General features: G+C 38.2%; 1 protein-coding gene across 1 annotated transcript; it reads right to left on the reverse strand.

Moving 5' to 3' along the window:
- Positions 1-39,039: 39,039 nt before the first annotated feature.
- On the reverse strand, positions 39,040-55,620 carry LOC101435210 (zinc finger protein 705F-like). The gene is made up of 5 exons (XM_023585450.2): positions 55,533-55,620; positions 53,340-53,466; positions 52,492-52,584; positions 51,879-51,970; positions 39,040-39,345 (listed from the first exon to the last, which is right to left on the reverse strand). Exons 1-5 carry the CDS (start codon positions 55,563-55,565, stop codon positions 39,160-39,162), a joined length of 531 nt encoding a protein of 176 aa, XP_023441218.2. The 5' UTR covers positions 55,566-55,620; the 3' UTR covers positions 39,040-39,159.
- Between the last annotated feature and the right edge of the window lie 16,469 nt (positions 55,621-72,089).

The raw sequence follows: 72,089 nt of genomic DNA on the forward strand, positions 1-72,089 counted from the left end.
AATTAACATATGTACAAAATCTTTAGAGTGATAAAATTATAAGTTCGTGTTAATGAAATTAAGCTAAAGAAGAATGATTGTAGATATGCTCTCTTAAATAAAGTAAATTTCCTTGGTTAGTAATTATAATTTAATAAGTTTATTTAAATGTAAGGTAACTAGTCAATGTTGTTGTAGTCAATTATAAAAAGTTTGTAAAACATCTTCCAAACTGAAAATGTTTAAATAGTTCTAGTTCTAGGAGTCATTGTTAACTAAAAACTTAGACTGGTATTGGTGGCAAAGAATAACTTCGTGATAATAAAACCTGTCTGAAGGCCACCGCAAGGTGCATATTTAAGTCAATGGTAATAAAAAGTTATCTTGCTTCCATTGGGAATCTTCTGTTTACATTTTAACAATGAAAAATAGTTTTCTTCCCTCTCTTACTAAAGTAAAATACATACTATTATCTTAATAGTAAAATTGTATAAGTAAACAATCTTTTGATACATGATATGTTGCATTAAATTGTTTAAAATATATATAAAATCAAGGAATAAACTTTAACATTGTTAAACTCTTTTGTGCATTCAGACCACGCCTTGAATACATTACAAGTTGCCTCTCCATTTAAGTTATTGACTAGGCTGATCACTGACCCCTCAATTAGAAATATTTGGATATAAGCCTCTGGTTCTGCTCCTGAAGTTGATGGAAACTATGTTGCAGTTTCAAGCTCCTGAATCAGCCAATGATGACTCTTTACAGCCAAGTATACAATGGATATCGCCTCCAAACTGGCACTGTTCCCTAGTGCCAGAGAGCATGATGCACCAGGCTGGTAGAATACTGGAAACTCTAAGATCAATGATGCTGCGACTTGCTCACTGTGTGAAAAACATGCTAAGTGGAGCCATGATACCAGGACACTGTAAGTAAAACTTAAACACAATTGGCATTATGGCCTTCTCCCATGGAGAGATAACATGTAAAGAATTACAATCCTAAAATTTAAAACTATTAATTGCAACTCAGAATTCTTATGCATTAAATAACACATTAATTGATATTAAAGTCCTGTACTTTTATCCTGTACTAAATATAAGCCTAATAATTTTAATGTTATCTTTTCTATTTTGGATGAAGTACAAAGTATATTAGAAATGTTAAATTCCTGGTAAATTCATTTTCTAAACAATAAATAAACATGTCTATAGAATAAGGTGGCAGTCTCAGCCAGGCTGTCAACTTACTATTCTACTGTACTCTACTGTGGAGCAAAAATGAGGCTTGCTTGCTAATAACAAACAGTCAAAATTACCAGAAATTGTACAATTAAAACCAAAATGTAAGGAATCTGTGTTCTGTAATTCTGATCACTCCAACAGCTAAAGACTAGGAAAAATTTCCAACTTGGTGCACTAATCCTGAATGAAACCAACTGCCCAAAGGGTGCCAGTTCAGTAGAAGCATCTAGCAGAGCACATGAGTGCCAATCATTAAACAGCCTGAAATGTGTCTTCAAAACAAAGCTAAGTATCTATCACAATTTCTCTCTGAAAATAAATAACTTCATATATATATATACTCTTTCCACCAGCTTTTAAAAAGGGGTGCGATCTTTATAAGCACCTAACCTTGTCTACCTTTGTAATCCAATGTCCTCTTTTAAAAATGGGTATTCCAAAATTTTAATTTAGTTTGTTTCTTTCAGAATGAACATTTTATTAACCATATGAAAACTTCATCCAGCTTTGTACAGAATGCCAGATCCATTTTCCTCCAGTTAAAATAAGAGTTTTACATCTTGTTAGGCAATGACTACAGTCCATGGTCAGCAAGAAGCAGTTACAGAAAAGAGATCATGTCCCTTCAGTACCCCTTTAAGATTAAAGGTGTAAACTCTTTAAGGGTAAAACAAAATTAATAGATGGATTTGGAGCCTAACTGGAAATCCATGTGAGTGCCAGTTGCCCCAGGATAACTGCAGGGGGGTCCTCGTCCCAGGATTCTGCTGTCCAGAATGAAAACTTCTAAACTTCTAAAAACAAGGTCCTGGATTCTACACTAAAATTTGATAAGTAAAGTAATCAATCAATACAATGAATAGTCATCCACCTCATACCTCCAACAATAATTATGACAAAGCTTAGAAAAATGATGTGAGCTATGGTTGGGAAGCTCTTTGTCTCTTTGGAGATAACATAAGCTGTCTGTCCTGACTTGTGGGTGTGGGATGGTGAGAGGCTGCAGCCCTGCCCTTGGTAACCATGGCAATGACTCCAGTCCCAGGAAACAGTTTATCAATGCAAGACAAATGTGCTAAAAGCTTATCTAGAATCTATGAAGTCCATGCTAAAAGCTTACCTAGCATGTGGAAGATATATATGCTAATTCAAACCTATTGAGCACTGAAATAAAGAATGATTTAGCCCTTCCTCTGTATAAAAGGAACTCAAAATTCTTGTTCAGGGCTTGGGTTTGAAACCAAAAGCTCCTGATTCTGGCCATCTATCAATAAACCATTTTTCCTTCTCATAATCATTCCTGAGTCCTGGCCTTTCTGTATGCAAAAAATTGAACCTCTCTCAACTGCTACAACAGAGGTAGGTGAAGGCTTCACAAGGGAGGTAATAATTGGGCTGATCCTTGAAGGAAGAATTGGACTAATTCCAGAGGAGAAGGGGATTTATCAGTCCAAGAAGTGTTCAAGGGACACAAATATGGGATCAATATAATGTAAGCTGTGGTTAGGTTTTAAATATTGTTCCTAATATCTGATATACAATGAGAGACAGTCTGAAAAATGGACCATAAGCATGGAAAATTTGGCAGGAGCCACATAAAAGAGAGCCTTGCTTTTTGTCCACAGGATGGATATATATGTTTATATTTATTGAATGTGATATTCATGAAAATGCTTGGCATGAGGAAAGTTCACTTTCCCTCAATGTGAATATTGCTGTTGTCTAAACCCTGGAGAATTGATGATGGCTGTAATTTGCACAGTGGACATGGGGAAGAAGATGTGAGGATTGTCTGTCTGGGATTGAATCATAATGTACAAAATAGTCACCATTAATACTAGAAGTAATGTGAGAAATTTTATATTCATTCAATTTCTCTATGAAATTGGTTTCATTATTCTGATTTAATGGAGGAAGAATATGAGACTTATAGCAGTGTGGTATTCCTGTACAATACATGACAATGTATCTGGATTAAATCTTGGTGTTTAATTTCCCTAGGCTTTTGAATTTCACTAATAAGTTAGTTCTTAATGATATGGGCTATGAGTGGGAGGTTGTTCATCCCTTCATAGATAACCTAAGAGGTCTGTGTCCTGACTTGTGGGTGTGGGACAGTAAGAGGCTGCAGTCCTGCCCTTGGTGACCATGGCAACAACTTCAGTCCTGGGAGGCAATTCAGCAATATAAACCCCACATATATACCAGTCAGTCCAGGGAAACTCTGATGGTGGTGACGCTGAAACTTAAGGGAACTTGAACTTGGCCTTGAATGGGAAATATAGCCTGTGCATAAATTCAAAACCACCTAATTCTGTATCCAAGTGTGTGTAGTCTCTAGAAATCCAGTTAAGTGATATGGACTTTGAAAGTTCCAAAAAGATGCAAGACTAAATGTGTATTCAAGATGCATCCAGATGGAATGTGGGCAAGATGCTAATTCAAGCTCACCTGAAATGTGGGTGATATGTTAATTCAAAACCTATCTGGGACTCAGGCAAAAACTTAACTAACAAAGAAAGTCGTTTTCTTTGATAAAAGCACCATATGACTCCCCACCCTGTATAAAAGGCATTTGAAAATCTTGTTCAAGGCTGGGGTTTGAAACAGAAAGCTCCCAAGTCTGGCCAGCCATCAATAAACCATTTTTTCTTCTCAAAATCATTCCTGAGTCCTGGCCTTTCTATATGCAAATAATTGAATCTCTCTCAACTTCTAGAACATAACCACTCCTCACCTTGGACCCACGTAATGTAATCTACTATCCACCTGTACATATTTTATACAAACAAGAACATACCATATGTGTTTTACTATTCTTGATTCTTTCCTCTCATAATGTATTCAATGTTCATCCATGTTGCAGCATGCATCAGAAATTGCATCATTTTTTTGCTGAAAATATTTTATTTAATGTATAATTCACCTTTGGCAAAGAGAAGATCCTTGAGACTAACATGTTCTGTTTTGGTTTGGGCTCTGATTCCCTAAACATATCATTTTTGAATATTCATTGAGCTTATGATATGACAATTTTTTTTGAGAGGGTAAGTTTTCATGTGTGATAGAAAGAGTGCATTGTATAGTGAAGCCTCTCGGGGGCTTCGTGGGGTCGCAGGAGGCGAGGACAACGCGGCCGGGCCGAGGACCACGAACCGCGGAGGCAGGGCTGGTGGCACAAGTCTGGTTTATTGTGGAAGGGGATACAGCTTTATAGGGTTAGGGACTGCGTGGAGAGATTTGATAGGTACAGGCGGGTACTGCTTCTTGATAGGTGATTGTAAGCAGTTGCTAGGCAGAGGGCTGGCTTAGAGGTTTGGAATAGGGGAGGGGAAAGGGGGAGTGAGAGCTGGCTGGATGTTGGGCTAGGCGGGAGATAGAAAGGGGGAGGGCAGCGCCGGCCAGCCATTAGCAGCAAAGGCTTAGTCAGGCGTAGTCACCTTATCTAGGCCCAGTGGGCAGAGGCAGTATCACTTCTTGCCGCACTGTTTGCTACTGTGGCAAGCCGGGCACCCTTCCTCCCACATCAGTATAGTATAAGGAATATCTAATATTTTGCAAGCAAAGTCCAATTCCACTTGTAGCTACATCTCACACCATTTTATAATTGGCCACAGTAACTGCTGAGTGTAGGCAGAAGGAAGAAGAGATACACTGTGGTGGCATTTTCAAGACTTGGCATTGTCCTGGGTGGTACCACAAGGACAGATGCTGGACATTGTATGTCCTGCCATGGCCCACTGGGTGGAATGGGGGAGAGTGTAAAGTACAATGCAAACCATTATCCATGTGGTGCATCAGTGCTTAAAAATGTATTCACTAAATGAATGTCCCAGGATGATGAAAGAGGTTGTCGATGTGGGAGGAGTGGGGTGAGGGGGGAGGGGATATATGGGGACCACTTGTATTTTTTTAATGTAACATTTTTTAAAAAGAGAGAAAAAAGCTATTAAAATAAAATAAAAAATAAATATTGTAACTACAAAAAAAAAAAAAAACAAAAAAAACCCCACAAAACTGTAGGCCATTTGGGTCCAAAGGGTATCAGGAATGAAAGAGAGAAAGAGAGAATGAAGCAAAGAGAGAAGGGATCAGGGGATCTGTGAGTTGAGACTCATCAGACAACTTTATTATCTACAACTGGCTGTATATATACTTAAGCTATTGTGATAATAAGCAATGTGGCTACACATTAATAATACTCATAAATTAAAGAACTTATCTCAGAGTACAAAGATTTAGTGTTCTTTTTAAACTGCAAAGTGTGTTTGCTCATATTTTTCCAGGCCCAAGAAAGCTTAGTCCTGTTTACCCAAAAGCCTTAATTGCTGAATTCCTTATATTAAAAGTGTAGCAATGGAACAGCACTTCTCTTCCTACAAGACCATTAGGTCTTTTTTTCCCAACAAAAACCCACTGAGCTTGAAAAGATAAAGAATGAACCTTAAATATGCAAATAAAAATCATTTAGAAAGTGAAGGGAATCCCAAAATAGACTTGAAAGTTTTGCAAATTTATCGATCTGTATTGCAAATGTATAATTTGCCTTCATAGGAGGTAATGGGTGAAAAAGTGCTGAAAGAAGTAATATTGGATATGACAGGTGTTTGTAAAATGAATTCAAAAGAAACTGCATTAATAATGTACTCTAGTTGCCAAAGTAGCTTTCCACCATATATGGATTAACAATTCTAATACTTTCCCAAATTTACACTGGAATCAAAGAATAAATAGGTGACAAATGGGAGAATATTTTCTCCGTGTGAAGTGAGAGGTTACAGATAAGCATGGGGAGGAGGCTAGAATGTTTATGTGATGATTGTTTAGAGTTAGCCATAACAGTATGAACTCATGTTTAGGTGAATATAGAGGGTTTTATCTAGATTTATTAGACATGTGTACATAAACAGCTCAGTATACATACATACACTTCCTTATAGTTTCTGAAAACAGGACCTAGAGATCACAGTAGCAAGGAGCATAGAATGTGCCCAGATCTTGGAATGTAGTATCATTCTCCAATAAGTGTCTTCTTGAATAATTAACTGACTCAAGGAAAGAAATACACAAGAAACACCTGGATTATCTTGTAATACAAAAAAAGAAAATAGGTGCTAAAGTAAACCTCTCAATGATGAGGGTATATTTAATATACAGAAGGCCCAGCTGAAAGAGCACCGATAGCCAAAATTGGAACAAATTGAACAACAGAAAAAATAAAGTAGTATTGTTTCATAACCCAAAGTATGATATAAATGCCATGAGTCCATCCTGCTCTAAATAAATTATTGACTAAGGAAATAAGAAGAGAAAATTTTCTCATACAGAATAAATCAATAATTTGTGTAGATATTGCTTTCTCATTTCAGTGGAGCAAAACTCCCTCTCCTGAAGTATGGACTTCACCTAATTATCTTCTTTCCAAAGGTGATATATGGAAAGACAGATAAATGAGGAAGTTTATACGGAGGAACCTCAAAATATTGTTAATCTAGCATAACATCAACAGTGATAAGTCATATTGATATTATGTACTCTACAAATGGCATGACGAAAAGGCATGTGTCTTCCACCTGTGTCTTCCTGTGTCTTCCACCAAAATCCCATATCCCCAGTACAATCATGAGAATAACACCAGGCAAATTCCAACTGATGGACATTTTCCAATATACCTGATCTGTACTAGTCATCATAAATGAGGAGCATCTGAGAAGCTGTCACAGTCACAAAGGGACAAAGAATTTATGACAAATTCTAAAATTTTAAGTTTTTTAAATGTTGTAGAAGTTGAAAGAGATTCAATTATTTGCATATAGAAAGGCCAGGACTCAGGAATGATTTTGAGAAGAAAAAATGGTGTATTGATGGCTGGCCAGACTTGGGAGCTTTCTGTTTCAAACCCCAGCCTTGAACAAGATTTTCAAATGCCTTTTATACAGGGTGGGGAGTCATATGGTGCTTTTATCAAAGAAAACGACTTTCTTTGTTAGTTAAGTTTTTGCCTGAGTCCCAGATAGGTTTTGAATTAACATATCACCCACATTTCAGGTGAGCTTGAATTAGCATCTTGCCCACATTCCATCTGGATGCAACCTTGAATACACATTTAGTCTTACATCTTTTCGAAACATTCAAAGTCCATATCACTTAACTGGATTTCTAGAGACTACACACACTTGGATACAGAATTAGGTGGTCTTGAATTTATGCACAGGCTATATTATATTTCCCATTCAAGGCCAAGTTCAAGTTCCCTTAAGTTTCAGCGTCACCACCATCAGAGTTTCCCTGGACTGACTGGTATTGATGTGGGCTATGGGTGGGAGGCTCTTTGTCTCTTCAGAGATAACCTAAACTCTCTGACTTGTGGGTGTGACAGTAAGAGGCTGCAGTCCTGCCCTTGGTAACAATGGCAAGGACTCCAGTCCCAGGAAACAGTTTAACAATGTGAGGTCTATAAACTTTAAGTATTTAGGGGAAATGCAAACAAAATATGCTAAAAGCTTATCTAGAGTGTATGAAGTCCATGCTGAAAGCTTACCTAAGATGTGAAAGATATATATGCTAATTGAAGCCTATTGAGAACTGAAACAAAGGGACCATTTGGCCTTTCCTCTCTGTATAAAAGGGATTAAAAAATCTTGTTCGGGGCTCGGGATTCAAACAGAAAGCTCCCAAGTCTGGCCGGCCATCAATAAACCATTTTTCCTTCTCAAAATCATTCCTGAGTACTGGTCTCTCTATATGCAAATAATTGAACCTCTCTCAAATTCTACAACAGTATGTATATGGGGTTTATATTGCTGAATTGCCTCCCAGGACTGGAGTTGTTGTTATGGTCACCAGGGGAAGGATTGCAGCCTCCTACCATCCCATACCCACAAGTCAGGACACAGACTGCTTAAGTTATCTCTGAAGAGACAAAGAGCCTCCCACTCATACCCCACATCATTTTCCCCCCTTATGCTGAACCTTAACTTGCTAAGCTTTGGCATAATTATTGTTGGATCTATGGATGAATAGCTATTTGCTGTTTTGATTGATTATCTTACTTATCAATTTTCAGTGTAGCATCCAGTATCCTGTTTTTAGAAGTTTAGAAGTTTTCATTCTGGACAGCAGAATCCTGGGGCAGGGGCCCAACTACAGTTATCCTGGGGCAACTGGCACTCACATGGACTTCCAGTTAGGCTCCAGATCCATCTATTAATTTTGTTTTACCCTTAAAGAGTTTACACCTTTAATCTTAAAGGGGTACTGAAGGGACATGATCTCTTTTCTGTAACTGCTTCCTGCTGGCTATGGGCTGTAGTCATTGCCTAACAAAGTGTAAAATGCTATTTTATTTTAACTGGAGGAAGATGGATCTGGCATTCTGTACAAAGCTGGATGAAGTTTTCATGTGGTTAATAAAATGTTCATTCTGAAAGAAACAAACTAAATTAAAAATTTGGAATACCCATTTTTAAAAGAGGACATTGGATTACAGAGGTAGACAAGGTTAGGTGCCTATGAAGATGGCACCACTCCCTCAAAGCTGGTGGGAACAGTATATATATATATATTTTTTTCTAAGTTTTTTATTTTCAGAGAGAAATTGTGATAGATACTTAGCTTTGTTTTGAAGACACATTTCAGGCTGTTTAATGATATGCACTCATGTGCTCTGTTAGATGCTTCTACTGAACTGGCACCCTTTGGGCAGTTGGTTTCATTCAGGATTAGTGCACCAAGTTGGAACTTTTTCCTAGTCTTTAGCTGTGGGAGTGATCAGAACTATAGAATACAGGTTCCTTACATTTTGGCTTTAATTGTACTATTTCTGGTAATGTTGACTGTTCATTATTAGCAAGTCTCATTTTTGCTCCAAAGTAGAGTACAGTAGAATAGTAAGTTGACTGAGTCTGGCTGCGACTGCCACCTTATTCTATAGACATGTTTATTAAATGTTTAGAAAATGAATTTACCAGGAATTTGACTTGTCTAATATGCATTTGCACTTGATCCAAAATAGAAAAGTTAACATTATAATTATTAGGCATATATTTAGTACAGGATAAAAGGACAGCACTTTAATATCAATTAATGTATTACTTAATGCATTAGGATTCTGTGTTGCAATTAATAGTTTTAAATTTCAGGATTGTAATTCTTTACATGTTACCTCTCCATGGGAGCAGGCCATAATGCCAATTGTGTTTAAGTGTTACACTTACAGTATCCTGGTATAATGGCTCCACTTAGCATGTTCTTCACACAGTGAATAAGATACAGCATTGTTGGTCCTAGACAGAGTTTCCAGTATTCTACCAGCCTGGCAAAGGCAAGGGAAGGGGTGAGGCTAGGCTTGAAGTAACCATAAATGAAGGTAAGGTTAGTTTATAATTTACACTTATAATAATAGGTTCAGGCTAAATTCACCCAGTTATTTCAGTTATCTTTCTGTTGTTTTATAATATAAATGCATCTATAAATGATCTTTTTTTTTGTTGTTATTTTTTTAAATATTTATTTATTATTATTATTTTTAATTACATTAAAAAATATATATGAGGTCCCATTCAACCCCACCGCCCCCGCCCCCCACTCCCCCCACAGCAACACTCTCTCCCATCATCGTGATACATCCATTGCACCTGGTAAGTTCATCTCTGAGCATCACTGCACCCCATAGTCAATGGTCCACATCATAGCCCAGACTCTCTCACGTTCCATCCAGTGGGCCCTGGGGGGATCTACAGTGTCCCGTAATTGTCCGTGAAGCACTATCCAGGACAACTCCACGTCCCGAAAATGCCTCCACATCTCATCTCTTCCTCCCATTCCCCACACCCAGCAGCCCCCATGGCTACCGTTCCCACACCCATTCCACATTTTCTCTGTGGACATTGGATTGGTTGTGTCCATTGCACACCTATGTCAAGTGAGGGCTTAGATTCCACATGGGTACTGGATGCACTCTTCCTGCTTCTAGTTGTAGACACTCTAGGCTCCATGTTGTGGTGGTTGACCTTCTTCAACTCCATGTTAGCTGAGTGGAGTAAGTCCAATAAGTCAAAGTGTAGGAGCTGAAGTCTGTTGAGGCTCTGGGCCTGGGTGTCATATTATCAGTCCAGAGATTCAAATCCCCTACATATATCTTAAACCCAGCACCAACTACAATTCCAATAAAGTAGCATGCAAGTCTTGTGAAAAGAGATCCCCTCTGAGTCCATTTCCATCACGCAGAGACACCAGCTCCAAAGAAGGGCCATCTGTCATGGCAGTGAACCCCTTCTGCCATGACCATAGAACCCGTGGGTCTCTTTATCCCTCAAAAGAACCAATACCTGGGGTTGTATCTACCTTATCTGTCTCTTAGACTCTGTTCAGTTGTACATAGGGCTATTCCTTCTGACAACCTCCAGACTCTTTTTTAGAGACTATAAATGATCTTAACTCTTACAGTTTTTATTAATTTTTTTAACCTTAAGCTGAATTGGATACCTTTATTAATTAAGCTACAAGAATTTTATTAGTAACAATTCTGTGAAGTCCTGCACTTTCTTAGTAATGGAACAAATTCTCATCTGCAAGTTATGCATTTAATTTATCAGCAAGAGAGTATTGGTATTTAAAGATTCATTTTAAACTATGTTTTTACCTTTTTACTATGAATTCTTAGGCACCAGCAACTGACAAAAGCCAAACATAGATTTTAAAGTGGCATTTCATTCCTTTTTTTTTCTTTTTCCTCTGTAGTCTCACAACCCTGAAGTTCCCAGCCAGACCACTGAAAAGGCTATCAAGTGATTAGAGGTCTATTGTTTCAAGCAATAGCCTCCTTTCTTCAGATGAGTTTATAGTTTTAAAACATTTCCAAGTATTTCTAGCCTTACAGAGAGAGAGATTCAGAAAAGTAAAGAACCTGGGCATAATGAAAATGTATTTTGACCTTTGACACCCTAGGGAGGGAACTTTACTGCATTTATTTTGATTCTGCTTTTCATCACCTTCACCTTCCCCCTTCCAGGCAGTAGGGTGCACAGCGACCAAATAGGAGTGTGGCTTATGAATAGAAGGTGCAGACTCACTGGAAAGGGGCAAGCCACTCCTCCCTTTCCAGCTTTCTGCCAAAATGGGCAAGCAGAACTTACTCAAATTTGGCACCCCTCCCAGGGACCCAGCCACCCTGACTGGGGCAGCCCCAACAAACCTGGGTGTGTGGTGTGGACAGAGATGGCTGCTAAGCCCCAGCAAAGGGGCAGACCAGAGATGAGGCAGCAGAGCATGCACAAACATCCAGACTCAGCAGTTTTGCCCCATAATCAATTCACCCCCTTGCCAATGGCAAGGGAGAGTTCCAGCTCAACTAAATTCCATCACTTTACATAACCACATAACTCCAACACCAGCATTGAGTTGACACAGACAAGCACAAAGGTCACTAATCTGACCCACAAGTTCTTTATATATATATTTTTCAGCATGGCTGCCCCTGCAGCCATCACAAACTTTAGAGAGAACACTTAACATTAACATCTGGTATAAAATGAATTCATTCACAATTCAGCACCATAACAAAAGATTCCAGCTAGACCTTTTTCAATGTTTAACTTTACACCCAGACCAAGCTTCACTAGAAAAGCTGATCTATTTTCCTGTAACTAAATTTTTTAAAAATCCAGACCAATTTCCAGGATGTTAGGACTTGAACCTATAAATATAAATATAAATATAAATATAAATATAAATATAAATAATCCAATTATAATGAAACCTCTACTCTTTCAGTGGATATAAGACCAGTACCAGATTCTAACATGCAGTTAGACAAACTCAAAACACCAGGCTTTTTCTGTTTTTCTCCAGGATGTTAGGACTTGAACCTCTAAACAGCTCATCCTATTAAAATCAAGCCTCCATTCCTTTGGTGGATATAAGACCAGTACCAGATTCTAACATGCAGTTAGAGAAACCCAAAGCACCAGGCTTTTCCCGTTTTTCTCCTTTTTCCAGACCTAGAGAGAACAGCTTCCCCCCAATTTTCTGGGGCTACTAGGGTTCTTTCAGGAGGTGATCAACCTCCCTCCCTAGCAATTAAACCTAGGGTTCTCCAGACTGTTCTCACCTGGGGAGTCTTACCTTCTTCCATGTTTGGAGTTCTTTTTCATTCCCAGAATCTTTCTCTTCAAACCTTCCATTGCCCTCAATTTTCATTGGAACAATTCTGGTGGAGCCCATATCTTTTCTGGATTAAACTTAATCCAGGGGTGCCCAGATTTGGGGTTCACCTGAATCTTCCCAGGTTCCTTGGGGATTTGGAAAGGGCAGCAAAATGCTACCTTCTCTGGCCTTCATTTGCAATCTTGGGAGAGCCCCCAAAAATGTTGTACAAAATGAGCGAGGTTCAATTATTTGCATATAGAAAGGCCAGGGCTCAGGAATGATTTTGAGAAGAAAAATGGTTTGTTGATGGCCGGTCATACTCAGGAGCTTTCTGTTTCAAACCCAAGCCTTGAACAAGATTTTCAAGTACCTTTTATACAGGGTGGGGAGTCAAATGGTGCTTTTATCAAAGAAAACTACTTTCTTTGTTAGTTAAGTTTTTGCCTGAGTCCCAGATAGGTTTTGAATTAACATATCGCCCACATTTCAGGTGAGCTTGAATTAGCATCTTGCCCACATTCCATCTGGATGCAATCTTGAATGCATATTTAGTCTTACACCCTTTCTGAACATTCAAACCTTATATCACTTAACTGGATTTCTAGAGACTAGGCACACTTGGATACAGAATTAGGTGTTTTTGAATTTATGCACAGGCTGTATTATATTTCCCATTCGAGGCCAAGTCCAAGACCCTTAAGTTTTTGCATCACCACCATGAGTTTCTGTGAACTGACTGGTAGTTTGCATTGCTAAATAGCCTCCCAGGACTGGAGTTATTGCCATGGTCTCCAAGGGCAGGACTGCAGCCTCTTACAGTCCCACACCCACAAGTCAGGACACAGACTGCTTAAGTTATCTCTGAAGAGACAAAGAGCTTCCCACCCATAACTCACTTCAGTTATTGCTTACCATGTGCAGAGTTTCTGTCTGAGGTGATAAATGAGTTTAGGTAAATGATGTTAACTGTAACCTTCTGTTTTGCATATAAACATCACCAATGAATTGTATAGTTGAATATGATTAAAATGCAAATTTTGAAATGTACTTATGTTACTACATGTAAACATTCAAAATATGTAAAGTTTTCTTTCTTGTTTGGTCTTAAGTTTATAGAAATATTAGTAGTGCTATTAATAAAATAAATTGAGCACCACTCAAGGATGTGTAGGAATAATAAATAAGACTATCCATTCATGTTGCTGTGCTCAAACCCTGGTGATTAGGAAGGTCTAAATATATTTCTTATAATGGACATTTTATAAACATAGGAAAAATTCACAGGTTTTAATTTTGTTGCACATATGATATTCCTAATTGCTTTGGCAATGCATCATCAAGGGAAGGTGTGTAGCATTGATGTTTTCCATAATTTTATATATAATGAATACAGTTCTCTCTTTTGAACAAGAGAATTACAAATTTATAGGCACCTCAGTCTTAAACATTGGAATAAACTTTAAGTCAATCAATGGGGTACATTATGGTTTACATTTTACACTATACACTTTTTATGAGCATTTATTTTTTATTGTTTTTTTGAAGATACATAGGTCACAAAAAATGTTGCATTAAAAATATAAGGAGATTTGGACTTGCCTCAATGGTTAGAGCATCCACCTACCACATGGGAAATCCACTGTTCAAACCCAGGGCCTCCTTGACCTGTGTGGAGCTGGCCCATTCACAGTGCTGATGCACACAAGGAGTGCCATGTCACACAAGGGTGTCCCCCATGTAGAGGAGCCCCATGCACAAATATGAGGGGAAGCAGACTTGGCTCAATGGTAGGAGTGTCTGCCTACCACATGGGAGGTCCACTGTTCAAACCCAAGTCCTCCTTGACCAGTGTGGAGCTGGCCCATGCACAGTACTGATGCATGCAAGGAGTGCCATGCCACACAGGGCTGTCCTCATAGAGGAGCCCCATGCACAAAGAGTGCAAAAGAAAGTACAGCCTGCCCAGGAGCAGTGCTGCACATATGGAGAGCTGATGCAGCAGGATGATGCAACAAAAGGAGACACAGATTTATGGTGCTGCTGAAAAGAAATAGATGTGGACACAGAAGAATGTACAGCGAATGGACACAGAGAACAGACAACTGGGGTGGGGTGGGGGAAGGGGAGAGAAATAAACAAAAATAAATCTTTAAATATATATATATAAGAGGTTCCACATTCCCCACCCCTCCACTCCTCGCACAACAACCTCTTTCATCATTGTGGCACATTAATTGCATTTGGTGAATACATTTTGGAGCGCTGCTGCACCACGTGGATTAGGTGGCATTTAACATGGCCTGTATCCATCATTGAATGATCATGCAGAACACATTCATTGCCCCACAGTTACCCCCTCTTCCATCTATTCTATTTCTCTCTCTCCCACCCTTCAGGGCCCACAGTGACAACTAAGCTTCCCTGCTTGAAGGACTAGATTCATAGATACTTGCAACAATGCTGAGGGCTTGGCATACTAGTCTGTCCTCCCCAAGAGGGAGCCATCCATGCTCTCAAGAGACACCTAACCCTCGGTTTGAGAAGATCAAGCTTCCCCTGGGTAGGGTTACAACACATTCCCACTCATTGTATGTGTCTCAATCTCCAAATTATATGACTTACCCAATCCATAAATTCGGGTCTACAAAAGACCCCAATAATGAAGTGCATACAATCAGCAATCTAATGGTCTGGACTAAGAAAGATTTTTAGAGTTTTCCAGCAGAGCTAGAGAACAAATGGACTACATTACTTTTATCGTAATGTATCAACAGCAATTTAACAATAAAGTGGAAGAAATCAGATGACAGTGAAAGGGAAAATTCTATTAATTATTGAAAGATTAACATGTGAAGTGCAAAACTGTCTTTCTTCAGATCAATTTCTATAAATATTATTTCTTGATTTTGATAAGTATTGGTCAGAAGAACATTTAGAGTTTTGCTTTGACAACTAGGCAAAGTGCAAATACCATGTTGCAAACTATGGGCAGCTCATATCCCTTGATTATGAATTGAGTTCAGGTAGGATTTGTAGGATGAACTAAAATATGCATGAACAGAAGGTCATTGCCTACATTTATGGATGACCAGGAGAGCAGCAGGAGACAGTAACATCTCTTGGGGACAATTCTAGGCCCATTTCAACCACAGACAAATGGACACTTAGAGTCCAAGTGGAGGACATAAAGGATAAAGATCCCTATGCTAGTTCTCACCAGGCAGGTGCTTTAAATGTATTTTATCAATAGCTGTGTGTGCCATTAAAGTAAAATAATAATAGTGATGACAATTTTTTTAAAATTCGGGAAGGTCAAATGTCTTTAAACCATTTAACTCTTAAGAGATTTAATCCATTGAAGTGCCTATGCAGAGTGGTTAACAAGGGGCCTTTAAAACAGCATATCAGCTTTTGAAGAGTCTTTACATTTCATTTTCAACAGCTAAATACACATGCCATCACACCTGAGAAAAATGCTAGGTCTAAAATATGAGAAAATGTCTAAAAGAATAAAGAGCTATTAAGTGTTTTCCTTTTAAGTTGACCATGTGCTTGACACTTTCATAAACAGCAGGGACGTAGAAAGGAAAATTCTCCTATTCCTACCCTGGGGAAATTTGAAATCCTAGGGGAGAAAACAGACATAGAAATCTATCATTACATTATAAACCAATAATTTCTACACAGAAAAAGGAGCAGAGAACAGCACAGAGAGAGAGACCAATTTTTCCTGGACAGTCAGGAAGAGGTACCATTTCATCCAAAGTAAAACCAAAAGAGGATTCTCTGAATGAGAAAGAGGTGAAAGGACTAAATGAAATATTTTTGAAGCATGAATTGAGAATCATAACTTACACAAATCTGATTACTTTCTTGTGGAAAGAAACTCCTTGTCAAAAGTAGAGGAAATAAACATGCAGCATCATGACTGGCAGACACACACAGTATTTCTCAACATTAAAATGTCTGAAAACTGGGTATGGCATGATGGTAACAAGTAAGTCAGAGGAAAGGATTTGGAAATAGAACATTAAACAAAAGCTCTCATTGAAGAAAGAGGAGAACTGATCATTGAAAATTCAAATTTGGTAATTTGTTTGCCATAGTAACTCACTTCAGAGAAAATTAGAACCTTCCAATTTGGAGCCTTTTTCCAACAGTGTCTGGGTAAATACCCTACCCAAATTTATCACATTATGAAAAAGAGAGAATTTTTATGTCTTTATTTTTTTTTTTTTAAATACATTAAAAAAATATGAGATCCCCATATACCCCCACCTGACTCACCCCACTCCTCCCCCATAACAACAATCTCCTCCATCATCATGAGACATTCATTGCATTTGGTGAATACATCTCTGAGCACCTCTGCAACATATGTTCAATGGACCACATCATAGCCCTCACTCTCCCAAATTCCACCAGTGAGCCATGGGAGGAAATACAATGTATGGTAACTGTCCCTGCAACACCACCCACGACAACTCCAAGTCCCAAAAAAGCCCCTACATTTCAACTCTTCCTCCCATTCCCTACCCCCAGCAGCCACCATGGCTACTTTCTTCACATCAATGCCACATTTTCTTCAATTACTAATCACAATCGTTCATGAATAGAATATAGGTAAGTCCATTCTAATCCATACTCTATTACTCCATCCTGTGGACCTTGGAATAGTTGTGTCCACTCCACATCTCTATTAAGAGGGGGCTTAGATTCCACATGGATGCTGGAGGCAATTCTCCTGCTTTCAGTTGTAGGTTCTCTTGGCTCCCTGGTGTGGAGGTTAACCATAGTCACCTTCATGTTAGCTGAGTGGGGTGAGTCCAATAAACCAGAGTGCAGGAGCTGAAGACTATTGGGGCTCAGGGCCTGGCTATCACATGGACAGTCCAGAGATTCAGGTTCCCTGGGTCTATATTAAACCCGGCACCAACTACAGTTCTGGTAAAAGTAAAAGGAGAGACTCGTGGACAAAGATCACATCTGAGTCCAGGTCCCTCATACAGAAACACAAACTCCAAAGTAGGGCCAACTGACATGGCACTGAATTCTATCTGCCATGACAATAGAACCTGTTGGTCTCTGTAGCCCTCAGAAGAACCAATATCCAGGGTTGTATCTACTTTGTCTGTCTCTGGGACTCTGCTGAGTTGTGCATAAGGGCAACCCCTCTGATAACCTCCCAGCTTTTTTTGGAGACCTATAGCCATATCAACACATTTGTCCTTTCCATTTACCCCTTTGATTCAGGTCAAAAAGCATTTTTAACTCCTGGTATTATATGTAGATTGAGATATTCTGCTGCTCCGAGTTGATCCTTAGGGGAGCAGCGGCAGTCCCCCAGGTGCAACGCTAAGGACCAGGAAGGAATGAGGGTCCAACAGTGAGAGCATGATACTAATGACTATGCTTGTGAGCCTATATGCCTGAAATAAGAACAAGGCCTAGAGCAGCACTGTGCCTGGGAATTTCCTCCTGACAGCCTTCATGCTACTCAAATGTGGCCAGCCACGAAGCCAAACTCAGCATGTAAATGCAATGCCTTCCCCCCAGCATGGGATATGACACCCGGGGATGAGCCTCCCTGGCACCGAGGGATCACTATCAACTACCAACTGATGATGCAACTGGAAAATGACCTTGAAGTGATGGTTCAATGCGGATCAGCAGAATATCCCTGTCTACATATAATAACATGACTTTAAAATGCTGTTTGACCTAATGTAATGGGGAAATGGAAAGGAGAAATGAGTTTATATGGCTACGAGTCTTTAAAGAAGAGTCTGGAGGCTGTCAGAAGGAATGTCCTTGTGCACAACTGAGCAGAGTCTAAGAGATAGATAAAGTAGATACAATCCCCAGGTATTGGTTCCTTTGAGGGCTAAAGAGACCCACGGGTTCTATGGTCATGGCAGATGGGGTTCACTGCCATGTCAGATGGCCCTTCTTTGGAGCTGGTGTTTCTGCATGATGGAACTGGACTCAGATGGGATCTCTTTTCATAAGACTTTCATGCTACTTTACTGGAATTGTAGTTGGTGTTGGGGTTTAAGATATATTTAGGGGATTTGAATCTCTGGACTAACAATATGATAGCCAGGCCCTGAGCCTCAACAGATTCCAGCTCCTACAATCTGATTTATTGGACTCACCTCACTCAGCTAAGATGGAGTTGAAGGACAACCACCACACCATGGAGCCTAGAGTGCCTACAACTGAAAGCAGGAGGATTGTATCCAGTATCCATGTGGAATCTGAGCCTCCTCTTGACATAGAGGTGCAACGGACACAACCAATCCAAGGTCCACAGAGAAAAGGTGGCATTGGAGTGGGAAAAGTGGACATGGTGGCTGATGGGTATGGGGAATGGCAGGAAGAGATGAGATGTGGAGGCGCCTTTGGGACTTGGAGTTGCCCTGGATGGTGCTTCAGGGGCAATCACTGGACATTGTAAATCCTCCCAGGGCCCACTGGATGGAATGGGGGAGAGTATGGGCCATGATGTGGACCATTGACCATGAGGTGCAGAGATGCCCAGAGATGTACTTACCAAATGCAATGGATGTGTCATGACGATGGGAGTGAGTGTTGCTGGGGGGGGGGGAATGGGGGGTGGTGGGGGGGTTGAATGGACCTCATATTTTTTTTAATGTAATGTTTTTACAAAATCAATTAAAAAATAAAATAAAATAAAATAAAAAAAGAGAGATAATTTTCTAGTTCCATCATCAGCTGCTACTTGGTAGTAATCCCTTGGCACCAGGGAGGTTCATCCCTGTGAGTCATGTCCCATGCTGGGGGGAAGGCAATGCATTTACATGTTGAGTTTGGCTTCGATACTGGCCACATTTGAGCAACATGGAGGCTCTCAGGAGCTAACTCTTAGGCACCCTGCAGCTCTAGGCCTTATTCTTATTTCAGGTGCACAGGCTCACAAGCATAGTTATTAGTATCAAGGGCTCATTGTGGGACCTTCCTTCTTTTGTGGTTTTGCTGTTGCACTTGGGGGATTGTTGCTGTTCCTTTAGGGACTGTGATAAAGCTCCCTTAGCTAGGAACTCAGCATTCCCTCAATTGTTTTTAATTGTATCCACTATGAAAATATCCAAACATTTTTATGTACCCTGGATATATGCCCTGGAGAACTCTCTGCCAAAAATGTGTCCCCTGTCAATAACATCCCACACCAGTATTCCTCCCCTGCCATTGTTGAACCTCTCTGTGATCCAAAACTTCTTCAAAAGTGAAGCCCAATATATTGCCAGGTACCATTAATAGTAAAATGGAATATAGTGATGAGTTTAAAGGTTAGATAGACAATATATATTAATTTAGAAAAATTAAGGTAAAAATAAATGGGGGTATCAAAAAATTTAAAAAAGCAAAAGCTTTGTTTTTGATGTATTGCCTTCCATCACAGCAATAAGTGTTTCCCTGTATGCAAATTGGCAAGGCAACTACTTCCGTCTTTTCCTCAGTGTCTACGTCCTATCTGTTTTTTTCTTTTTTCTAATTAAGCTTATCTTCACAAAAGTTTTAGATCACAGTAATTCATATATACAATATACAGTACTCCCACATATCCAACATAAATGTTTTCCCTTCCACAGCAATAATCTTTTTACATATTCATAATATATTTACTGAAACTGAAATACAGATATTAAGACAATAGCTTTGAAATAAGGTAACATTTGTGTTTACATTGTGGCTTATATTTTAGACTATACAGTTTTCTAAATTTTTAGTTATCTTATGTTTTACATTATGATTTACATTTTAGCCTATCAGCCCCTATATATTTTTTATTTTTGGTGTAATTTTACATGTCTTATATCCCTCCTTGCGTACTCTTGTGGAACACTTCTATTGCCGACACAGTTACATTGGTTTCCCCCTCCTCTTAGCACACATAGTAACAGTCAATCTTCATTGCTTGAAGGGCCATGTTCAGAGACACTTGCAACAGTGTTGAGGGCTTGACATGCTCAGCTGCCCTAAAGCACAGGGAGCCACCATTTCTCTTGAGAGATACAATTCCCTCTATTTGAGGGCATCAGTCCTCCCCAGGATGTAGGTATACCTTCCCTCTCATTATATGGGTCTCCATCCAATGATATAACCTAGTCCCTAGGAGCCTGTCCTGTGTCAGATTATCCCCTTTAAGCATCTTAAACAGGTAACCTTTCTTATTATATTTTATTATATTTCTGAAAGTTTTCTCAGCATTATACTCTCAACCAAATACCTGACAATCTCCTATGTTCATATGTTGCTCCAACCTCCCCCCAATTTCTTGGGCAATATTACCCATCCTCCCATGCCTGGACCCCTCAAGCCTGTGAAGCCTCCCCAAAGGTAACCCTATGGCCCATTTTAACCCTTCCTTGTACACATACTTACCTCCAGCTTATCATAGATTACACCTATGTAGGTGTCAGCTTACATCCTTCCTCTACCCCCCAATTTCCTTTAAGCCTATAATTCAGTCTCTAACTCTCTGAGGCAGCTTGGTTTACTTATTTCATATCATTGAGGTCATGTAGTATTTGTCCTTCAATGCCTGGGTTGCTTCACTCAACATAAGGTTCTCAAGATTCATCCATGTTATTACGTGTGTTTGTAGTGTATTCATTTTTAAAGCTGAGTCGTATTCCATTGTATGTATATGCCACATTTTATTTATCCATTCATCTGTTGATAGGCATTTGGGTTGATTCCAACTTTTGGCAACAGTGAGCAATGCTGCTATGAACATTGATGTGCATATATTGGTTTGTGTCCTTGTTTTCAGTTCTACTAGGTATATACCCAGCAGTGGAATTGCTGGGTCATATGGCAAATCTATGGCTAGTTTTTTGAGAAACTTCCAAACAGTCCTCCAGAATGGCTAGATTCTTCTGCATTCCCACCAGCAGTGGATGAGTGTTCCCATTCCTCCACATCCTCTCCAGCATTTGTAGTCTTCTGTTTTTTTTTTCATAACTGCCAATCTTATGTGTGTAAGATGGTATCTCATTGTAGTTTTGATTTGCATTTCCCTGATAACTAGAGATTTGGAGCACTTTTTCATGTGCTGTTTAGCAATTTATATTCCTTCTTTGGAGAAGTGTCTGTTTAAATCTTTTTCCAATTTTTTAAATTGGTTGTTTGTCTTTTTATTTTCAAGATATAGGAGTTCTTTATATATGCAGGGTATAAGTCTCCTATTAGATATATGGTTACCAAATATTTTCTCCCATTGTGTAGGTTCTTTTTTCACTTTCTTGACAAACTCCTTTGAAGAGTAGAAGGCTTTAATTTTGAGGAAGTCCAATTTATCTATTTGTTCTTTTGCTATTTGTGCTTTCAGTGTGAAGTTCATGAAGCCTTTTGCTATTACAAGGTCTTGTACATGATTCCCTACACTGCCTTCCAAAGTCTTTATGGTCTTGGCTCTTATATTTAGGTCATTGATTCATCTTGAGTATTTTTGCATAGGTTGTGAGATGGTAATCCTCTTTCATTCTTTTACATATGGATATCCAGTTCTCCAGGCACCATTTGTTGAATAGGCCATTCTCCCAGTTGAGAAGGTTTGGTGACTTTTTCAAATGTTGTATGACTATATATATGAGGATCTATATCAGAACTCTCAATTCGGTTCCATTGTCTGTGTGTCTCTCCTTGTGCCGATACCATGCTGTTTTCACTACTGTAGCTTTGTAGTATGATTTGAAGTCAGGTAGTGTGATTCCTCTAATTTTGTTTTTCTTTTTCAATATGTCTATGGATATTTGGGGCCTCTTTCCTTTCCAAATAAATTTCATAGCTAGTTTTTCTAGTTCCTTCAAGAATGCTGTGTTGATTTTTATTGGGATTGCATTGAAAGTGTAGGTCAGTTTTGGTAGGATAGACATCTTAATAATATTTAGTCTTCCTATCCATGAACATGGAATATTCCATTTATTTAGGTCTTCTTTGATTTCCTCGAACAGTCTTGTGTAGTTCTTTGTATATAAGTTTTTTACATCTTTAGTTAAATTTATTCCTAGGTATTTGATTTTTTTATTTACTATTGTAAATGGTATTGTTTCTTAATTTCCTCCTGAACTTGCTCATTATTGGTGTACAGAAATGCTACTTATTTTTGCACATTGATCTTATAACCTGTGACTTTACTAAACTCATTTGTGAGTTCTAGAAGCTTTGTTGTAGACCTCTTAGGGTTTTCTATGTATAGGATCACGTCATCTGCAAATAATGAAATTTTGACTTCTTCCTTTCCAATTTGAATGCCTTTTATATCTGGTTCTTGCATCAGTGCTTGAGCAAGTTCTTCTAAGACAATGTTAAATAGAAGAGGTGAGAGTGGGCATCCTCGTCTTTTTCCTGATCTTAGAGGGAAGGATTTTAGGATTTCACCATTGTAAATGATGTTGGCTGTGTGTTTTTCATATATACTCTTTATCATGTTCAGAAAATTTCTTTGTATTCCAATAATTTGCAGTGTTTTTATCAAGAAAGGGTGCTGTATTTTGTCAAAAGCTTTTTTTTTTGCATCTATAGATAGGATTATGTGATTTTTTCCCTTCAAACTGTTTATATGGTGTATTACATTGATTGATTTTCTTATGTTGAACAATCCTTGCATACCCGGAATGAATTCCACTTGGTCATGGTGTATAATTCATTTAATGTGTTGTTGAATATGGTTAGCAAGTATTTAGTTGAGGATTTTTGCGTCTAGGTTCATTAAAGAAATTGGTCTGTATTTTTCCTTTTTGTGGTGTCTTTGTTTGGCTTTGGTACTAGTGTAAAGTTGGCATCATAGAATGAGATAGGAAATGTTCTTTCTGTTTCGATTTTTTGGAAGAATTTCAGCAGGATTGGTGTTTGTTCTTTCCAGAATGTTTTGTAGAATTCACCTGTGAAACCATCTGGCGCTGGGCTCTTCTTAGTTGGGAGGTGTTTAATGACTGATTCTATCTCTTTAATGTGATGTTTTTGTTGAAATCATCAGTTTCTTCTTTTGTTTATATAGGCTGCTTATGTGTTTCTAGGAATTTGTCCATTTCCTCTGAATTGTCACTTTTGTTGGAATATTGTTTTTCAAAATTTCCTCTTATTTTCTGTGGGGTCAGTGGTGATATCTCCTTTCCCAATTCTTATTTTGTGTATTTGCATCTTCTGTTTTTTTCTTTGTTAGTCTAGCTAAGGGTTTGTCAATTTTATTGATCTTCTCAAAGAACCAACTCTTGGTTTTGTTTATCTTTTCAAGTGCTTTCTTATTTTCTATTTCATTTACTTCTGCTCTTATCTTTGTTATTTCTTTCTTTCTTCTTCCTGTGGTTGTTTTTTTACTAATTCCTCTAAATGTGCAGTTCTTCAATTTTTTTCTTTTTTTTTTTTGATGTATGAATTTATGGCTATAAATTTCCCTCTCAGTACTGCTTTTGCTGCATCCCATAAGTTTTGTTATGTTGTGTTATCATTTTCACTAGTTACAAGGTATTTCTTAATTTCTTTTGATTTCCTCTTTGACCCACTGGTTTTCTAAGAGTGTGCTGTTTTATTTCCATATCTTGGTGTGAAATCTGGGCTTCTGGCCCTTGCAGATTTTCAGTTTCACTCCACTCTGGTCAGAGATATTATTTTGTATGATTTCAATCTTTCTGAATTCATTGAGCCTTTCTTTGTGTCCTAGCATGTGGTCTATCTTGGAGAATGATCCATGTGCACTTGAGAAAAATGTATATCCTGCTTTATTTGGCTGTAATGATCTGTATATGTCTATTAGATCCAGTTCCTCTAATATACTGTTCAAAGTTTTTGTTTCTTTATTGATCCTCCTTTGAGATGTTCTGTCCAATGTTGATAGTGGTGTATATAAAGTCTCCCACTATAACTGTAGAGGCATCTATTCTTTCATTTAGTTTTTCCAGTGTTTGCCTCATGTATTTGGAGGCAACCTTTTTGGAGCATAAATATTTATGATTTTTTATTCTTCTTGAAAGATTATCCATTTCACTAATATGTAGTATCCTTCTTTGTCTCTCACAATTTTTTCGAATTTAAAGTCTATTTTGTCTGATATTAATATAGCTACTTCTGACTTTTTTTAGTTATTGTTTGCTTGTAAGATTGTTTTCCAGTCATTCACTTTCAACCTCCATGATTCCCTGGGTCTTAGATGTGTTTCTTGTAGACAGCATATAGATGGATCATATTTCCTTATCCAATCTTCCAGTCTGAATCTTTTGACAGGTTAGTTTAATCCATTGACATTCAGTGTTATTATTTTCAATGAATTATTTATGTTAGCCAAATTTTGTTTGGACTTGTGTTTGTCATATTTTGTTGTCATTTTTCCTTGTCTTTTTGTCTTTTTTGTTGCTCTTACACTCCTCTCCCACTCTGCCTCTCCTGTTTTTTTTCTTTCTTTCTGAGAACTCCCTTTAGTATTTCTGGATGGGCTGGGTTCTTCTTGGCAAACTCTTAATTTCTGTTTATCTGTGAATATTTTGAACTCTCTATCATTTTTGAATGCTAGTATATTTGGGTAGAGTATTGTTGGTTGGAAATTTTTTTCTTTTAGTACCTCGACTATATCATACCACTGCCTTCTTGCCTCCATGGTTTCAGATGAGAAATCAGCACTTAATCTTATGGAGCCTCCCTTGTATGTTATGGTTCTCTTTTCTCTTTCTGCTTTTAGAATTTTCTCTTTGTCTTGAGCATTGGATAATTTGACAAGTATATGTCTTGGGGTGGGCCTGTTGGGAATTATTGGGTTTGGGGTGTGTTGTTCTTCCTGGACATGTACATCCATCTCTCTCAGTAGATTTGGAAAGTTTTCAGCCCTTATTTCCTCCAACACCCCTTCTGTCCCCTTTCCTTTCTCTTCTCTTTCTGGGATGGCTATAATACATATGTTTGTGCATTTTGCATTGTCATTCAGGTCCCTAAGTCCTAGCTGTTTTTTTTCTATCTTTTTATCAATCAGTTCTACTATCTGTTTGATTTCAGATGTACTGTCTTCCACAAAGCTAATTCTCTCCTCTGTCTCTTCTAATCTGCTGCTATTTGCTGAGAATGTATTTTTGATTTCTTGAACTGTGATGTTCATCACTATCATATCTGTTATCTTTTTGCATATGTCTGCAATTTCCTTTCCAAGTGTTTTCTTCATATTTTTAATTCCTTCCTTTACTTCATAAAGTTAGTCTCTAATATATGTTTTGAGATCTTTAATTACTTGTCCAATGTTCTGCTCCCCTTCCTGGTTTTTAGTTTGTTCATTGGATTCGGCCATGTTTTCCCAATTATTGGTTAGGTTTGTAGTTTTTTGTTGCTGTCTGGTCATCATTTTATCTTGATGGGTTTAATCAGTTCTTTAGCTTCTTTGTCTAGTCTTGGGGATTAATTAGTTGTTGTTCATGAGTAAATGTTATGTCTTCTTTTTGTCACTTTGTTCTTCTTACTCTATTTTCTTGTTGCTGTCTAAGTTCACTTTGAAGGAAAATATTAGGGCCAGGGAATGCAAAATGAATAAGAAAAGAAAATGTATAAAGTAGTATTGGTAATAAATGTTAACAGACCAACAATGTGAGATCTAGAAGGATGGATATTAGACTCATGTAAGTTGTGTAGAGTTATAACAATGAGTATCTATAATGAGACAGTCAACTGAATATTGGGAGGAATATAGTATGAATTAAAAGGCCAGCATTTTCACAAGAGAGGGAAAGAGAAAAGAAAGACAGTAATATCAAGAGTGGATAACAGACAGAACACAGGACAAAGGTATTAGAAATTAAGTCAGACAATTTGGGGCCAAAGAAAGATAGGTAGAATGTAAGAGAAACAGCATATGATGGAGGATAGAAAGATGTGGAGGAAAGGGGATAGTGTAGGTGGCCAAAATCAATACATACAGAAAAGAGGAAATGGAGGATGAGGAAACACAAGTGTGAAGCACTCCCTGCAACACCTATTATATAAAGAAAATAAAATAAAAATAGAAGAAAAAGAGAAAAAAGAAAAAAATGAGAAGAGAAAAAGGGGAACAAGCAAGAAAAAGAAATTGAGAAAAAATCTAAATAAATGAAAAAGGACCTTCGGGGATAAAACAGGAGAAAAGATCAGGAGACAATGCTATATTAGCAAGCATGCCAAAAATTAAAAAAAAAGAACCAACGTTTCGAGCTGGGAATCCTGTTTGCAGTTAAATAATACACTTAGAGATCTAACCTTCCCCCTTTCTCCTTTCCTCACTTCTCTCTCCCCCAGGGCAGCAAGAAAGCTGCCTGAGAGGCCCTGTAGGAGATTCAAGTAGGTCCTTGTTGAACCAACTCAACAGAGAAGACTATGACTCTTTATTTCCAGCATGAGGGCACCTACACCTCACCAGAAACTCCAAATAAGTTATTGGAAGGTTGGATAGCACCTCCTACAATCCCTCCCCCTTAGGTATGGTAGGAGAGGTCTAATTGATTTTCTGACTCCACATTCTCCCAGACCAAGTTTCCTATCCCAGGACACTTAGGTAAATTGGTCATTCTCAGCAGATTTGCCTCTCCTTTCTTCCCAGACCCTCCCCAAGCCAGCTGGTACACTCCTCTAAGTTCAAGGATAGAGAGAGAGAAAAAACAAAACAACACAAAATGCCGAGGAGTAGGGTAATGAAAGACCTAAGATGGACCTCAGGGCATGGTGGATTCAGGGATGGGAAGTCTGTGATATTGTGGACTCAGGGTGTGTGAGTCTCTGGAGTGTGGGCCACCAGGGTTTAGGGAACAAAGACCTGGGAACCAAACATCCAGTTAATATGGGGCCTGGGAACAGTGCAGCACAACAAAGACTTCAGGAATCACAGTGGCCATGCTGCCCACCCTAGGGGGAGGTGTCCAACCCACAACTTCTGACCTCTGTGTCAGAAATCCAAAATTCCACCTCTCACAAGAATCTCTTCTGTCACTGTCTCACCAAATCGACATCCAGACACTTCTTGACCTGTAAGCCCCCAAAACAGCCTGCTCAGTGTTTGGGAACACCACAGTACAACAAAGATCCCAAGGATCACTGTGGTCAGGCTGCCAGCCCTAGGGGGAGGGGCTCCACCCACAAGTTCTAACCTCCATGTCAGAAATCCAAAATTTCACCTCTCTCAAGAATCTCCTCCATCACTGTCTCACCAAATTGACGTCCAGACATCTCCCACCCGGCAAGCCCCCAAAACAGCTTGCTCAGGGCTTCAGAAAACCCCAGCTCAACAAAGCCTTCAGGAATTGCAGCAGCCAGACCACCAGCCCCAGGGGGAAGGGTCCTGCCCACAACCTCTGACCTCCATGCAAGAGACCCAAAATTCTACCTCTTGCAAGAATCTCCTCTTTCACCATCCCACCAAATCAACATCCAGACACCTCCTGCCCTCCAAACACCTGAAACAGCCTGGTCTAGCAGGAATCCAACCCTACTCAGCTGCTTCTTTGCAGGAGAGATTATGAGGTGCACTCACTCAGAAGCCATCTTGCCCTGGCTCCCTCCAGTATATATTTAAATGATAGTGGATTCATTTAAAAGAATGTTTTATTTTTAAAACTGCAGTAAATGCACTGTATTAGATATATCATTTAGAGCTATGTAAATTTATGAAAAAATATTAGGAAGTCAAGCTAAGAATGTACCAAGGTTATAAATTTTAAAAGGTCTTTTGTAAGTACAGAAGCAAAATTTTGGGAAATCATTCATACAGCTTATTAAGGATAATTCCTTCCAATTGTCTCCAAGATGAGATTTCTGAAACTATTCTAAACTTTTTATTCTTTGTTTCATTAAATTTCATCTCTTCTACTTGCCTGAGTCAATTGGGGGTGTTGAGTGACAGTTATGGTTCTAGACTCATCAACACTATATTGGTTTTCCAGGGATGCTTTAAGAGTACTATACACTGGCTTAAGCAACAAGAATTTGCTCTCTCAGTTTTAGAGGCTAGAGTACTAAACCAAGGTAATAGCAGGCCACTCTTTTTCCAAAGTCTGCAGTGTTCTGGTGGTGGCTTGCTGATAATAAATCTTTGCCTCAGTTGCATGGTGACCTGCTTACTTATGTCTCCTCATACTGTTTTTTAATACTACTGTGTGGTAGTATTATGATCAAGAAGATGAAGATGATCACTCACAGTATCTGTTATAACTAATTATAGTAATACAGAACTCACTCTTTCCTGTAAAACATTTTCATTCTTGGATATCTCAGATTTATTTTTTCTTTGTTTTTTTACACTTTTTAAAATTAAAGTTAATAGATCACAAATAATGTTACATTAAAAAACATAAAAAAACATAAACATAAGAAGTTCCCATATACCCCTCTTCCCATCCCCTACCCCATTTTTGCAAATTGCATTTTTTGTAGATATATAAATCACAAAAAAGTTACATTAAAAAATAAGAGTTTCCCATATAACCCCACCCCCCACCCCACTCTTCCCACATCAACGACCTCCCCCATTATTGGCACACTCATCACACTTGGTGAACACATTTTGGAGCACTGCTGCACCGCATGGATAAAAGTTTACCCTGTAGTTCACACTCTCCCCCAGTACATTCATTGGGTTATGGCTGGATATATAAAGTCCAGCATCTGACCCTGCAATATCATTTAGGACAACTCAAGGTCCTAAAAATGTCCCCACATCACATCTCTTCTTCCCTCTTCCTGCCTTCAGCAATTACTGGGACATTTTTCCACCTCAATGCTATAATTTCTTCTATTACTAGTCACGATAGTTTTATAATAGAATATCAGTGCATCCACTCTAACCTTATTTTATTCCTCCATTCTGTGAACCCTGGGATGGTGATGTACTCTCCATCTCTAGATCAAGAGGGGGTTTATATTCCATATGGATGATGGGTGTAATTCCTCTGCTTGCAGTTATTAGCATTCTTGATTCCCTGGTGTAGTGATTGACTTTCTTCACCTTCCTGTTAGCTGACCTGGGTAAGTCCAATGAAGGAGAGTAGGAGTCAAAACTGTGCTGAGGCTCAGGGCCCAACTGGCACATGGGCAATCCAGAGATTCAAGTCCCCTGAGTATTCACCATCCCTAGCACCAACCACAGGTTCAGTAGACGTGACAGAAGAGGCATGCATAGGATGGTCACATCTGAGTCCATCTCCATCACACTCAGGAGCACAAATTCCAAAGTAGGGACCTCTGACATGGTTCAGAACTCCAAATCCATTTGCTATGACCATATACCTTGTGGATCTCTGTAGCCTTCAGGGGAACTAGCATCTAGGGTTTTATCTCCTTTGACTCTCTCTGGGGTCCTGCTGAGGTTTGCATAAGTGTGACCTTTCTGATGACCTCCAGACACTTTTTGGAAGACTCATAGCCATATAAACTATTTGTCTTTGACATTTCACCCTTTTATTCAAGGTCAAAAAGCAGTTTTTAATACTTGAACCAAAATGCAGGCTGAGTTATTCTGCTGGTCTGAGTTGACCCTTTTATTCAACATCTCTTTCTAGTTGCATCACCAATTAGTGACTGGTAGTAATCTCAGGGAATTTTCAATAATCTTCTTCCCACATAGACTGATGAGCAAAGGATTGAATCCTTAGTGAACCAATGTGGTTAAAAACAATCTCTGTCCATTTAGTATCTGGCAGTTAATCTACACAGAAACAGGCGCAACCCACAGAAAGTCAGCAAGAATTATGTAATATATGCTATATAAAATATATGACATATTTTTGTGTTTATGCATATATATGCACACACATATATCAAGAAGAGACATATATTGCTGTATAGTACAGAAGAGAGAGAAGTCATAGATTTAGTCCAAACAAGACCAAAGTAAAAATATGAATTAAAAAATTAGCAACAGCAGCAACAATAAGCACCATAACAATTAAAAATAAGAATCCAAATATGGTAAAATATTTTAAGTCATCCAGAATGATCAGTTTTCAGAAAATGAAAGTGTTTCATGCGTAGTGGGAAATGCAGTGAAGAGCATTGGTCCATAACTATCCCCAGAAGTCTTTTAAATGAAGGTATCAAACAGCTATTATAAATATGTTCCAAGAACTAAAGAAGATCATATTTAGTGAATGAAAAGAAATATGGCTACAATGACACAAGAAAAGGAATTTCTAAGAGGGAGATAAAAATTATTTTAAAAAAGAAAATTTTAGTGTTGGTGAAACAATAACTCATGAAAAATTCTCTAGGGGAATGCAACAGATAATTCAAGATGGCAAAAGAATGAATCTTCAACTAATAAACATAACCCATTCTTCAGAACCCAACTAAAAATTACTGAGGGAAAATTAAGAGAATGTCAGTCATCAAATATATCAACTTCCATGTAATAGGACTCCTAGAAGGAGAGAAGAGAAAGGGGAAGAAAAGTATTTGAAGAAATAAAGACCAACTGGCACGGCCCGCATGCAGGCCAGGCCAATATGACAGGACGTCTCCTGTCCAACTGAGTTCGGGGAATCTAGAAACAAAGCAGATGACACAGAGATGGGGACAATAGACACGAAGAATGGAGACAAGACAGGATTCTGATCAAGTCTCATTTATTGGGGGTAGAACAAGGGAATTTATACTGAGGGGAGGGAACGTGTCCACAGGTGGTAGGCTGGTCTCACGAGTGGCAGACATCCAAGGAGGGGATTGGCTGAAAGCTCGTGCTGGGTCTGCAGAGTTTTGTGCCTTGCACAAAAGGTTACCAGAGTTGTGGTGGGAAGGGGAGAACAAAGAAACAAGGAGGAAGAAGAAGGAAGTGGCAGGGCAGGGCTGTAGTAGTTGTGAAATCCTCCATGCTGTAGAAGGCTGTAAATAGGTTTCACAGTGGGTGGCTCCCCACAGGTCCCCCTTCTCTATTTAATGTGTTATGAATTGAAGAGAAGAACAACTGGTGATGGCTCACGTTAGGGCAGGGCTTATGCTCAGTGGTGACGTGCGGCTGCAAGGTGCTCCCATACTAAGGGGGGCTGTGCCTGTTTTATGTTGGGGCTGCACCTGCTAAGTGATCAGTCTTACCCGTTATTGGGAATCATGGCAGCAAAAGGCCACGTCCCTGTCTTAGGTTGACTGATGGGTCAACCCAGTTGCTCATCATTGGCTAACCAGAGCAGTGCCTCAGTGATAGATGACTTTGCAAATATAGCAAGCTATAACGGGGAGTTCCACACCATGCATGACATGCGTGATGTACTGAGATTAGTGGGTGAGGCTACACCCACCCTGGTCTTGTTTGGCCAGGGCACCTGCTTCTTGTTTGAGCCACTAAATTCCTCACTGAAGCTGTTCTCCTTACTGAAGCTGTTCAGCAATATTAATTATACAGAGAAGGGTTAGCTGCAATGTTGTGACTGTGGACAGAGAGGACAGGCAAGAAAATGCCTTTAGGGTACAGGTTGGCTATGAGGTTGCATATTTAAAGGTTGGTTGTTTGTTCTTCAGTCCGGATAGGCTGGTATTGATGAACAGCATCAAGAAACATCACGTGGGCAGAGATTTGCTTCATTCTTTCTTGGAGGAATTTAAGAAGGCAAGGTGCAAATGCAGATTAAAAGGAGAGCGAGTAGGCAGCTGAGGAGGGGACCCAGCCATGTTACAAGGGGGGAGGTGAGCCAGGCAGATAAGGAGGAGGTTGATTGGGAGGGCAGTATTCCTTCCTGCAATTGTCGCAATTTCTTAACATTTTGCTCAACAATATCAGGTTCATTTATATAGTAGCAGCATTCCTCCTGGAGAAAGAGGCAGGTTCCTCCTTTTTCATCTGTGAGTAAGTTTAAGGCCCTACAGTTTTGTAAGGGTACTTGGGCGAGGGATGTTAGTTGCCACTGCAGAGAGTCAAGAGACTGCGCACTGGATTCTAGGCTAATTTGTCATTGTTGTTTAAAGTATTGCAAGCTGATGAGGCCATGACCAAAAGCATCATGTGCTGTGGCAGCTGCAGCGACTGAACCTGTGAGGCTAATTTTTTACCAATATAGGGAGGAAGGCAGCTCTCTTTGACACAGATGGGAATAGCAAAATTTTTAGTTTGCCTTCTCCATAGTATGTTAGTTGCGGGGTAATGGCTACTAGGATGCAAAGCCTTATTTTTATAGAATAGAGCATTTTTGGGTTATAGTTAATTTTCCAACAATCATAAGTAGGATTCTTGGTTATGATTAAATTGTAAGAGGGAAACAAAGTCACAATAAACTGAGTATTACTATTTTTGAAGATAATTATGGCCTGATTTTTAACCTACATACAAGAAGGATGGTTACTAATGCATAAGGGTTGATAATCAAATGGTAATATGAGGTTATTGATTCTTTGTCCTTCTTCATAGGGTTTAATTGGCAATCGATCATCAATTGGTTTAGGGAATATATGGCTTTTATTCAGATATATATGAAAGAATGGACTTTTCCAGGTTAACACTCTAAATAATGGGGGGTTAGGTATATAGGTCTAATAAGTGTAATTACTAGCAGCTTCCTTATTACTTACAATCACCATCATCAGAAGTTGCAGGAGACTCCATCTCTTTATTCTGAGGTTTAATCCTTTTTGCAGATAACTAAAGTTGTTCTCCATTTTCTGAAATGATAAGAGCATAGCCTCACCCCCTTACTTTATTTTTTTTTCTTGTTTTCAAGTCATCTTTTATTATAATTAAAAATAATGCCTTGACGTTTACAGAGCATATGTCTCAGTGTCAAGGACCTAAAGACAAACCCTCCTGTCTGTGACAAACAAGTGACCACTGTAGTTCCATTTCGTAAACTGGGATGGGGGTGACCCAAGTGAGTGTGTAGATGGAATCTAATGATCCCAGGACTATTTTTTTTTTAATCTACAATGAAGCCAGAAAATACCAAAAATTGGTGCGCTATAGGCCTGGGACAGGCTATAACCTCCCCCTACCAACCATTCTCCCTTCTTAACACACTTCCAAAACCTACATCACATTTCCTTCCGACTGTTGAAAATAATGAGGTTCTCTTAATCCTACTCTTACTTTGCCTAAGTGGTGACAGAGCAGTGGGCCATTTAGCTAAATGCAACAGGGTTTATTTTTCCTGACTGCAGCATTCTCCCTCAAGACAGTGGTGGTGCTTGACCGCTGCATTTGGCATGACTTCAAGTTGTGTTCCTGGGGTGGCGTTAACATAGTCCTGTGTCATCAGGCCTTGAGCAATGTCTCATTGCTCAAACTCAGCAGCAAGGATCAATAGCCGGAAGTGTCACACACACACCCTGGTTTACCAGTACATTTATAGTGAGACCAAAGAGCTATGACAAGCAACAAGCAGGCAGATCTCCCATCCTCACATACAGTGGCCCGGGGTTAATTTTAATCATGATTCTCTACTCATCCAAAACAGTATTCACAGTCCTTCCTCCTCCCTAGAGATCAAAAGGCCAAAGAACACGGATGTCATGGGCAGGCTGAGGGCCGAATCCATGGCAGCCAGAGGCAAACTTGGCCATTCCCTCAGGGTGAGCCCCGCAGAGGCCCAATGTCAGGACTAAACACACACATTGCTAGTGCGCAGTGACGACACTCTTGACCTAATGCCAGGATCCCCAACTATAAGACTCAGGCAGGCTCCCAGAGGACACCCAGGTTTTACAGCACTGTTGGTGAGCCAGTATCTGATTCAGAAATGGGAAGATATGTCCCCAGTAAGATTTCAGAGCTGATTAATGATGGAGGAAGCTTTGGTCAGCCAGCTCAGCATGAGCATGGGTCTCTGCACATGGAGTCCACAGCCACCCCTGTGCTCCTGTGAGCCGGGCTGACCCACACATGGCCTTCACCCCCTTACTTTAATCCTGCCTTTTTTTCCCATTCATTGGTTAAAATATCTTCCTAGAATATTGGTTGATCTTCATTTCCTGTGTCTACTGTAGATATTTGACATTTTCCAGAGTGACATTCCGCAGGTGTTAATGAATTATAAACATTAAGAAAATGTAAAGTAAATAAAGCTTTTGCTAATTAATCTTTTGGTGTTATAATACCATCATCCCCCCCTTTTTGTTTTAAAAGCATAGTTTTTAGGGTATGATGGCTGCATTCAACTATGGCTTGACCTGTAGGATTATAAGGAATGCTGGTAACATGTTCAATACCATATTTTAAACAGAAAGATTCAAAGGATTTACTAATGTAAGGTTTATTATCAGTTTTAATTTTCAGAGGGCATCCCATTACAGCAAAAGCAGACCAGAGGTGTGAGTGAACATGATGAAACCGTTCCCCACTTTGAGCAGTAGCCCACATAAAATGAGAATAAGTATCAATATAAACATGAACATATTGTAGTTTACTAAAGGATAGTATGTGAGTAACAGCCATCTGCTATAATTGATTAGGAGTCAGGCCTCTGGGATTAGTTCTAGCTTGAAAAGGCACCACTGTTAGTGGTTTACAAGTAGGACAAGTGCAAATAATTTCTTGTGCTTGTAGTTTTGTTAACTTTTGATATTTATTTTGCAGGCCTTTAGCATTAATGTGAGTTAGAGCATGGTAATCATGAGCACCTTGTAAACACCCTACTAATAAATCAGCTTGGGCATTATTTGCTGTCATAGGACTAGGCAAAGAGGTATGAAAGCATATATGAGTAATGTAAATAGGATGCTGTCTTAAGTTAATGAGAAGTTGCAAGTCAGCAAAAAGTTGAGATAACTCATTAGTAGCAAAGATATGAGCTGTTTTAAAATGCTTGACAGTAAGACATACATATTTAGAGTCAGAGACAATGTTCAAGGGCTCTCAAAACATTTGTAAAACTTTAATGATGGCTGAAAGCTCTGTGCATAGAGCAGATGAATAAGGAGTTTGCCAAACCTGTTCTTTTTGAGAAGTAATGAATACTGCTTTTTTATTACTATTACTATTAGTAAGTACTGTACAAGATGGTTGGGCTATTTACATAGCCCTGAAAAGCACTGCAAAAGTTTACTGTTGGGTTTTTTACAGATAAAGGAATGCAGCTGGCTTGATTTATCTAAGAAGATACTAAAGAAAGTCCTAGCAAGTTTTAAAACAAAGTGATAGCAATACAGCTGGACATTAACTTTTTGCAACAAACTAGCAGTGTTTGGGATTGCTGCATACTAGTGTTGTTACTTTAATCTATGATAAGAGGTTGTTTCTGTGACACATACTCCTTTATTATAATTAAAACTATAAATAACCACATTGTACTTTTCTTAATATTATGCTGAAATATTGGTAACTTTATACACCTTTAAGCATTTATAGAAAACTTTTATTCCTACAACTTTAATTAACAGAGGGTTAAAGGAAAGAAAAACTTGTTAATTTTATAACACTTTAAAACACCTATTCAACTTATAACATATTAAATGAACTTAACTATTACTTTAATTTTTCTTGCAAGGTAAAAGAACAAATCTTTTATAATTAGGTTAGAATAAAAGGCTACTGTTCAGGATTTGGTTTTGAGAAAGCAGTTTTGAACATTATGTTCCTTTAAAAGAGATAGAACTTTCTTTTCTTGGAACACTGAGGAAATGAAGAGCACAAGAAGCACAAGAAGTTATCTTGACAAAACAGACCCTTTCTGTACACTGATTATTGAGGATAAGAACATTTACCAAAACAGATTAATGATGAGAGGCCTTGAGAAAGAACAAAAAATTTTAACTTTGCATCAGCATACTACTTGATACTAAAGCCTTTAAAATTTTATAGATATTCCCATTAAATCTTATTCAACTTTAACTATAAAATTCTTTTTCCACGAACCTTCTGCACTTTCAGTATTCACTCAGGTTTTGTTCCATATTTTACTTTCTTAACAACCAATCATTTTATCTTAGGACAAAATTATCCCCTGTTTCCTTAATAATAAAAACACCTTCCATATAGTCTCCATACAAAGTTATCAAGCAAACTTCTTATAACATAATACCGTGAACACTAAACAAGCTTGTTAAAATAATGAACTTTTCTTTAAATACTTAGTAGCATGCAATATCAGAAACAGTTTCCTAGAAGCAAGTTGGCAGGGGAGGCTGGTTGCTGCCAATCTTTCCTGTTATAAAATTACTTTTTATTATTATCATGATCAATTCAGTTTTATATATATTTAATAATGACCTTTTGGAATTAGCCATTTAAATACCTTAATTTAAACAATGCTTCATTAAACTTTTTATAATTATTTATAACCATATAGACTATAATTATATTATTTTAAGACAAATTTTATCTTTACAGAATACATTCCCTTACTTAAAGTTACTACAATACCTTCTACAACTTGCCACATGCAAATTAAGTTTCAAGAGTTTATGAAAAATTAGCCATCCTACTTTAGGACAAAATATGCCTTTTTGCAAAACTTATCAAATTTCAGTTAGCATTTTCACAAACTTTTAACCTTTTTAATATTCATTTAAGTTTTACATTCTTCATATTATCCTGTGAAGAAAAATAAGTTATTCATTTCAATCTAGGCAAGAACAACCTTTTATGAAGACTTATAGTTAATTTTGTTAATCAAGACTCACAATTTTTATTATTGTAGATATCTTATTAACATTTAAACTTATGTATTAGTATAATAAACTTAAGTATTAATATAAGTGCTTATTTAATTTTTAGCCATTTGAATAGAGCTCTTTTTTAAAATTTTTTTTATTAATTTATATTACCATCCGGAGGTATCACAATATACACTGACATTGAATGAACAGACAGACAAACACAAAATAATTACAACACATTAACAGAAACATACAATTTCTTTACAATCAACTCATAATTCTTACTTTCTTGGTATAGCTGCTTTTAAATCCTCTGTTATATAGCACATCTTAGATTGTACCCCTTAAGATTTCTTCTGGAATTCATGTCGCCTGTAATATGCAAGCTTGTGCTTGGAAACATTTTTATTAGTTATCAGCAATCAGTTAAAATAACTTGAGCAGCATAAATGTAATTAAGTTTTCATTTTGCAGTTTAGACAGACCATTAACACACACATTTTTGGATTATTACTGTAAGATTAAACTGAGACTTGAAGTTCTGGAGAAAACTACTGATTCAAAACCGAAAACTTCCTTTAGACCTTGATAAAAACTTGGTATCAATTTTATTATCTTGGTCAAGCAAGCCCAATCAGAACTAGAATGGAAACAAAACAAAACACAAATGTTGCCATGTTTCTCTTTCTTTCCAGTGGATTAACTATATTAGTCTTCACTAGCCCAGAGCTACATTGTCATGTAGACAGCAGGGAGCCTGAAGAGTTGTGAAAGGATTTCAGGGCCTGTGGCTGGCCCTGCCTCCCATTTACCTGATGGGGAGGGAGAAGTTGACCCTGCATGTTTGTTTGGGACTGACAGCCACTTTACTGCAGCTGTAAAAGCTTTTGCCATAGCAAGGCCTTGTTGATAGGTGGGGCCAATTTCAGAACAAAGCCTGATGTAACCAGACAAGTTCTCCTTCTTTCTATAAGGTTTAACTGCGGCCTGATAAGCCACATTTGCATTTACAAAGGCAATTTGCTTTACATAGTCTGTTTCTGTATTGGTATCACCAAACAGTCTTTTTGCAGCCGTGCACAATCTGCCTACAAAATCTGAAAAGGGTTTCTCTGGCCCCTGCTTAATATTAGTGAGGGAGGAGGCAGGGCATTCTTTTGTGGGCAACCTTTTCCAGGCCCTAAGGGCTGCAGTTTGAATTTGGGCGAATAGGCCAGGGTTATATATTGCTTGTTGCACAGTGCCTTCATAATCTCCTGAGCCTGTTATGGAGCAGTGTGCCTATAGGTGGAGGCGGCGGTTTAAGCTTTTTTGAAGATTTAAAGGGGAAAGTGGAATGCACATGAAGTACCCTCACCTCACCATCTGCCTCATTATCTGCCTCATTGTTTTGCCCCTTGGTTTGCCTCTCAGTGACTGGATATGCAAAAAAAAGGGGGGGGGTGTTTCACTGCAGAGGATGCACGCCTGGGTGGCCTTTCTAAGCAGGCACAGGTGGGCGGGAAAGCGATAAAAGGATTGTGGTTAACTGCCTTTCTGCATTTGTGGTGTTCTAATTCTTTTAGCTGCTCTAGCTCCTTTATGAGTTGTAAACGCTCCCTTCCTGTGGAAACCAGGGACAAACTTCTTTTAGGAAATCAAAGAATTTTAGGAGCTGCATAACTTTAACCTTTACTCCTCGTGCCTTTAAAGCCTCACGTAGACTTTCTACAAACACTTTAGGCTCACTCATTGCTTGTCCCATACTTTTGCCAATCACTTACCAAGATCCTAACTGCACAGCAGGTTCCTGGCGGTGTCTCTTTGTTCTCCGAGATCCTGACCCTAGGCTCCTGGCGGTGTCTCTTTGTACTCTGAGATCCTGACCACAGGCTCTTGGCGGTGTCTCTTCATATATCTCTTTTGGGCCCATCAATCAGTGTTTTCTAAATCATTGCTTGATTCAATTTGTCCCTTCGTGGTCACCACTTGGCATGGCCCACCCGCGGGCCAGGCCAACATGACAGGATGTCTCCTGTCTGAGTTTGGGGAATCTAGAAACAAAGCAGTTGACACAGAGATGGGGACAAGAGACACGAAGAATGGAGACAAGACAGGATTCTGATCAAGTATCATTTATTGGGGGTAGAACAAGGGAATTTATACTGAGGGGAGGGAACATGTCCACAGGTGGTAGGCTGGGCTCACGAGTGGCAGACATCCAAGGAGGGGATTGGCTGAAAGTTCATGCTGGGTCTGCAGAGTTTCACGCCTTGCACATGTGTGCTGCTGTGGTTACCAGAGTTGTGGTGGGAAGGGGAGAACAAAGAAACAAGGAGGAAGAAGAAGAAGGAAGTGGCAGAGCAGGGCTATAGTAGTTGTGAAATCCGCCATGCTGTAGGAGGCTGTAAATAGGTTTCACAGTGGGTGGCTCTCCACAACCAACAATGACCTAGATTTAATGATAAACAATATTCATATCTAGGAAGTTAAAAACAAACCCTGCTAGGATGTATACAAAGAGATCCACACATCACAGAGAAACTATGAAAAACAAATACAAGGACCCATACAAGTAACCAATGTCTTGAAGAAAGATGTGAACTCTAAATTTCACTGTCCTCAGCTCAGTCTATATCAAACCAACAATGGCTCATTTGAAAAGCAGGAATTAAAAAATATTCTCTAAGGCATTTCACTTGTGGCTGCAGCCAGATAATCACAGCAAGGAAGAAATCATTTATAAATTGCTCCTGGAACAGTTTATGATGAATGGATACTGGTCTACTTTGAGAGGGAACTGGGATTCAAGTGGAAGAATCCTGGAGAAACTCATGGAAGATCTGACCAATGATTGCATGAGGTTACCTGATTTTGTTCATGTCCACATGCAGGGACAAGAAGCCCATTTCTCAGAGAATATGACCTTAAGGGAAGTATTTATGTCATGGAAAAAAATGTCAGCAGGAACCCCAAGAGGAGGGAGCATGAGGACACACTTCCGTGGCCCTCAAAATATTCCCCTATTATCTACTGGTGTTTGCCAAATTTACTCTGCTTATAAAGGATCCAGTAATAAGATTCTACCGATAGGTTCATACCCCAATTAACTGAGATTAAGAATAAGAACTTGGCATTTCTGGAGACAAATCATTTTTACTACCATACATGCCTTACAAGAAAATTGAAAGGAAGTACTCCAGACTGAAAAGAACTTACTCCATTTGGGAAGCAATGAAGAGCACAAGAAATGATAAATATGTGGGTTAATATAAAAGCTTCTATAGGTATAAATTTCCTTATTTTTTAATTTATGAGATGGAAAATTGTATAAATCAGTAATTATTACATGGAGCACTTGTAACATAAAAAAATATATATATCATAACAACCTAAAGAAAAGGGGAAAGAAACGGAGGTACATTGGAGAAAAGTGTCTGTATTTCTGGACTGATTTGAAGTAGATTGTATAAATAAAGTGTATTCCAATCTTTCAATTAGAATCTGAAAGGAATAACTAAAGGAAATGTTGAAAGTAAACAAATCAATTTAAATGGCACATAAAATAATAGCTTACACAAAACAGAAGAACGAACAAGACAGAAGACATAGAAAAGAAATAACTACTAATATAGATTTATAATTCCAGAAATGCCAACAACCCATTGAATGTGAATTGCCTAAACAGTCCAATCAAAGTTAGAGATCATCAGACTGGATGAAATTAAAAGATCTAACTATGTACTGTCTACAAGAGACCCACCTTAAAGACACAAATAGAGTGAAAATAAAATGATGGGGAAAGACATATAATTCAAGCAGAAACCAATAAAGAACTAGAGTAATTATATTAGTATCAGACAAAATAGACTATACAAGAACTATTACTAGAGACAAGGATATTTCATAAAAAAGAATACATGAAGAAAATGTAACTTTAAATATATGTATACTTAATATCTATGCCTCAAAATACCTAAAATAAAACCCTGACACTTACCTCAGAGATAGTAGCCCTGTGAAGGATGGGGCAAGGTTACAGTCTCATGATCTTCCCCCATTCAGTTCCTCATACTTTATACTGCCAAGTTCATAACATTCAGCCTGATTTTTTCAAGCACATGTTTTCTAATTTGGCTTATGTAGATCATTTTCTCCCTCTGAATGTCCAACCTATACTAGTTTTATCATAGAGTTGATGTACAATGAATGTTTTTGCACTAAACAACAAAGGAGTAAATGAATGAATCCATGGTATCCCATACAGAGACGGTGAAGCAAGGGAGCATAGCATATTCTAGCAACTGTTATAAGTTGTTCCTAATGCCTTCAGTAGAATTTCTAAACTAATCTCCTAAAGATGTTAATGAGTTCTCAATGAAAAACAGTTCAATACTCAAAATTTACATTTTGTACTTTTCATGGATATTCTTAGTGCCCATTACTGTGTTTAAACCAATTTCCCCACTTCCACAAATTAAAATTATCTGTTTAAAATTTTATTAATAATTTGTGAATTTCTCCTCAGAACCCTTTTGAGAATATCCTGACCTCTAGAATAATGTAACTCTGATGAGATGGTAGGTGTGAGCCTGGAGAGATAAACTGTGTTCAGACCATGAGATTTTTGGTATGAAATGTTGAGGAATTTGGACTTTACTGTGGAGGCTACAAAAACAAGTGAAAGATTTTTGATAAGGTTGTTACATATATTTTTAAAATTTATTTCTCTCCTCCTCCTTCCCCCCCAGTTGTCTGCTCTCTGTGTCCATTCGCTGTGTGTTCTTCTGTGACCATTTCTATCTTTATCAGCAACACTGGGAATCTGTGTTTCTTTTTGTTGCATCATCTTGTGTCAGCTCTCCATGTGTGCAGTGCCATTCTTGGTCAGGCTGCACTTTCTTTTGTGCTGTGCAGCTTTCCATACAGGGTGCACTCCTTGCATGTGGGGCTCTCCTATGCAGTGGAAACCCCTACTTGGGGGACATCCCTGCATGTCATGGCACTTCTTATGTGCATCAGCACTGTGCATGGGCCAGCTCCACACAGGTCTAGGAGGCCCAAAGTTTGAGCTGCAGACTTCCCATGTGGTAGGTGGACACCCTACTCATTGGGCCAAGTCTGCTTCCCATGTTATATTTTTAATAGCATCAATATAGAGGATGAATTGGAGAAGGTCCCATCAAGAGGCAGAGGAACTAGTAGAAATCTCATGATAGAGAGTCAGTCTACAAGTAATGAAGATTTGGGTTAAGTCTATGGCAGGAAAAACAGGGAAGAGGAGGGAAATTAGGAAAATGTGTTTAGGGAGTAGAGTTGACATATATCACGAAGAGCATTAATGAATGACAGAGCAAGACATGTCAAGGAAATCTTCTGTATTATGGCTCAGTTTCGGTGGAGTAGTTGGCTGAAGTGTGACAAGATCACAGCTAGTTGAATTGGAAATGAGTAACTAGTGTCAAGTAATGACCTAAGACTCATCTAGGAACCTTAGCTCTGAGAGCAGATTGAGGGAGCAGTACTTACAGTGGTGAATGCCTTCAGTTAAGCTGATATCTCAGTTTTGGATGAGATGTAAAGAGGGGAAAGAATGCTTATGTGCCAAGGGAAAGCCAGAGATAGGGAGGGGAGACATCTGAAGGGACTGAGCAAGTTTGTTGGGGCAAGATGAGAAGCAACAGTCAAGGCCAACTGACATAGGCCTATTAATATTTGCTTACTCAAGTATATTGTTCATCAATTGGTATATTTTCCTAAAAGCCCAATCTTTAGGAGAGCTTCAGTACGTTAGGCAGAAACATCTTCTTACCCATTTGACTATTCTTTACCATAGTAGGTTAGAACAAATAAGGGTTAATTTGCCCATAAACATGGCATGTTCCTCCTGTTGCTTCTACCCTGCTCCCACCACTCTCAATACAGATTCCAAAGTCCCATGTGATCTGCTTTCTTTTCAGCTCTCCAATTGCATTCCCAACCAAATTTCCCCACTCTCTTTTCTGTTCTTTGAACTGGGGAACCTCTTTTCCCATTTAAAGCATTTGCCCTTCCTGTTACTGCTGTCAGGAAATATCTTTCCTTAGCACTTAGAATGGCTGCCTCCTTCAAATTCTTCATAACTAAGCCTGCTGCTCACTTTATCTCCTCACATGAAAGGATATCTCTGTAACTACCTACATTTTATTAGTGATCATTGTAGTCTTTTTAAATTTATTTTTTTTCTTTAGTGTGATTATGTTTTAACTTTATATTTAGAGATGTTTATATTCACATTTACAGAAAAATTACAATAAAAATATATGGAATTCCCATACAACATACTGGCACCCACACATGGTTACCACTATTAATGACATTGCAGATTAGTGTGGTCCATTTGTTAAAACTGATGAGCCAATATGGAAGGATTGCTATTAATGAAAGTCTGTAGATGATAAGTCTCTCTTTAATTCCTTCAAATCATTGCATGAAACAATGGCTATCTTTTCTGGCATTTAATTAGGCCTGCTGTGAATAAAGCACCATCAAGGTGACAGTGATTTACCGTAGTGCCAGTTTTTCAGTGTATGTAAGTGCACAACATTCCAAATTGTGATATGACTAAGACCAAACATGTCAAGATTTATTATCCTCTTCCCTCTGAGTGTATAAATACTCAACATTGAAACAGTACAGATTCACTGCTCTCCTAATGGAGCATGTAGAGTAGGCATCTACTAACTCTGGCCTGAGTAGTAACCCTGTCTGGGAGACTGGCCATGATTGAATCTTTTCCCCTCCTCTTTTGGCCATTTGTGCTAATAAACTGTTCATTTACTAGAAGATTTTTGTGCCTGAGCCTAAGTTTCCAAGATGCACTAAAGAGCAATTTGTTCCACTGATTTAGGGGACTGCAAACAGAGGTACCTTGCAAATTATGGAATGAAATTGGCTGACTTTTTGGAAATTATTTTAAACTTTCTTTCATACCTTTTGCATGGTGATGTCTTCAGCAATACAGGACTGAAGCGTATGTGTAGTAACCTGTCTACAGCTGATCACTGATCACAGCTTTTGATTATTGAATTCCAATCACTGGGTAATGGCTTTGGGGGAAGTTATTATTTCAATCTGCTCTGTACAAAGTTGTGGCAGTCAGTGTTTCAACCTTGTCTACAATCTCGTTTAGAGGAAAAGTCCCACATTTCAGGTACCTGTGGCATAAGTTCTACATCCTTTTGAGGAAGGGTATCAATAAATGGAACTTTAAGAATCCCCTATGTATACCAGGGAGCTGTCAAACTGGCTTAATCCTGAGATCAATGAGGTTGAGGCTACCAGTGCCTGGCCCATTGTTTCTCATATCTCTTTTCATTCTGGAACCAAGATTACAACCAGGCTTCCAAGAATAATATTGTGGTGAGTGTGAGGCCATTTATTGTTCAGGAGATTATCAGAATTGAAGATGGAGACCTGCAGGTGAAATAAAAATTGAGACAAAAAGAAGATAACAAGAGTAGGAAGTTCCAGTACTCAATCCTTCCACAACTATAAAATAGGGAGGAAACATCTCAAACACCTATTTCAAATGTCCAGGTCCAGGATAACACTGTACAACATCCATGGAGGAGCAGGAGGAAGAGGCCAATAAGCCATCATAAAAAACTGTAATTACAGTCTCTGAGTGGCAGCTACTGGTGCCCATCACACACTCTTATAAAAGGCCATCCCCGTGGGTACAGACCCTGGCTAGCTATCACTGACAGAAAGGTATTTAAAATTCCTATCCCCCAAGAACAGGAGAGTAACAGCTGATCACTGATCACAGCTTTTGATTATTGAGTTCAGATCACTGGGTAATGACTCTGGAGGAAGTTATTGTTTCAACCTGCTCTGCACAAAGGTGGTGGCATCTACCAAACTTTCCTGGACAGAGGCAGAGGCAGTGGTGATTTAAAGAAGCAATAGTTCCCCAGGGTTGTGGGGGAGAGCAAGTTGAAGTGCTGCATTTGCTTTCCAGGCTAGAAAAGCTCAGCTTTAGGAAGGCATTCAAGTTTTGCTGTCCTTACTGTCCTCCTTCACAGGACACATTGGAGCAAGTCTGCAACCCTTCATTACTCCTTGGCTCTGTTATGGCTAGGAAACAACTTGGGAAATTCATCCCTGAGGTGATCTTTCTACCAGAATTTACACTCTGCACAAAAGCAGCATGAGACAATGAAATGAGTGTAAAAAACTATAGAAGCAGACAGTCTGAGACAAAGGCCTACAGCTTCAAATACTCAGGAAAGGGCAGTCTATATACTAGGAAAAGAGCAGAAAACCATACTCCTGTAAACAGTGAAACTCCAAAACAACTAACAAACAAAGCCACAGGACAAGACGGGGGCCCAGAAAGACAAGGAAAACCCTGCACAGTACATTTGCCTCGACAAACCTTCCTGATAAGAGGGCTGAATTCCAAGGAAATGTTTGTCTTCTCACCAGCTGTTTAGAAAATGAAAAAAATCCACCCCAGGCATAAATACAAGAATTGCCATTTAAAATATTAACACATAGAATGTGCAAGAAAAAAACAAAATACAAATGGAGAAATATGAAATGATGGTCCATCCAAAGGAAGCAGATAAAAATACAGAAAATTCTAATGAAGAGGATGAGAATGTGGACATAATGAACAAAGTATTTTAAAGAGAGATCTTAAAAACTCTAAAGAGAGTGAATCAAAGTCCAGGTAAAGAACTAAAGTATATCAGAAAAACAAATTAGCAATATGAAAGTTTAAGTAAAGAGAAAAATGTAAACAATTTAAATAAAAGTAACAAAACAATAGTACCAGAGTTGAATACCACAATAAATGGTAATGAGAAATTTTCAGGAGGGTTTCAAGAGTAGATTGGAGTTGGCAGTGATCTTGAATAAAAACATTTGATGTGGGTTAGGCTGAGGAGGACAAAGAGAAAAGAAATATTGAAAGTGAAAATAGCCTAAAACGCCTATTGCATGACAATATATCTGGCTTTGCCAAATGCAGAAGAAAGATAAAAAGGGCCAGAAGGATATTAAAAAAATAACAGAAACATTTACAAACTTTTAAGAAGGTGTGAATATGAAAATCCAAGAAGCTTGGTGATCACCAAATGGGATAACCATGAAAAAATATACTCCATCATAAATTGATTACACTACCAAGCACAAAGGACAATCAGAGTTCTGAAAGATGCAAGAGAAAAGCAACATTTTTACATACAAGGAGTCCCAATTAGATTGAGAAGTGATTGATTTCTCACCAGAACTCAGTGGAGGCAAGAGGGCAGAGGGCTGAAATACTAAAAGTTCTGAAGGAAAACAAATGCCTGACAAAAATTTATACAGTGATTTGCTCTTTCAAAAATGAGGGAGAGGGAAGCAGATGTGGCTCAAGTGATTGGGCTTCCATCTACCAAACGGGAGGACCCAGGTTTGATCCTTGGGGCCTCCTGATAAAGGCATGCCCATGTGGTGAGCCAGGCCCATGTACCAAGGCAGTGACTGCAGTGACCCACATGATGGGTCAGTGCCTGTGTGGCAACCAATACAGTGAGCCAGTTCCTGCACAGTAAGCCAGAGCCTGCATAGTAAGTGCTGCCTATGTGGCAACCCATGTGGTAAGCCAGTGCCCATGTGGTGAGCAAGTGCCCACACAGTGAGCCATGCAGCAAGATAATGATGCAACAAAAAAGAGAGATGAAGGGGAGAGTCAAGGTGAGACAACAGAAACCAGGAACTGAGGTGGCACAAGTGACAGGGAACCTCTCTCCACATCAGAGGTCACCAGGATCAAATCCCAGTGCATCCTAGAGGAAAAATTGAGAAGCCAAAAACCAAAAAAGAGAAATAGAGAAGATCACACAGCAAATGGACACAGACAGGAAAAAGAGCAGGGTGGAGGGGAGAAGGGAGGGAAAAATATGAGGGAGAAATTAAGACATTCTCTGTAAAACAAAAGCTGAGGGAATTCATCATTATTAGACCTGCCTCACAAGCAATGCTAATGGGAGTCTTTCAGGCTGAAATGAAAATACACTAGATCGTACTTCAAAACAGCCTAAAGAAACAACGATCTGCATTACAGGTAACCATTTGGGTAATTGTAAATGCCAGTATTATTGTATTGTGTTGTTTGGTGTGTAACTCCATGTCTTGCTTCCTACAAGTGCATAAATGCAAACGTATAAAAGGTAGTGATAAATAAAGCCTTTATTACACTCAATACACAAATATAGAAATGATAAGTAAAAAATGGTTGGGGTTCGGGGGCTTAAAGTTTACATGCAAGCTACTGAAGTTGTATGGATGACTACAGGAACTACTGAACAGATTAAAAACATTGTTTTCACTATGTGAGTTCTTTGGTATGTTTAAAGGTTAAATCTGTGGCTGAAGTCTCATTCATACCCAAAACTATTATACTGTGAGTTTTTACATTTAAAGAATATTGACTGCTGGCTTTCTCAAATTTTTGGCATTCATAGGGATTCTCTCCAGTTTAAGTAATCTCCTGTTGTCCAAGGTTAGAATACTTAATGTTTCCTCAAACATATATTATGATTTCTGTCCAGCATGAATTCTCTAATGCTTCCTGAGGGCAGAACTAAAAGTGAAAATTTTCCCACATAGACAACATTCATAGGATTTCTCTCCAGTGTGAATTCTCAAATGTTTTGAAGACTAGCATATTGATCAAAGGTTTTCCCAAAAAGATGACATCGATGAGGTTTCTCTGCAGTGTGATTTCTCTCATGTTGTTGAAGAGAGTGATGTTGACTGAAAGCTTTCCCACATATATGACATTCATGGAGTTTCCCTCCAGTGTGAGTTCTTTCATGTCATTTTAGGTTAGATAGTTGAATGAAGGCCTTCCCCAAAAGATTACATTCATGGGGTTTCTCTCCAGTATGAGTTCTTTCATGTTGTTTTAGGGCAGATAGGTGAATGAAGGCTTTCCCACAAAGATGACATTCATGGGGTTTCTCTCCAGTGTGAGTTCTTTCATGTTGTTTTAGGGCAGATAGGTGAAAGAAGGCTTTCCCACAAAGATGACATTCATGGGGTTTCTCTCCAGTATGAGATCTCTCATGACATTTAAGGAATTATGACTATAGGTTTTCCTACACAGATGACATTCATATGGTTTTCCCCCAGTGTGAGTTCTCTCATGTAGTTGAAGAGAGCTATGTTGACTGAAAGCTGCCACTTAGAAGACATTTACGGGGTTTCTCTCCAGTGTGAGTTCTTTCATGTTTTTTAGGTCAGATAGGTGAAAGAAGGCTTTCCACAAAGATGACATTCATGGGGTTTCTCTCCAGTGTGAGTTCTCTCATGACATTTAAAGGAATTATAATGACTATAGGTTTTCCTACACAGATGACATTCATATGATTTTCCCCCAATGTGAGTTCTCTCATGTCGTTGAAGAGACCTACAGTGACTGAAAGCTTTGCCACATAGAAGACATTTATGGGGTTTCTCTCCAGTGTGAGTTCTTTCATGTTGTTTTAGGGCAGATAGGTGAAAGAAGGCTTTCCCACAAAGATGGCATTTATGGGGTTTCTCTCCAGTGTGAGTTCTTTCATGTCGTTTTAGGGCAGATAGGTGAAAGAAGGCTTTCCCACAAAGGTGACATTTATGCGGTTTCTCTCCAGTGTGAGTTCTCTCATGATATTTAAAGGAATTATAATGACTATAGGTTTTCCTACACAAATGACATTCATATGGTTTTCCCCCAGTGTGAGTTCTCTCATGTCGTCGAAGAGACACACGGTGACTGAAAGCTTTGCCACATAGCAGACATTTATGGGGTTTCTCTCCAGTGTGAGTTCTTTCATGTTGTTTCAGGGCAGATAGGCGAAAGAAGGCTTTCCCACAAAGGTGACATTTATGCGGTTTCTCTCCAGTGTGAGTTCTCTCATGACATTTAAAGGAATTATAATGACTATAGGTTTTCCTACACAGATGACATTCATATGGCTTTCCCCCAGTGTGAGTTCTCTCATGTCGTCGAAGAGACACACGGTGACTGAAAGCTTTGCCACATAGCAGACATTTATGGGGTTTCTCTCCAGTGTGAGTTCTTTCATGTTGTTTCAGGGCAGATAGGCGAAAGAAGGCTTTCCCACAAAGATGACATTTATGCAGTTTCTCTTCAGTGTGAGTTCTCTCATGACATTTAAAGGAATTATAATGACTATAGGTTTTCCTACACAGATGACACTCATATGATTTTCCCCCAATGTGAGTTCTCTCATGTCGTTGAAGAGACCTACAGTGACTGAAAGCTTTGCCACATAGAAGACATTTATGGGGTTTCTCTCCAGTGTGAGTTCTTTCATGTTGTTTTAGGGCAGATAGGTGAAAGAAGGCTTTCCCACAAAGATGACATTTATGGGGTTTCTCTCCAGTGTGAGTTCTTTCATGTCGTTTTAGGGCAGATAGGTGAAAGAAGGCTTTCCCACAAAGATGACATTTATGCGGTTTCTCTCCAGTGTGAGTTCTCTCATGATATTTAAAGGAATTATAATGACTATAGGTTTTCCTACACAAATGACATTCATATGGTTTTCCCCCAGTGTGAGTTCTCTCATGTCGTCGAAGAGATACACGGTGACTGAAAGCTTTGCCACATAGCAGACATTTATGGGGTTTCTCTCCAGTGTGAGTTCTTTCATGTTGTTTCAGGGCAGATAGGCGAAAGAAGGCTTTCCCACAAAGATGACATTTATGCAGTTTCTCTTCAGTGTGAGTTCTCTCATGACATTTAAAGGAATTATAATGACTATAGGTTTTCCTACACAGATGACACTCATATGATTTTCCCCCAATGTGAGTTCTCTCATGTCGTTGAAGAGACCTACAGTGACTGAAAGCTTTGCCACATAGAAGACATTTATGGGGTTTCTCTCCAGTGTGAGTTCTTTCATGTTGTTTTAGGGCAGATAGGTGAAAGAAGGCTTTCCCACAAAGATGGCATTTATGGGGTTTCTCTCCAGTGTGAGTTCTTTCATGTCGTTTTAGGGCAGATAGGTGAAAGAAGGCTTTCCCACAAAGATGACATTTATGCGGTTTCTCTCCAGTGTGAGTTCTCTCATGATATTTAAAGGAATTATAATGACTATAGGTTTTCCTACACAAATGACATTCATATGGTTTTCCCCCAGTGTGAGTTCTCTCATGTCGTCGAAGAGATACACGGTGACTGAAAGCTTTGCCACATAGCAGACATTTATGGGGTTTCTCTCCAGTGTGAGTTCTTTCATGTTGTTTCAGGGCAGATAGGCGAAAGAAGGCTTTCCCACAAAGATGACATTTATGCAGTTTCTCTTCAGTGTGAGTTCTCTCATGACATTGAAAGGAATTATAATGACTATAGGTTTTCCTACACAGATGACATTCATATGGCTTTCCCCCAGTATGAGTTCTCTCATGTCGTAGAAGAGAACAATGGTGACTGAAAGCTTTGCCACATAGAAGACATTTATGGGGTTTCTCTCCAGTGTGAGTTCTTTCATGTCGTTTTAGGGCAGATAGGTGAAAGAAGGCTTTCCCACAAAGATGACATTTATGCGGTTTCTCTCCAGTGTGAGTTCTCTCATGACATTTAAAGGAATTATAATGACTATAGGTTTTCCTACACAAATGACATTCATATGGTTTTCCCCCAGTGTGAGTTCTCTCATGTCGTCGAAGAGACACACGGTGACTGAAAGCTTTGCCACATAGCAGACACTTATGGGGTTTTTCTCCAGTGTGAGTTCTTTCATGTTGTTTTAGGGCAGATAAGCGAGAGAAGGCTTTCCCACAAAGATGACATTCATGGGGTTTCTCTCCAGTGTGAGTTCTCTCATGACGTTTAAAGGAATTATAATGACTATAGGTTTTCCTACACAGATGACATTCATATGGTTTCCCCCCAGTGTGAGTTCTCTCATGTCGTTGAAGAGACCTACAGTGACTGAAAGCTTTGCCATATAGAAGACATTTATGGGGTTTCTCTCCAGTGTGAGTTCTTTCATGATGTTTTAGGGCAGATAGGTGAAAGAAGGCTTTCCCACAAAGATGACATTCATGGGGTTTCTCTCCAGTGTGAGTTCTTTCATGTTTTTTGAGGGAAGATGATTGAATGAAGGTTTTCCCACAAAAATTATATTCTTTCAGTTTTTCTCCAGTGTGACATCTCTCATGCTGTTTAAGGGAAGAGGATGTAGTGAAGGCTTTCTCACCTAGGTCACATTCATGGGTTTTCTCTCCACTGGGAGTTACATTGTATTGCATGAGTCCAGAGCATTGGATACAATTTTTATCATTTTGAAAGCATTCATATGATTTACTTGTATGGTGAAGATGCTTATGTCGTTTAAAATATGAATAGTTACTGAGGACTGCTGGAGGTGGTTTCCTGAAATAGGCTTTCTTTGTTAAGTGAATCAATGCATATTGGTTCACTATGGATGTGAGAGAGGAATCTTCCTGCAAAGAAATATATTTAAAGGAATTCTTCTGGGTGTGAGAGCTGTGCTGTGGGGAATTAGATGAGAGACTGTAAAACTTTTGTCCATTTAAATGAATTCCTGCATTTCCCTATATATGAAACCTAGGCTAATCCACTAGTGGTAGGCTACAATCAAAATATCTGCCATGTTGGTTTCATATAAAAAGTATTCTAATCCATACACATAGATTTTCTCTATTATAAAAATCTAACTGCAGAGCTATCTGATCAATTTTGAGCTTCATGATGTTTCAAAGATTACATTCATGAAACCTGCTTATGCAATTTGATTTTTATGTGAACTCAAGTTAGAGTTTGTGTTTAGGTTTTTACCGAAAATTCAAACTATCATAAATTTTTGCTGGACTAGCACTTAATTCTAACATTAATTATAATTTCATGATTTACTGAATTCCTAATTTATTCCATCCTTTGGTATCTATTTAGAACACTAGCATTTACAAAATTGAACTTACCAATGACATGACTTTAGAAGTGTCTTTCCTACAGGTAGGTTTACTGAATATCATTTCTATCATTTCCCATGTTTTAAAGGCACATTTCCTCCCTGTAGTGATTGCAAAAAGCAGAATAAACTGTTAGAATAGTATCAGGGGAAGAAAAATTTTAAAAGTTCCAAATATCCCTTTCAGTATGCTTCCCACATTCACAATTAACTGGGAAAGAATATCAAAGTCATAAATAACATAATTCTAGGACATCACAGACAGAAACAATTTTGAGAAATGGAATGTGAGAAAAAAGCTGGGATGTCAGTGAGGTAAAAAAGAGGAAAAACTCTTCCAAGAAAGGAACAGGAAAAGGATTATTTTGTGACAGTTTAATCACAATAACAAATGAATATCCCTTTCCCAATGCCAATGACACTCAATAAAGCTTGAGAAATGTATGGAACAAATACATGTCACTAAAATTTCCCCCTATCTTGAGGTACATTTTAGAAATCATAACTCATACAAAGAAAACTGAAGAAATCATTACACATTTAAGGAATCCTGAAGTTAAAATATGAAAGCACATACTTTATCATGAGACCCCTCTTCTAATGTGGAGGTCTTTACAGCTCACCTGGATTCTGGTATTGAGGAAAAACTACTCCTTTTCTTGACACTTCTTCCTGTTCCAACTGGGAAAGCACATCCCTTTTGCAGACTTGATATCCTGTTTGCATGGAAAAAAGTTAACTGGATTTTGAGTTTGACAGTAACAGGGCATGATCATGATGTACATCACAAGTTACCAAAGAATAGGGTAAGCACTGAAGGTCAGCAATGCAACAATAACTTGAACTTAGATCACTGACAATAATTCAACAGAAATTGTAACTCTTGACCTTTTGCCCATTTCAATGAGGACCACTGTTTGTAGTTACCCATGTACTAGTAAAAAGAGAGACTAGACTGTAGAATTGTCTATATTCTAAATGGTGAGAAGTCTATGTTTTCAAAGTGATGGAATATTATTTTCAAAAATAATCTAATTAACATAAATTCTCCAAAAATGATCTAAATTCTATATGGAAAAGGATATATGCAATGTTGCTACTACTGTGTTCTGAAACCTCAGCATAGCACTTAGAGGAGAATATTTATATCAGTACAGCCATGATTGCTGGAAATTGAAATTCAAGAAAGACATTAAATTTTGTCAACAAGATTAAATTCTATGGGGGAGAACTAGATATAATAAAAAATGAAGAAACAAATTCATTTAGGGATTGTTAGCACAATATAAATGTATTAAAATTATAAAATATAAAAATTTAATGTAAGAAAGATTATACAATTTGAAGAAGCTGATGTAGATACCTGAATTAAAAAATGAAAAATGATTTATGATGAATATATAGATAGATTAAATAGATGTTAGATAAAAAAATACAGATATAGGTGGTAGATAAATTTTGAGAGTCTCACCTACTGAGACCAGGTTACTGATATTCTCCAGCATCACTTCTCTGAACAGATTTCTTTGGGTTGTGTCTAACAGGTCCCACTCTTCCTTGGTGAAGTCTACAGCCACATCCTTGAAGGTCACTAACTCCTAAAAAATCACAGAAATTTGTGTTCACACAGGGCTATTCTTACCAATGTCTTGAGTAAGATGTACAAAATAACAGCACTAAAGCAGCAGAAACTGTGTATATAAAACTCAAAAGGTGTTGGGGTTCCAGAAACGTCATTATCAATGGTAAACTTCCATTTGCCTTTCAGATGTTCTCACAGGCACAGACACACTCTGAACCCACAATATCCCATTGCAAAAGAAAATCGCGTGACATAGGTGTGATATACACCTGGAAATATCCCACTAAATTTGTAATTTTGCCTCTTTCTGCTAATTATTCAGCTTTCCTTTGAATATTATTAACTAAATCAATATTTGTCAACAATTTTAAGTAAATTTATAGATATTATAAGGCAAGCAATATGGATTATATGTATTATTTTAAAAAATGGATATGGTTAGGTTACTCCCCTATATAGATGAGCTCACTTTCCTCTCATTTATAAAATCATTTAAGAATATGTTATGCATTTTGGCAAATGCAAGTTAATGTATCAATTGATTTCTATCTAAATTCAATTCACAGGGCTATTATTCATTAAAATGGCAGGGACACTTGAAAACATAACCAGAATTCTGCAAAATGAAATAGGTTTCAAATCAGTAAGTCCTGATTTCCTCAGTGCTACATAGCTCAGGTATTCATTGTAATGTAGAAATACAGATGGTTCAGTGTCACAAGCCAGGGACTCCTGAGAGAGTTGTACTGATACATGGCCTTAGACTGACCATTCCTGTGGTAGAAGACCTCCCAATCTCAACTTTTTCTGGGGTCTACAAAGACCAGTTTCATTGTCTCACTTTTATCTTCATGTCACCTAAGATTAAAACAATCCTGTTCATTGCCTCTGGCCTTTACTAATCTTTAAAAATTTTCACTGAGACATAAATTGTATTCTATTATACAGCTTCTGAAACCACAGCCACAATGAAGGAAAAAATAATTCTATACATGGCAGCCATTTATAAAATTTGAATAAATTTAATTTACAAAATTGAAGTTGGGACATTTGAGCAAGAGTGGTAAGGAGAATTGCAGTTTTTAAAAAATTATTTCAAGGAAAGTGTACGTTTCTCAAATAGTTGGGTTCCTGCCTACAACATGGGAGGCCCTGTGTTTGGTCCTGGTGTCCCCCTAAAGAAGATGAGCAAGACAGCAAGCTGTCATTATGGGCTGGCAGAGTTTGCTGACACAACAAGATGATGCAATGAAGAGACAATGATATGATGGCCTGGCATGGCAATCTGATGAAACAAGATGGTGCAATGAAGAGACACAAATTGGAAACACAGTGAGAGACACAACTAGCAGAAGGAGAGGTGGCTCAATTCATTGGTTGCCCCCCTCCCACATGGGAGGTCCTAGGTACAGTTTCTGGTTCCCTTTAAATGGATGATGAGCATGCAGTGAAAAGACACAGAGAGCAGACAGTGAGTGCAAACAATGAGGGGGATTCAATAAATCTTTTTTGAAGATATTTCAAAATGTACAAATATATTCCATCAAAAGTTTAAGAAAATTAAAATTGGAGGAAACAAATACATTATTTCTAATTTCATTTAATTTACAAAACTTCTCATGTGCTTCTGACAAATATATCTACCCTTACACCCCAGTATCTGTAATGTTGGATTGACTGAATGCACAGCTGAAAATTCAGCATCCCTTCTGACTGTAAACATCTCTTCTTACTCACCTCTGTCACCACTATTCATCATATGGCCAGGCCAATCTCAAGCACTAACATGATACATGACTTCATTATTTATTCAATGAAGCCATGGATGAGTGAGAAAACGAAAACTTCTGTAATCATCTCAGAGAATACATAGCCTTAATGGTAGCTTTAACCAACTCTTGTAATTACCTTGGAAGATTACTCATAGATCCATACCTTACTTACCATAATTAATAAAGAGTCATATATAAACTTAAGATAAGATCCTTGAATAACTCCTGAATACACTTGGAATATCCACACCAATAGGAGAAATCTTCCCATCTGCTGGCAACACAGGTGCAAAAAGAATGACCTACTCACATGTGATTGCATTGCCAAAACCTTAGCTGGCATCTGTCTTCCTCTGTATTTTCACTCTCAAGCAGAAAAGCAGAAGGAAACAAAGCTGAGAATGGAGAAAGAAGTCTTAAGATTCAAGTCTTGATGACAATTTTCTAGGCCTCACATCATGAATGCCAAAAGTTGCACCTAGGAGTATCCCCTGCACGAACAAAATGTAACATAAGGTATGCTCAAGAGAAATAAGGAAGGACTCTCCTTTCCCAGGGTCAAGATGTTGGAGATCTTGTCTTCTCTGGCTAATAAAGATATGATTATCTTCATATTATAGATAAAAAGATGAAAATCCATAAATTGCATGTATTAATTAGCCCATGATGTTCAGAGACTTTTCTTTGAAAATGCCAGTTTTACTCTTTTTGTTTGTAACAGCTTTTTATAAACATACTTACATCACATAAAATATTACAGTAAAAATATAAGAGGTTCCCAAATACTCCCAATCCCCACTACTCCCATTTCGCCAACATCAACAACCTTTTTCATCAGTGTGACACATTCATTGTATTTGATGAATATACTTTGGAACACTGCTACACAGCATGGGTTAGAGTTTAATTGTAGTTTACACACTCTCCCAGTCCATTCAGTGGGTTATGGTAGGATATATAACGTCCTGCACCTGTCCTTGCAATATCATCAGGACAACTCCAAGCCCTGAAAATGCCCCCTTATCACACCTCTTCTTCCCTCTCCCTGCCCTTACCAACCCCCATAGCTACTGTTGCCACATCAGTGATAATTTCTTTCATTGCTAGAGTCACAATTCTATAGTAGAATACCAGTAAGTACACTCTAGTCCATATTTTATTCCTCCATCCTGAGGACCCTGGGATGGAGATGTCTATTCCATCTCTAAATCAAGAGGGTGCTTAGATCCCATATGGTTGTTTGAAGGGATTCTCCTGCTTGTAGTTGTAGACACTCTCATTTCTGTGGTGTGCTAATTGACCATTCTCATCTCTCTGTTAGCTGACCTGGGTAAGTCCAATGAACCTACGTGCAGGTGTTACAACTTTGCTGAGGCCAAACTCAGCATATAAATGAATTACCTTCCCCCCCACATGGGACATGACTCCCAGGGATGGGCCTCCCTGATGCCAAGTGATTACTACCAAACACCAGCTGGTGATGCAACTAGAAAAAGACTTGATTAAAAGAGGGAAATGGTGAAGACAATGATTTTATATGGTTAAGGGACTTTGAAATGAGTCAGAAGGTCATCAGAGGGGTCACACTTATGCACATCTCAGCAAGATCTCAGAGAAAGCCAAAGTAGATACAACCCCAAATAGTGGTGCTCCTGAGAGGCACAGAGACACCCAGGTTCTAGTCATGACAGACCATGTTCAGTGCCTTGTCAATGGGCCCTACTTTGGAACTTGTGCTCTTGAATGTGATGGAGTTGGGCTCAGATGTGGCCTCTCTACACATGCCTCTTCTGTCATGTACTGAATCTGTGGTAGGTGCTGGGGTTGGTGTATGCTCAGGAGACTTGAATCTCTGGACTGTACAATTGCCAGCTGGGCCTTGAGCCTTAACAGAATTGCAGCACATGCCTCTGGTTCATTGGAGACTTTTAATTCACTGCTGATTCCAAAACATAGGTATCCCTTACCAAAATCATATCTGGAATTGGGTCCTCACCATAAGATGAAGCAGACTGGAATCTCTCATTATAAATATTACTGTTTTTTTGTGATAGCATTGGTTCTCTCACATGCATTTCTGATTTTTTTATTCTCCCTCCCTGCTCTACCTGACCTTCTGGATACATTTGTCATAAAACATCTTTATTCTTCCATATGTATAATGCAGCCCGCTCAACACTGAGTTCTACATCCCACACAAATATATTTGGAAATCAACCAAGAAACTTAAGGATATATATTATTAAAATTTAAAAAAAAGAAAAAAGAATATATATATATATTCTTTTTTCTTTTTTTTAAATTTTAATAATATATATATATATATAATTATATATATAATTATATAATTATATAAATTTTAATAATATATATATATAATTAAATAATATATATATATATATAATTATTATGAGGTTGATCAGAACCAAGATTAACTGAATCATTTGTACCTCAATTCCAGGAAGAAAATGATTATATTCAAAAAGTTTGGATAATTACATATTATATTAAAAATTTAATCTTCTCAGTAACCCAACTGATAAAAGCTAATTTACTGCTTTAACAAATGTCCTACATTAAGTTTCAGAGAGGTGAAGTAAAATGACAAATTTATATGGCCACTGAAAGACACAGCTAGAGTTTGAATTTTTTCTTCCTATATCCCAATTTTGAGTATCTTAATGGTTACATAACACACCCAGGTACTACATGGAATGTCACCTCTCATTTCAGTATTCAGATCCTCACTGTTGTCAAAACTTCCTCTTCATAGAGTTTGTTAGTTACACCCAGGAACAGCAAACCTGTTCAAGGAAATCTCCTTTCCGTTGAACCTGTTGTCAGATTTTCTCTTTGTCCTTGGCTAAGCAATAAGAAATTAATTTCAAGAGCAAACTGGGTCAGTTAGGCCAGTAACTTATTAGGGAATGGTCAGAAAAGAAATGGGAGAAAATAACAGATCATGGGGCCCAAGTAAAGAGCAAAGGGCTCAAGAGTGATAAAGAGGGTTGTCAGACTACAATTCCCCATTACAGATTATAAATCCCCAGGTTTACTTGTGTATTGATCCAGGCGAGGGGTGAAAAAGGCTAGAACAGTGGGCAGAAGTCAGAAACAGGGGTCAAAAGGCAAGAGAGTGTCAGTTGGCATTTGCACTTGCATTTAGAAACATTATCACACCCTTTTGCTAATAACAGGGGGTAGTCCCAGCTGTTTGCTGTTTTGATTGACTCCCCCACCAATCAATCCCCCAGGAGAGAGCAATGATAAGGCCCCTGGAGAATATCCAGGGATTCTCCTGACTTCAGAGGAAATCTCATTCAGAATGGGATTCTTGCAAGTTTCTCTAGCAGCCATCTTGGTAGTACCAATTTCCACATGTTCAATGGTGGTGGTTTTTCTGCCAGGTTCCAGGTTTGTCTATTGATTCTTTAACTTGCCTGCTTCAAACCTACTTCCCAAACATTACCTCTCAACTTATTTAATATTTACTGCCAGATGTATTCTAAGCATGCATATTTCAGCATATGTTTCATGAGAATATATTTTTTTGATTTTTTAATTTTTAATTTTTTAAAACATACTTAGATCATATAAATGTTACATAAAAAATGTAAGAGAGGGAAGCATATTTGGCTCAACTGATAGAGCATCCACCTACCACATGGGAGGTCCAGGATTCAAACCCAGGGCCTCCTGACCCATGTAGTAAGCTGGCCCGCACACAGTGCTGATGTGCACAAGGAGGGCCGTGCCATGCAGGGTGTCCCCTGTGAAGGGGAGCCCCATGTACAAGGAGTGCACCCTGTAAGGAAAGCCATGCCATGTGAAAAAAAGGGCAGCGTGCCAAGGAGTGGCACTGCACACAGCAAGATGATGCAACAAAAAAGAGACATAGATTCCTGGTGCCACTGACAAGAATATAAGCAGACACAGAAGAATACACAGCAAATGGACACAGAGCAGACAACTGGGTTGGGGGAAGGGGAGAATAATAAAATTAAAAATAAATCTTTAAAAAAATGTAGGAAATTCCCATATGCTCCATTCCCTCCCCTCCCAAATTTCCCACATTAACAGCATCCTTCATTGACACAAAGTACAAAGTGTGGATTATAGTTTACATTATAGTTTAAATTTTTTCCCATGCATTTTTAAGTTATCACAGATATATAATGGCCTGTAACCATCACTGAAACATCATTTAGGACAATTCCAATGTCCCCAAAATGCAACCATATTGCACTTATTTTTTAAAGATATTTTGATTACATAAACATTACACAAAAAAATATAGGCAATTCCCATATGCCCTAATCCCCACACATCCCACATCTTCCCACATTAACAAGTCCTTCATTAATGTGGTACATCCATTGCAATTAAGGAACACAATTTGTAGCATTGCCAATAAGCATGACTTAAAGTTTACATTCCAGTTTATTTACACTCTCACCCACACAATTCTGTAGGTTATGGCAAGATACATACTAGTTTGCTCTGTCACTACTAATGTCATTCAGGACAACTCCCAAGTTCCAAAAATGCCCCTTTATTACACCTGTTTTCCCTCTCCCATCCCTCAGAACCTCCAGTGGCCACTGCCTACACATCAATGAAATAATTTCTTCCACTGCTAGGATCACAACAGGTCTAAGCAGAAAACCAGTAAGTCTACTTTAGTCCATATTTCATTCCCCAATCCTGAGAATTCAGGGATGGTGATGTCCATTCCACTTCAAATTAAGAGAGGGCTGTGATCCATTAGGGCTGATGAATGGAAATCTTTTGCTTGCAGCTGTAAACTTTCTTAGTTCTTTAGTATGGAAATTGTCCATTCTCACCTCTTGTTAGTTGTCCTAGGTGGGACCAATGAACTGGAGAGTAAGTGTTGCAACTCCATTGAGATTCAGGGCCCAGCTGGCACAAGGACAGCCCAAAGATTTAAGTCTCTTGGATGTACACCTACCAATTCTAATACTAATTATAGGTTCAAATTCAAGAACAGAAGAGCCATGTGTAGGGAAATCACAACTGAGTCCAACTCTATCACCTTGGGGAGCATAAATTCCAAATTAGGGCACATTGGCAAGGCACCACACTCCTGATCTATCTGACCTGACTTTAGTGTCTGGATGTCTTCAGAGACCTCAGGAGCCCTGCTTTTTGGCAGTAAATGAGATCCTATTAAGACATGCATAATTATAACCTCTGAAATGACCTCCCAACCCACTTTGAAGTCTCTTGGCCATATAAACTCATTTGTCTTTTACATTTTCCTCCCTTTGGTTAAGCTCTTTTACCAAGAGCATTTCTGATATAATTATATTTATGCAGTGTGTCAATAGATAACTTACTATTTTCCATATCTGCCCACATAGGAAGTGACTTTAATTTTCTGGCATGTTTATTACTGCATGTGACATAGCACATTATACTACTAAGCTCTCACTCTACGACTAATACATAGTGCTTTCAAATATATCTGGGAAAAAGACTATATCTTGATAAGTGAGTCATTCTTCCATCTCCCATAATCACTTCAAGTCCCATACCTTGAATCCATATATTCTCACATTTCATATTACTTTTACCAGAGGAGATTAACCCCATAATAACTAGGTGAATGATGTCATTTTAAGAAATCACCTCAACTTAGCACGACAGTGTTTACAGTTATTCCTGCATTCATATCCATTAGTTACTCCTGCTCTCTCATTGAAGAGCCATGTCACCTGTTTTAAGTTGAATATCTCTAACTGAATTACAACCCTCCCTGTTTCTTTTTGAAGTCATTACTAGCAACTGCTCTCTTATCACACTCAATCACCTCATTATTTAACCTTATTGTTTCTCTTCTTTTATGAGCCAAAATGCCCCTTGTGTCTATTTCATCTCTTGTGCCTAATCTCCTTTTCCTTCTTTCATAGTCAATCTACATAAGCACTTTTATGCTTTACTCACACACCTTAAAGAATGAGTTAGTAGCATGACAGGCATCCTCTTAAGTAAATCATGCCACCATCTCCAATAAGCTCCCCATGAATAAATCCAGTGTTTGCGCTTTAGTCTATAACTTGGAAGTAAAGAATTAGACTTTTTGGGAACTTTCTTTTTCCTAGACTTCTCTGACATTTCAGTCCTGAGTTTATTCCTTCTTCTTGTGTTCTGCATGCCCATGCTCAAACAGGATTATTAGACCATCTCGAGGGTGAATTGCACGTAGCCCCCTCTCTCCCACTTCTGTACACAATCATGACAATCACACATCTATTCAGTTGCTTCAGTTTACTCCATGTTGGCTCAAAACTGAGCGTACATCTCTATTTTCACAGGTAAAGGCAAAAAATCCAATGTAACTCAAGACAATAACACCACCATGAACCCACAAATCTAAAATAAATTCTCTTTTTCTAGAGCTAATTCTCTGATTGACCTTGATGTCACCCAAGATAAATATAATCAAGATATGCCACTTTAACAAAATATTTCCTTCAAATTAAGTAATTTTAAGTTAGGACTTCTCCAGGCATCCAAGGATTGAATAAGAACTCATTTCTCAGAAACACTCAAACACATTCATATTAGCTATTGTTTCAGCACTGAATTCTATAACAACCCTTCATTTCCATGGAAATTCCCTAAAAAAAATTCCTACATCATCCTCTTTTAGTCTTTGTTTTGTCATTTTTTGAGAGATCTCTTCACTGAATCCCAACCAAAAGTATCCTTTGCCCTTCCTATAGCCTACATTAAAATTCTCCTATTCCTTCAGATCAGTCATACAATTTTTCATTGTACCATTATGTATTTGTTTGTTCATATTTTGGTCTCTCCCCTGGTCTAAATGCATAAAATCCTTCCTTGAGTGGTAATATATTAAAGGAGTCTCCCTTTGGAAGTGAGCAAATAATTATAAATCCAGAAATATTATATATCCACAATAACTTTACCTGACCTCAGATTGCCTTTATCCAACTGCCTGTAGTCAAATTAAATAACATGTTCTGATTAAAAAGTAAATCATTTACAAAATTAATTAGTACTCTCCCACCTGGTTAAAATTCTCTCCCTTATTCATGAGAATCCAAATGGACTGAGAATGCAAGGAACCTGTCTTAATGAGGCTATTTTCATCACAAGTGTAGTTCAGAGCCTCTTTCTCTGTAGAGAAGCCAGCACTTTGATGGCAAACTCTCTTTTAATGTAGTTGTAACAGCATCAGTCCTATAATTCAAAAGACAAAATTAGATTAACACAGATGTTAGTTAAGATAAATCTACTCAAGCCACACCTTGTGTCATTCACTTCCTTCTAAAACTCTCAAAACCAACCTTTCCACTTTTTCAAAGATATGTCACACTTTTATGGATTTCGGTGGTCCTGGGCAAGTAGTCTAAAGCACCTATAGCAAAAAGTTTCTTATTAATCTGTATATCTAAGAGGAATGGAAATCTACCAATATTTTCTGAGTCACCCATGTGACCATATTTGTGCTGAAGAAACAAGGAAAATTTTTTATTGTTCTAGAGTGTGTATACTTTACTAAGACGCACACACTGATTGCATAAGGCAGCCATCTACAATTTTCTTCCACCAAAAAGGATGAACTCTGTACCCTTACCCAACCCTGCTTTCCATCAGAAGGAAATTCAGTGAACAGTTATAACAAGGGTTCTTAACCATTTTTTTTCCCAAGGACGCCTTTGCCAGTCAGGTGAACACCATGGACCCCTACTCAGAATGCAGCAGCACATAATTTTATGACACTCAACATCAGCATGTTTTTAAATTAAAATTTTCAATTCAAATTCACAGACCCCCTGAAAACCTGCCCCTGAAATCTCCACAGACCCTGGTTTAGAGCCCCTGGTCTACAGTGATTTCATCATGCTCTGGAAGCAAAGAGGGTTCCTCACATCTGGTATGCCAGTTGAAAATTGTGGGCAAGTAAGTTATCTCCTTTCTGCCATTTTATTCCCATTTACATTACTATTATTAAATAAAGGTTTACACAAAAAGGACTGAGCATGTATATATAAAAAATGCACTTGCATATTTTCATGCAAAAACAGCCAATAGTAAAACAGTCATAATTATAAACTTAAATTAATACTGATTAAATTAACTGAAGAACCTAGCCATTACAGGCCCCAAATTTTACCTTAGGCCTTCTGTTTATTCATAGCATTTATTTTAGGAAATTCAAATTCTCCCCATATGAAATTTTTTTCTGGCAGACCAATCTCTGGGAATAAATTGAGAACATTGTTGCACAATGACATGACCCAATTTGCAAATCCTTAATGCATTATGCCAAAGATTACCTTCAACAAATAAAGGACCCTTTTCCTGTCCCACATGACAGACACTCCATTAATCATAATCTGACACCAGGGTAATGGATCTACCAGAAATGACACATACAAATACAGCCCTAGATCCTGATTAAAAGGAACTCTGCCAAGTATTCCTAACTTCTGGTAATGCAAATTTATTACAGGGTGTTGAGCCATGGGTCCACTTTACTCAACTAAAAAATGTTCTATCAGACTCCTGGACTAATTATGGGGAGTTAAAAATCCAACTAACCAGGAAGGGAACTAGACAATGTCACAAAGTAGACTGCTTATTCCCAAGGTAACAGATCAAATGCTAGCATAAACAAGTCCTCGCATAGACTCTACCTTACAAACACTCATAATGTATAAAACCTTTATATTTCATTATGCTTTGCCGTTGCACTAGCTTGGAAAGACAATGTCATTGTCTGTTTCTACAAGGACTTTTCAAAGGATTGCAACTTTATAAACTCTTTGAATTGTCACCATGAACCTTGATATATGCACATTGCAAGGGACCCCGTTGTTCTACCCATAACCAATTTCTTTTTTCTCCCAAATGGTTCAGTCTCTTCAGATCAAACTGCACCATTTGTTTCATATCAGATATGAATACTAGACCCAAGTCTTCTTTATTCTGCTTTAAAATTTCTTGGACCTGGAACCTTGTAACCAAGAATTAAGAATTAGCTTAAGTTTATGATTACTGAATCATTACACAGACGTTTTTTCCCTTTATTTTTTCACTGTATTATAGAATAGTGCAAAGTTAATACCTGAAATTACTGAAACTGGCTAGGTCAACCTCACCTTTCTTTATGGTTATTTCAAATGAGGCACACCCTTGTGTACACATACTATTGTGATGATTATTACAATCTGATCTTACTTTTTTTATGGTTATTTGAAAACTATCTTTATGTATATTTACTATTGTGATTACAACCACTCCACCCAACCCTGTTTGAAACCATAAAAACCCTAAATTCCTCAAAATCAAGGAGGCAGATTTTTGGGCCCTTGTTAGTCCAATGATCTCTTTGCTTGCCTAGCAAATAAACTTTCTCACTTGGAAACCCAGTGTCTCAAGAACTGGTCTTTAAAGTGTACTGGAAGGAAAGTACCTATTTTTGCTCAGTGTAAACCACATAATAGACACAACTGATTGAGAGAATTATAAAGATATAGAAGAGTTTGGAAAACTTGCCATAATAGTCCACATACTTCCACAAGCTACAAGTTACGTTAACAATGCATGTCCACTTTCAGGTTTAGGTTACTGGATCTGCAAAATATTCACAATACAAATAATTTTCAGTAAGCTTTTCATTTATAGTCTCAATAAGACAGACAATTGGATACTAAGGACAAATGACAGTATTCCTATTAATAAGTCTACAAACAACATCACATTGACTGTATTTACATTGTTCTGCCAGTCAATAATTTTTTAAAAAATTTTCTAAGATTTATTTTATCTATTTATTTCTCTCCCACCCTATTGCCTTGCACTCCCTGTCTGCTCTCTGTGTGTTTTCCTATGTCTACTTGTCTTCTCTTTAGGTGGCACTGGGAATTGATCCTGGGACTTTCCAGAGTAGGAAAGATATGCTCAAACTCTTATGCAACCTCAGTTCCCTGGTCGGCTGCATCTCTTATTGTCTCTGCTCTGGGCCTCCTTCTGTTTTATCACCCTCCTGTGCCAGCTCTCTGTATGGGCCAGTTCTCAGCACTCCACTCAGGCCAGCTTACCATTATGGCTAGCTTGCTTTTCAACAGGCAGCCCTGAGAATCAAACCCTGGACCTCATATATGGTAGATGGGAGCATGATCACTTCAGCCACATCCATTTCCCCAGGCAATATTTTTATTTTGGAAATGTTACCAGATATTTGACTGGGTTGTAAATTACCTTTATAGTTGATAAAATGCCTGGGCAATGTGCATTTGGTCACCTTACAGTTCTTTAGGAATTTATAATAAATCTGAAACTTCTCTTTGGACTACTCCCCTCAAGCTACTGTCTCAGGGGAAAGAGAATTTACCCAAGGAGGTAATGATTCTGGGTTTGGGTCTTTGGGCAGATTGCTGCTATCTTGGCTTAGGTCTAACACAAATGAGAACAGGATTAGACTCACAATAGGAGAAATTACTGAATCTACTGCTAAAGCTACAGCTGCACAACAAGTGATTAGATTTGTTACTTATTACTTGTTATTTATTAGCTGCACAAGGAGACATTTTTGTCATTGCCAACACCACCAGTTGTATTGGAAATAATTAAATGCACTACATGATTTAAACAGGTAAGGCCTTCCTTTTGATCACATTGATTTCATTTGGGTCAAAACATGGGAACGTGGCTTAGGCATATACTATGATGTGGGTATTTGGACCTTTTATCACTCATAGTATTCATTATAATCTCCCTGGTGGACTGTTTTTCCCAAAGATTTGAATGTGTGTCACCAACTACTTGTGACCCAGCAAATGATTTCTTTATGTCTGGTATGAACTAAAAATTATGATCATGTTAAAACTGATATCATTACCAGCTATGAGCCCAACATGAAAACAACTAGCAAATATTACCCCGAGGCCTTAGGCAGTAAATGAAAATGGGTTCAACACCTTAAATTTTTATCACAATTCTCAATGGCTGACAGCCAGATCGAACTGAGGTAAATTAAATAAATTAAGCAGACCCTAGATGGAGACCAAAAAGCCCTACATCAGCGAACTGAAGCTTAACTTAATTCCTATCTCTTATAAGCCCTCCTTTCCCCAATACAAGAAACATAACAGCCTGCCATATCTTGCCAGTTTTCCTCTCTTCCTTCTTCAGCAATCTTGAGTGCACCGCGCAGCCACAGCAAGTCTGCAGGTATTTTATTCCTTATCCACCCCCCCCCCCCCCCAGAATGGGGGCCTTTTGCTTCCAGCACCCCGCAGCAAATGGTTTTCAGCACTGGGTCTCTGTGCCTGGATACGCACGAGGTCCCAACTCACCTCTATTAGTTCCTTGAAAATCTCTTTCCCGGGTGAGAGGGGTCCAGGCTGCTTGCTGCTGAGCCCAGAAGCTTTGCAGGGTCCCCACTGAGAGGGAAGCGAAGAGCACCAGTTGGTCCCGGGTAGAAGTTTCCTACCTGATACTTTTCTCTTTCTTCAATTCCGCATTTGTGGAGCCCCTCTCCAGCCTCTACCATCCTCCAGAGCATCTGCGGAGGCGTTTTCAGGGTAGGGCTTCTGTCGCTGGTTGATGACGTCACCCCGCCACCACTGATTTTTATTTCAAGTGTTACCAGAGGTTGAACTCAGGACCTCTTACATGGGAAGCAAGACCTCACCTACTGAGTTACATCCACTCTCCAATGAGAGTTGGTTTATTTCATTTTTTAATTTTGTTTATAGAAGGTACCAGGGATTGAATCCAGGGCCTCATACATTGGGAAGCAGGAAATAAACCACCTGAGCTACATCTACTCCCTCATTGATTTTTTCTAACTTGATCTCAACTTCAAAAAATAAAATAATATACAAAGGTGGCTTAACAAATTATGGAAGCATTAATCTAAAATTTCTGCCCAGTCACATTTATCATATTTAATCCTAAAAGCAAACTCAATTATTTCTTCAGTGTTCAGAAGGATACATAAATGAGCAGAGACTGGTTAAATGACATGACCTACATCTCCTTAATGAAGGAGATGAAGAAAAAAATGTTTAATCTTATTCACCTCTCATAAAACTAAACTCTTTTTTTCACCTTTAACATTAATATAGTACCTTCTTTGCCTTTCCTACAAAAACATTACAATATTGTTCATAATTGTACTCTATATTAGTTGTATTTTTCTTATTTATCACCAAATTCTTAACATCTTGTAGTTGAAGAACATTCTTGTATTTATGTTATTAAACAGAATCCTCATCTACCACCAAAATGACCATGTAGACTATTCTATTGCTGTCTTTCAATTAACATTAACCTCCCTAGACTACATCTTTCATCTACAATTACAGGTTATAAATAAGCAGTGTATGTAATAGTCATTATAATGTGCTACTTTCAACTCTCTCCATTGCAACATATTTACAACTGTCTTCATTAAAGTTTTTACATACATTCCATATCACCTACCCTTTCTTAGCTAGCATTTTATCTCCTACTAACCTGTACTCCATAGTGTAATTGCATAAGCTTACTAATAGTATTTAGTCCAAATCAGTGAGAACATACAATATTCATCCTTTTGTTTCTGCCTTATTTCACTCAACATAATATCCTCAAGGTTAATCCTTTTTGTCACATGCATCCTGATTTCATTTCCTCTTACAAGAGTATTATCTTGCAAGTTTATACCACATTTTGTTTATCCATTCATTGTTTGACGGGCATTTAAGCTGTTTCCATCTTTTAGCAATTGTGAGTAATGCCACTATGAACATGGATGTGCAAATATCTGTTAGCATTCTTTCTTTCAGTTCTTCTGTATATATTCCTAGTTGTAAGATTGCTGGATCATAGAGTACTTCTATATTAGTTTCCTGAATGACTACCGAATCATCCTTCACAGAGCCAACACCATTTACATTCCCATCAACAGTGAAGGAGTGTTCATATTTCTCCACATCCTCTCACACACTTGTAATTATCTTTTTAATAATGGCCATTCTGTATGGCATGAAACATTATCACATTGCCGTTTTGTTCATTTCCCTAATAGCTAGTGATGCTGAACATCTTTTCATGTGCTCTTTTGGCCATCTGTATTTCCTCTTTGGAAAAAATGTCTATTCAATTCTTTTGCCCATTTTTAAATTTGGTTGTTTTTTGATCATTGACTTATGTGATCTATTTATAAAACATGGAAATAAAACCCTTGTTGGTTTTTCTCCCATTGAATATGCTGCCTTTTAACCTTCTTGAAAAATTGTTTGAAATTCAAAAATGTTTAATTTTGAGGAAGTCTTAAGTCCTTTTAATCTGCTCATTATTTCATTGTGTTTTGGGTGGACAGGCCAAGAAACCACCACTTAACACAAGATCTAAAAGTTGTTTCCCTACATTTTCTTCTAGGAGATTTATGGTTTTAGTTTTTAGTTTGACCTATTTTGAGTTATTTTTGTATAAGATGTAAGAAAGGGATCCTTTCCTTTCTTTGAGATATGAGTATCCAGTTTCCCCAGCTCCATTTGTCGAATAGGCTGTTCTGATTTATCTGGGTTTGTTTCACAGTCTTGTAAAAAATGGCTTGACCATAGATATGAGGGTCTATTCTGGAACTCTTGATTTGATCCCATCAATCTATCTTTAAACCAGTACATGCTGTTTTTTTTATTTTTATTTTTTACCACTTTAGGTAAATAATATGCTTTACAGTCAGGAAGTGAGAGTCCTTCAACTTCATTCTTTTAGTTTGAGACAGTTTTGGTTATTCAGGGGCCCATGTCTTTCCAGATAAATTTGATAATTGGCTTTTCCAATTATGCTAAAAAGGTTTATTTTTCTTTTAGGACACTGTTTTTTTCTTTTTTTCCTCTTCCCTTCCCCCTCCCCAGTTGTCTGTTCTCTGTGTCTATTTTGCTGCATGTTCTTCTTTGTCTGCTTCTGTTGTCAGAGGCATGGGAATCTGTGTTTCTCTTTGTTTTGTCATCTTGTTGTGTCAGCTCTCTGTGTGTGTGGCACCCTTCCTGGGCAGGCTGAACTCTCTTTTGCACTGGGTGACTCTCCTTACAGAGTGCGCTCCTTGCACATGGGTCTCCCCTACACAGGGACACCCCTGTGTGGCATGGCACTCCTTGTGCACATCAGCACTGCACATGGGCCAGCTCTACACATGTCAAGGAGGCCTGGGGTTTGAACTTCAGACCTCCCATATGGTAGATGGTGCCCTAACCACTGGGCCAAGTCTGATTCCCTAAAAATGTTTTTGAACTTGTATCAGCATTCCATTAAATCTATAGTTCAGTTGGTGTAAAATTAACATCTAAGTGATGTTTAGTCTTCCAACGCATGAACATGGAATGTTCTTCAATTTATTGAAGACTTCCTTGGTTTCTTTTAAAAATGTTTTGTAGTTCTTTGAATATAAGCTCTTTATGTCTTTGATTGGTTAATCCTAAATCTTTGATTCTTTTAGTCACTCTTGTAAATGAAAATTTTCCCTACTTTCCTCCTCAGTTTGCTCTTTAGTAGTATATAGAAACTGTATTGACTTTTTGCATATTAGTATTTATTCTGCCACTTTGCTAAAAATGTCTATTAGTTCTAGTAATTTGGTGGTTGATTTTTCAGGATATTCTAAGATAGGACCATATCATCAGGGAATAGTGAACATTTTACTTCTTCCTTTCCTATTCGGGTGACTTTTGTATGTTTTCTTGCATAATTGCTCTGGTTAGAACATCTAGCACAATACTGATTAACAGGAGAAATAGTGGACATCCTTGTTTTTTTCCCAATGGGATTGGGAAAAAATTATCTTTCACCATTCACTACCATGTTTGTCTTGGGTTTTTTAACATATGGCCTTTATCCTATTGATAAAGATTCCTTCTACTGCTATGTTTCAGAGAGTTTTTATCAAGAAGTGATGTGTTTTGTAAAAAGCCTTTTTGGCTCAATTGCGATAATCAAGTGCTTTTTATCTTCAATTTATTAGTGAGGTGTAATGCACTGATTTCTTACATTGAACCATCCTTGCATACCTGCTATAAAACCCATATGATCAGGGAATGGATGTTGGTCAAATGGTTGAGCCTCTGCTTCCCACATGTTTAGTTCCCAGTCCCTCCTAAAATTAATACAAACAAGCAAACAAATGAAAAAAACTAACTCAGGGGAGGCAGTGTGACTCAGTGGCTAAGTACTGGTTTCCCACATACAGGGTCCTACATTCAATCCCTGGCACCAGTAATTCACACTCACAAAAACAACATATGATCATGATGCAAATTTTTAATGTACTTTTTAACTTGGTGAGGAAGTGTTTTTTTAAAAGATTTTTGCATTTATATTCATTAGAGATATTTGTCTATATATTTTTTTCATAATATCTCTATCTGGCTTTAGTATTGAGGTGATGGCTTCAGTGACAGAGTTTGGTAGTGTTCCTTCCTGCTCAACTTTTGGAAGAGGTTGAGAAACATCAGTATTAGATCATCTTTGAATGATTAGGAGAATTCACTGTGAAGTCAACTGGTCTTCGGCCTTTCATTTTGGGGGGGTTTCTGATGACTGTTACATTTGTTTTACTTGTAATTGGCTTGTTGAGGTCTTTGATTTCTTCTAGGATCAGTGTGGGTTGTCCATGGATTTCTAGGAATTCATCCATTTCATGAACATTGTCAGGTTTGTTTGCATACAGTTAATATTATCTTTTTTTGATATTTTAATTTCTGCTCAAGTAGCATTAATGCCCCATCTCATTTCTAATTTTATTTATTTACATCATCTCTCTTTTTCCTTTGTTTGAACTAGCTAATCTTCTCCAAGAACCATCTTTAAATTCTGTTGATTCTCTCTTTTGTCTATTTTTATTAGCCATTTTATTTAATCATGCTCTATTCTTATTGTTTTTTTTCTTCTACTTGTTTTTGGGTTTGTTTGCGGCTCTTTTTCTAATTCCTTCAAATGTGCAGTTATGTCTTTAATTTTAGCTCTTTCTTCTTTTTTAAAGTAAACATTGAAGGATATAAATTTCATTGTGAGTACTGCCATAATTGTTTTAGGAGCTACAGGGAATTGAATTCAGGGCCTCATACATGGGAAGCAGATACTCAAACAATTGGGCTGCGTCTGTTCCCCTATTATATGTATTTTTAAAATTTACTTTATTTATGTATTTCTTCCCACCCCCTTGTTGTTTTTCACTTACTGTGCCTGTTCATCATCCTTGATTCTATAGGAGGCACTGGGAGCCAAACCCCAGACCTCTGATGTGGGAGGGAGGTGCTTAATTGCTAGAGCCACCTCTGCTCCCTGCTTTGTTGTGTCTCTTTTTCTGCTTTTCCTCCCCACATTTCATGTTGCATTATTGGTTGCATCAGCTCACCATGCCTTCTCATCACATCAGCTCACTGTCTTATTTTGGAGGCACCAGAAACCTCTGCTCATGCTTTTTTGTGTCTCTCAAAATGTTTTTTTTCTTGTGTCTCTTGTTATGTCAGCTTGCCATGCCCACTTATCATGCCAGGTCACTGTCTTCTTCAGGAGTCATGGGGATCTGAAACAATGACCTCCCATGTGGTAGGCAGGAGCCAGTTGTGTGAGTCACATCTGCTTTCCTGTCATAAATTCTTACATGCTATGTCTCTGTTTTAACTCATCTTGAGATATTTACTGACTTTGCTTGCAATTTCTTCTTTGAATCACTGATTATTTAAGAACATACTGTTTAAATGTATTAGTGAATTTTCCTTTTTTTCAACTTATTAATTTCCAACTTAATTCCATTATGATCAGAGACAGTCTTTTCTTTAATTTCAATCTTTGTAAATTTATTCAGATCTGATTCATGTCC

This window comes from Dasypus novemcinctus, chromosome 3 (assembly GCF_030445035.2).
Source record: "Dasypus novemcinctus isolate mDasNov1 chromosome 3, mDasNov1.1.hap2, whole genome shotgun sequence".
Taxonomy (NCBI): domain Eukaryota; kingdom Metazoa; phylum Chordata; class Mammalia; order Cingulata; family Dasypodidae; genus Dasypus; species Dasypus novemcinctus.

Coding starts and splice junctions, on each gene's coding strand:
- LOC101435210 (XM_023585450.2), bottom strand. CDS start 55,565: ATGCCAGCTAAGGTTTTGGCAATGCAATCACAT. Junction 53,467..55,532: donor TTTTGGCAATGCAATCACAT/GTGAGTAGGTCA, acceptor GTGATTTTTTAG/GAGTTAGTGACCTTCAAGGA. Junction 52,585..53,339: donor CAGTAACCTGGTCTCAGTAG/GTGAGACTCTCA, acceptor CCATGCAAACAG/GATATCAAGTCTGCAAAAGG.